The sequence below is a fragment of the Phascolarctos cinereus genome, unplaced genomic scaffold (genome assembly GCF_003287225.1).
Source record: "Phascolarctos cinereus isolate Bilbo 61053 unplaced genomic scaffold, phaCin_HiC Scaffold_1;HRSCAF=81, whole genome shotgun sequence".
Lineage (NCBI taxonomy): Eukaryota > Metazoa > Chordata > Mammalia > Diprotodontia > Phascolarctidae > Phascolarctos > Phascolarctos cinereus.
The window spans coordinates 266850777-266922865 of record NW_027555514.1 but is presented as its reverse complement, the minus strand read 5'-3'; the positions used below and the strand labels follow the sequence as shown (position 1 = coordinate 266922865).

At 39.8% G+C, this 72089-nt stretch overlaps 1 long non-coding RNA gene across 1 annotated transcript; it reads left to right on the top strand.

Annotated features, from left to right (window-relative positions):
* Positions 1 to 42498: 42498 nt before the first annotated feature.
* On the top strand, positions 42499 to 71678 carry LOC144455775 (uncharacterized). Its single transcript, XR_013484519.1, has 4 exons — positions 42499 to 42730; positions 51428 to 51516; positions 65639 to 65705; positions 71579 to 71678. It is a non-coding gene; the product is annotated as an uncharacterized LOC144455775 (long non-coding RNA).
* The last annotated feature ends 411 nt before the right edge of the window (positions 71679 to 72089 follow it).

Sequence of the window (72089 nt, the reverse complement as noted above, 5' to 3'; positions counted from 1 at the left end):
AGCACTATCTAGCACTAGCTGTTATTGTTGTTATTATATGTGTGAGTTAAAATGTAAAAAAGAGGAAAGTATGGTCTGAGGTTAAAATTTAAAAATTACAGCTAAAGGAGACATGAGGAGTCATGTAGTCCAACCATTTACTTTTCAGATGTGGAAATGGAGACCCAAAGACGGTAAAGGACCCATCTAAGTTAATACAGGAAGCAAAGGGAAAAGCCAGGGTTCAAATTCAGGTTCTCTGATTCTCAGTCCAGCATTCTTTCCATTGTACTATGCTGACAAGAATCTCATAAATGGGGTTTCCATTTAGAATTGAGTTCAGACAAGAGTTATTTTGAATTTGACTAACTCCAAACGTCCACATCTTTTTAAATCCTGGAATGTGGAACTGACCCTGACCTCCTTGATTCTTTCAGTGAATTTCAGCAATGGACAGTTCACCACTCTGCTTGTTTCCCACATAGGAAAGAAACATCCTTGTTCATTTGGCAGCAGATGGTAGCATTATTTAAAGGAAGAAAGTGTTTTTTTAGCTGTGAAATGATTGTTTAATTTAATTTTATTGAATACATTGAAATAAGATGGCCCAGAGTTCAATGTGAACCATGATGATTAAACATTTTTACCCCCAGGGGAAGCTAGTATCTACAAGAGCTTAGACAAGGTTTCCTCAGGGACAGTGGGAAAATAGAATGTTGGAGAGACAGCTATTGAGAAGGAAGACAATGCATGCAAAATAAATGCTTTGTCTTCAAATAGAGACTTGACTGTGGAGGAGACTTCCTCAAGGAGAAAAAAGGAAAAGTCACATGTAATACTTTAGTTCATCCAGAACATCAAACAAAGAGTGCTCATCATGTCTTCAAAGTTCCATGTCTCATAGCATGAGTCAGTAGGGGAAATCCTTTGCAGTGCAGTTGCTGGGGACAATTCAACTCCCCAAAATCTATTGAGTCCCTGCTGTATGCAAGGCCCTATCTCATGCCCTGATCAATTTGCTAGGGGAAAGAATCTACTTAGCCATTTTAGTGGGGTTAATCCAGGATTTTACTGGTAAATGCTTAACAACTAGCTCTCCCCCCTAAAATAATGTACATAGAACATACTTTTAAATTTAATCTACATTGTTAGTATTTTTCTCCATCACTTTCCTAAGTCTAGACAATCAGCAAAACAATAAATGAAGCTATGACATATAGTGTTTTCCAGTTTCCAAGCTTTTAATGGTTATATAAAAAATTAAAAATCAGCTCTCATGCGCCAATTAGAACTAGCACCACCACATCTCTGGGTTAGTCAGATGCAGGGCAAGCACAAGGTCAAAGACATCAAAACCAAAGCCATAAGCAATGGAGAACTCAGGCGCTAGAATGATAGTATCAGGCTATATACTGAAATAACCAGATTCATCTGTGATTGCCTGTATTTGAATTACCCCTACAGTGATGCATAACATAACCCATCTATGCCTCACCCATCTTCTTTGACTGTTGACCATGTACTAATCACCGCAAAATATATTTCTGATCACAGATCTAGATCTAAAACAGAATTGAGAGGACACCTAGTCAAAACCCATCTTTTTTCTAAGTGAAGAAGATGAAGCCCAGGAAGGCAAAATAATTTGCCCAAGGTCACACAGGTAGTAAGTATCAGAGGCAGTTTTAGAACCCAAGTCTTTTAATTTCAGAGCTTGGGCTCGTAGGCTCACCAGAGAGGTTCCATTCCATGCGGTGGGGGCCTTCCTTCCTTCCTTTTGACATCACAAGGATACCAGTACAGAAAACAGGATTTCTTTTTGTTGTCTCACTCTTAACACATGAACTACCCACCTTCTTTTTTGATGTTATACACACACAGAAACATATTTCTGTTGTTTATTCTTTGCATTTCCCTATTTATCATGTACTGTAATCTGATCATATTTACCATGTGCCACTTCATTGGCCTTCGATTGACAATCATTTTTAAGTCCTCACAGAGTGTAGTGATCCATGATTTACAACCATAGCCGGCTGGACATGTCAGGCATAAGGAGGCTTTCTGTGAAGCTAAGGGGTATATGCCAAGGTAATGGTCTGACTAATTAAGAAAGAATTGTAGTGAACCATGAAGCTGATGGAAATCATCTGCCTTTCGGCCACAGTGTCCTATTAGGGAATCCCCTAACTACTCACTCAGTAAACACTGTTGAGCACCTGCTAGGCATTTTGTTAGATTTACAAAAATGTATCAATCCATGTCCTCAAGGAGCTTACATCTTATTAGGGGAGGCAACATCTACATATATAACTATATACAAGATGGGTCAAGGAGGTACTAGCAGTGAGGGAGAGAGGATCAGGAAAGGCTTCATGTAGGATGTGGTACTGGAGTTGAATTTTGGGACTTGGAGAGGTAGAGGTAAGAAAAAATTGTGGTACAGCCTAAGCAAAGACTAGAGAGAGTTGTGCTGAGAAAAAGCAAAAAGGCCTGATTGGACCACAGAATAGGTGAAGGAAAGAAATATATGTGTTGTGTATAAAGAGTTCGACTTCCAGTTTAGCACCCAAAGTAGCTCTAGGTATCTTTGCAACCAATCAACCCCTAAATAAATGATAGAATAGTCTGCATTTCAGGAAAGCAGACAAAAAGTAGACATCAGTGTTTATGGGCTGGGGGTTAGGAGAAAATGGGTAAATGCTTGGAAAAAAAGAATTTTTAAAAAGTTTGTTAAAGGAAAAGCATTATGTTGCCAGGCAATGGACATAACAAGGCTTGTTAGACCTCTGATTTAAAAAATAATAATGATAAGTGGACCACATCACACTGTGAATCTGCTTTCCTCAACTTTGCCAAGCCAGTGGAGAAAAACTAAGTTCCTTGAGGGGTGCGATTCAAGGTCCAAAGCTTAGTTACCCTTAGAAGTCAAACCTCTATGGGATGCGTTAGATGGACAGTGACTGGAACATGGAATAGAAAGCTAAAGAACCAATAAACAGAAGTAGGTATAGAATGATTTTACATATGTGTGTACATACATATGTATGCATATGTATGTGTATATATATGTATGTGTGTATGTATGTGTATATACGTATATACACATATACCTATTTACGTCTAATGGCAGCCATCTCTAGGGTGAGAGGGAAGAAAAAAAGGGGAAAAATAAATTTACACGATACCTTTATTATGTGTTTAAAAAGAACAGAGCAAGTTGTACGTAATAGATTTTCTGTTTCATATGCAAATTATACTATGTTATGGAAATGCTTGTTTCATTCCATAAATTAATTTTTTAGAAAGATTTTAAAAAAGAAGGGAAAACAAAAACAACAGAAAGAAGGCTAACAAGATAATAGATTGTGAGAATCAAATGAGCTACTATATGTAAAATGTTTTGCAAACGTTAAATGCTTTTAAAAATACTAGCTGTTATTGTTATTTTTATTATAATACAGTACTTAAAGTTCTACAAAAATATTTTACATTCATCTCATTTGATACTTATTACAACCATGTAAGACAGTGTATTAACCTCATATTACAGATGAGAAAATTGAAGTTGAAAGAGGTTGTAACTTCCCAAGGTCTCTCCAAATCTTCATTTAAGGAGAAAGATCAAGTCAGATGTCTCTTCATTTCTCCCCTGGCTGCAGTGCTCTGGGACTGCTCTGACAGATATCTCTACCATGATCCTGAGTCAAATACCATTTCCTTTTCCCTCTTCCATACTCTACCTTTTCAGCTTCTTTTCGTGTATTGTCTTCCCCCATTGGATTGTAAGCTCCCCATGGGCAGGGACCATCTTTCTTATTTCTTAATTGTATCCCTAGCACTTGAAACAGTGCTTGGCACATAATAGACTTTTTTATTTCTATTTTTTTAAGGAGCAATCAGGGTTAAGTGACTTGCTCAGGTCACACAGCTAATAAGTGTCTAAGGGCAGATTTGAATCAGATCCTCCTGACTTCAGGGCTGGTGCTCTAACCACTGTGCAACCTGTCTCCATACTAGACTATTTTTTGGGTTTTGTTTGTTTGTTTTTGCTTTTGGTGAGGCAATCAGGGTTAAGTGACTTGCCCAGGGTCATCCAGCTAGTAAGCGTCAACTCTCTGAGACCAGATTTGAACTGAGGTCCTCCCGACTCTAAGGCCGGAGCTCTACCCACTGTGCCACCTAGCTGCCCCCGTAATAGACTCTTAAAAAATGTCTACTGACTGACTGACTGACAATCTGCTTATGATTTCCTCCATAAAGTAAGGTCCCATAGCCAACTCCAAGGTCCTTTGAACTCTTACCCCTGTTTTCTTTTGACTAATGCCAGTGCTATCTCTTGCCTCCTGACCCTGGCAGCAAGGTTAACAAATGAATCCTTGCCTGCCCGTCAGACCTGCTTCCTCACCAGTCTTCCAAAGACATACTCTTAGATAAATCTTTCCCACTCAAGAAAACAGAACTTTCACTAAATTTGTTACCCTTAAATCACATTCAAAACAAAAACAAGACATTTCTCTAGCTTATTGCCAGTCTGCACATCAATGGAAATCCACAGAGATTTATCAATCACTTGGTGTGCATACAAATTGCTATAGAGATACAATGTATAAGTTGCCAGTAAAGAAACAGAATTGAGATAAGACAGGGCCCTTCCGGGGGAGTTTAGAAGATTGTAGAAGGGTAAAATGCCAGTTTCAAGAGTACTCTTGACTGTGGACCTGCCAGAGCTAGGCCCTTGTCAACTTCAGTGGAGTTCACTTTCTGGAAAGTGTTTCCATTCCTTGTGTTTCAAGGTCCCACATCAATATAAAAACTGACTCCAGTTACCACTGGCATCAACTCAATTCTAGATAATTATTTATCACTGGGCTAATAGCAGCCTAGGTGAATTACACCAAATATTAACCACAAGCATTTCCTTAGTACAGAAAAGGAAAGGAAACAGTATTCAATACATAATCAGAAACTTTTTTCTAAAATAGAGCATCTCTACTCCCCTCTTTTCACACATAACCCAGCAAGGAAGTTCTGGATTATCCAGGCTCCTATCTGTAGATTGAGGAAAGTGATACAATGCGACCACTTCTAAATTTTGATCACCACTTTATGCTTAGGCTGGAGGGCCTTGGGCTACAGGGCTGTAGCTCTTCTGCCTGACCCCTTGTAGACAGTGGGTTAGTCAGAGGTCAGTCCATGCCTGGTCTTCCTTTAATCCAAATGGATTATAGTGAGTTTTCTCCTCTTCTTTTGCCTCTTCTATGGGTAGAAAATTCCTCTTAAGAAAAATTCCCTATACCAGCATACCAGCATATTGAGAAATGAAATCCTGGTCAAATAAGCTTGTATCTGCTATACAGCAAACTAGGGCATATAGGTTTGAAGTCTTCCAGGCTCCTCCTTCATTTAAATATCTCCCGCTTTAAAAAAATCATTCTTGCAAATCACACCAGTTTTCTAATACAGTTGTAAATGTATATTATAAAGTACCCATTAATTTGTATGTAGCCTAGTCACATCAGTGCAAAGCACAGAACATCCAAATTTGAGCTGCCTGATTAAATAAAAGACTAAATACATAGGTTATTGCAAATGTTTAGTATATCTCTTCATGTATCAGTCTTGTTTGCTGCAGTTCAAATAAATAGCATCTATCACATGCAATTGCATAGTACAAAATATTTCAGGCTCAGGTTTCATGCTAAGTATGAGTTATATATATTCTTCATTGCTCACCCTTCGGCTAAATGTATAAAGGTCTCTCCTATTATGCTTGGGGTGTCTTATGCCAGTCTCTTCACTGGTCACATGGCCCTGTAGTTTCTAGAGTATGCTGCTTTGCCTTCTGAATTCCCAATGGGTAAGTCAGTTTATTTAGTCTCGTTGGCCCACACTCCCACTTCTGGGTCTATGGATGGCTTGCAATGATCAATGCTGTCTCTAACTGGTACTGAGTTAGGCTTTGTAGATACCCTTGGTTTCCTTGAGGCTTCTTCACAACAACATTCATGCTCTTTCTCCTTTCTGAGAAGGGGTTCTCCTAAGGAGTGGAAACTTCCTCTTCCTCCTCAGCAAGGAAGGATAGAAGCATTTATTAAGTGCCTACCATGTGTCAAGCAGTATGCTAAGTGATTTACAAATATTATCTCCTTTGATCCTCACAACAACCCTGGGCGGTAGGTATTATTATCTTCATTTTACAGGTGAGGAAACTGAGGCAAACAAAGGTTAAAAGACTTAGCCAGAGTTATGTAGCTAGTAAACTTCTAGCTGGGTCTTCCTGACTCCAGGCTCATGACTCTGTCCATGGTACCCCGCCCAACTAAGGCCAGGGAAATTGTGTCAGGTTAGTATACTCAAGAGGGAACCAGTGTGCAATTGCTTTGTCTGGAATTTGGTCTAGATTTTCTCCACATGAACCACTGTCTGATAAAAAGCCCAGCTGCACAGTGCCTGGAACATAATAGGTGCTTAATAAATGCTTGTTGATTAATTGATTTCAACTTGTGGATAGGTCCTTTTGGTAGCCCATTTCTTCTATTCTGTACCCTCTAGGGAAATGAAGTTCTGGGATCAGATGATGGCAAATCTACCCTGCTTACAGAGGCTATCGTGGGCAAAGCATTAAATTTAGCATCAGAAAGCCTGAGTTCTGCATCTGCCTCAGACCCTTACTGTCTATAAGATGCTTTGTTTAGTTGTTTTCAATTGTGTCTGATTCTTCCTGACCCCATCTGGGGTTTTCTTGTCAAAGATACTAGATTGGTTTGCCATTTCTTTCTATAGCTCATTTTACAGATAAAGAAACTGAGGCAAATAGAGATGAGTTGACCCTGTGAGCCCAGGGTCACATAGCTAGTAGTGTCTGAAGCAGGGTTCTTACTCAAGTCTTCTTGACTCTAAGTCCAACATTCTATGCACTACACCCCCAGATGCATGAGCACAGCCTTTTTATCACCAGTGTGAACTAGAGTAAATTACTTGACACCTCCCCAGAGCTTCAGTTTTTTCATCTGTAAAACGAGAATACACAAGATGATCTCCAAGGTCTTTTCCAGTTCTACCATCTTATAATTCTTTTGAGGACAACTCTGAAAGAGAGTATGTGGGGACCATGGGAGGGAAGAAGGGAGATTGAAAGAATTGCTGAAACACCAGCAAGGCAAAGTTTGCCTTGACCACCCCCTTCTGCGTGGAAGTGTGCGAAAAAAAAAAAAAACTGATGGCAGGGCGCAGAGCCAGACAGTGGGGAGGTATCTGCTAGACAGGTCTGTTTTCTTTCCTGAACTTTCTAACAAATATCAGCATTAGCACCCCAGGTCTTACAAGCACAACCAAGGGTATTTTCATGGCTATGTCTGGTCAGGAATTCTGATTTATGTCCTGTCAAGAAGACTGATTTCCCAGTAATAGTTATGTTTCCACTAGTGACTTGCTTCCCCTTGGGACTTCATATTGCAGAGAAGATCCATGACCTCCTGGGGGTACATAACCTAAATGCTCCCCCAGGAAATTGTTCTTACAAATATTCTCAATCAAAACCCAATAAAGTTTCTGAAGGCTTGTACTGGGCTGGAGCCTGGGGATTACAAGAAAAAAAATATAGGTATCTCAGCAGGTACATGCATAATAAGGGAGAGTACATAGAATAAATCCCCCTAACAACCCCAATCTAATCCTTAAGAGCACGGGTTTGCAAAGTGATTTGGTTTTTATTCAACAATATGGTTCTTGGTCACTAAGTGTTCAATGGTAATTTTGACGAATGCAGTAGAATGAGGATCAATATGTCATAGGGGATAGAGAGGAAGAGATGATTCTCTTTGCTTGTATTTAATTGCACATTCCACTCACTTCATTCCTGCAGATAGAATGTAAGCTTCTCGTGGGAAGGGGTGGTTTTGATCTTTTTTTTTCTATTCGTGTACTCAGCTGCTTTATCTTTATATGATAAATGATGTTGTATAGGAGAAAGAGGGATGGTCTTGAAATAAGGAAGACCTACATAAAAGTCCTGACTCTGATACATACTGTTAGTGTGACCCTGGTCAAGTCATTTAACTTCTCAGATTTTTAGACAACTGTAAGGCTTTTAATTGCATAGAGGGTGCTAATATGGAGTGATAGGGGGAGTTTCCTTATCAAGGAGTTGCCTATCCCAATGTAATCACAGGTACAAACCCAGGCCTATGATAGAACTATGTATGTGTTTTCACTACAGTAAAAATTTTGTTATCTGGTATGTAGAGAGAATGAAAGCTCTGGCCAGGGGTTCATTTGTACTTGTTGTCATGGCTCTGCTTACTTTAACTTGCATCAGTTATAAAGTTCTTCCCATGATACTTTATATTGTTCATATGGACCATGTCCTGCGGAATAGTAATATTCAATTATATTCATGTATCATAACCTAAGTAGTCTGCAATCAATAGACATCTTTGTTTCTAGTTCTTTGTTACTACCAAAAGTGCTGTTATAAACTTTTTGATGTATATAAGATATATTTTTTTTATCATTGTACTCCTTGGAATATATGCCTAATAGTGGAATTTCTGTTTCAAAAGTATATTTAGTCACTTTCTTAAAATAATTTCAAGTTGCTTTCCCAAATGGCATGACCAATTTGCAGATTACCAACAATGTAATAGTGTGTCTTCTTTCCACAATCCCTCCAGCACTTTTGCCAGTGTGATTTTCTTTTGGTTTTACAATCCAGTATACCTGACATATTCAGTATAAGAAGGATCAGAAAATGGATACCTTGGTCAAACAATTAAGTCTCTATTTCCTCAACAGCATCCTCAGCTCATGTGACTTCAACCACACGCACATCTTCATTAGCCCATTCCCTACTCCATCACTCCTTGCTAAATTTATTTTGCATCACTCCTGGAATTCCTAGTTACAACTCTGTTTTAGGTATGCACTCTATGACATAGTTAATTTCTTTTAAAAAAATTAATGTCATAGCTCTAGAAGAGATTTCATCTAGTTAATTTCCCTTCATCTAGTTAATTTCATATAGTTGATTTTAGAGATAAGGAAACAGAAATTCAGGATCAAGAGAGATTTGTTCAACATCTCAAATAGTGCCAGAGGCAGAATTTGTACCCATATCCTTAGACTCCAAAGCCAAAAACTCTTTCCATTATACCACATTGCCTCTTTGGGAAGGTGCCATTTTTGGAATTGGTTTCCTGGAATAGGAACTAAATGCAGCTCAGCCAACAAAACCTGATACTCACCTAACACCTGTGAGTGAATTGATCAGTTACCGAATATCTCTCATTTGCTTGGGAACATTTTTCATTCTTCTTCCTTCCAATGGTTTCAGGGCATTTCAGTTGTGGCATTTGGAGCCTCCTCATTATACTATCCTACTCTATAATGAAGACAAATGCCCACGGTTTAGGAACAGATTTAGATAATGACAAGATGTATAATAATACAAGGTAATAGGGCCAGGGTTGTGCATTCTAATTGAATATTTTCCTTGGATCCTTTCCTCATTAATCTTCTTTTATTCTCCCTCCTCTTTGAAGCCCTTTTGCCATATACCTTTTGTGTGTGTATGCATAATTTTAAAAACAGATATAGTCTTGAGGTCTGTATAGAAATCAGGTTTCCTTCTCTTCAGGTTGGCCTGTTTATCTGCCTACGAGCCTCTGAGTTTCTGAGGGAAGAGAAAACACATAACCCAGACAAGGCACTTAATTGGTATGCTGGCCCACGCAAAGCCATCTGATTGCATTCACAAACTGGCAGGGATAGAAAGCATCTCAAAGGGAAATAATATCTCACTGTGAATGTGGGAATATTGGTGGAAGAACTGAATAGTAAACAGCAGTCTTAATTTTAATGTCTCACATTATGCAAAACTTCAAAAAGATGAGGTCTTTGATAGGTGAGCTGGCCTCCCAGGGGGGAAATGCTATCACAGGGCTATTATGGGAACCAATGTCAAATATCCATCAGCCTGGAGAAGCATCCAGAGTTTCAGCATCTCCTCCATTCCTAAAGCATCGTTTCCTTTCATAAACAAAAGGAGTTATCTATTAAGGACTCCTGTGATGTTTCGGGGCTGGAGAGCTGCAAGCAATGGTACCATTCAGGTCAGGAAGCATTCTGGTTGTAATGGCCCTTAAAAGCTGTGAGGTGGGAATGTAAAACCTCAGGATCAAGCCCCCAGGGGCTATTTTCCCAAATGAGCCATCCAGAGTGGAAGAAAGCATTTTATTCTGGTGATGAGGGGTTGGTATAACAGATGTGCTACTAGGAATACATGTGTTGGGAAGTGAGGAGTGGGCAGAGGAAAGATACCTGGGTGGTCACATGCAGTCAGAAATCAGCCAAAGAGATTGTGTGCTTCCATGCAAACAGCTTGGATTCTGGGGAAAGGAGATGGGTTCAAATCCCACCTTTGATACCTGTTATTATGTCATCTTAGGCGGCTTCATTTTCCTTCTCCATATGATGAAGGAGTTGGACTGGATGATTTCTGAGGCACCTTCTAGTTCTCCCCAGCCTCATTTTCTTTATCTATAAAATGGGTTAAGTGTAAGATTAGATATTGGACTTTGATGACCTCAGAAGTCCCTTCCTGCTCTAAACCTATGAGTAGAACAAGGGTTCTTAACCTCTTTTGTGTCATTAACCTCTTTAGTAATATGGTGAAGCTTATAGAGTCCTCAAAAATGCTTTTAAATGTATAAACTAAAATACATGGAAAAGAAACCAGTTATATTAAAATATGTAGGGCAGCTAGGTGTTGTAGTGGAAAGAGTGCTGGTCCTGGAGTGAGGAAGAGTCATCTCCATATATTCAAATCTGGCCTCAGACGCTTACTAGTTGTGTGACCCTGGGCAGGTCATTTAACCTTATTTGCCTCAGTTTCTTCATCTGTCAAATGACCTAGAGAAGGAAATGGCAAACCACTCCAGTATCTTTGCCAAGAAAGAGTTGGAGATGCCTAGGAACAACTGAACAACAATAAGTCTTGAAATGTAGCTATTGAAATATGTCTTAAAAACAAAAAAGAAAACAAGGTTAGGGACTCCAGATCCTTGTTCCTGACTAGCCCATCCCTTCTGAGTAGCACATGTCACAAAGCATTTGTTTCATAAATCTACAATTACTGACAGTGATGGTGCCAGATCTCTGAGTAGAATCACCTTTGACCTCCTTTGCATATGCTATTTTCTTCATCATCATCATCATCATCATCATCATCATCATCATCATCATCATTGATATTTACAAGTGGGTCATCTCATTTGATCCTCACAACAACCCTGTAAGGTAGGTGCTAATATTATCCCCATATAGATGAGGAAACTGAGGCAAAAAGATTAGAAGACTTACCCAGAATCCTAGAGTTGACAAGTATCTGAAGCAGAATTCAAACTCATGTCTTCTAACTCCAAGTCCAGGTCTTTATCCACTATGTACCCTAGCTGCCACATTAAACAATTGCTACACTGCATTTACTGTCACTGGGAGCAAATTCGCCATGTTAGCCTTGCTTTTCTTGACTTTGACTTGCACCTTGTTTTTGCTGAAAAACATGAATGCGTTTATGTAAGAGATGTGCTGAAAAATATCTAATAATGTTAATCATTTCCTCATAACCCCTCCATCAGGATGTCTCACCTTCCTACCTCCACCTCCCAACCAAGAGGTATGCTTCAGTATGGAAAATTGTACCCTGAGGCATCAAAGCAGGTCTGTAGATATTATACCTCGACAATATTAGATGATTGAAGTCCTGGTTACCCTGTCTTTTCTTGCAGTCTTAAATTTTTCTTCATTCATCTCATGTGTAGATGTCTTGTTTCCCTTCTGAACTGGCCCCACAGTTTCATAAGTTTCCCTTAACAGTCTACAGGGTTCTCGATTGGGGAAACTTAATGGGCATACTAAAGGCTATTAATATTTAAGGTCTTGGTTAAGTGCTGAGATTCACAGGGCTCGTTAACCATACCAGAATCTGGCATCTCAATGAATCCATTATTTATAATAGAGGTGGCAATTCCTTCCAAAGATGAAAATCACAACCCAACCATGTCTGGCAATCTTGTGCTATTCTCATTCATAAATAAGTGTTTGTTGGTTGAATAAATAATAACAGATTTCTTTTTCCTAGGTGTCATCCTACCTGTCACACAGGGTCACAACTGAAGGGTCATCCTCAACTCCTCCCTTCCATTCATGCCACATATTCAATCCATTGCCAAATCTTTATATCTTTATATATATATATATATATATATATATATATATATATATATATATATATATATATATATATGTATGTATGTATGTATCCTTCTCTCCACTCACACATCCACCATCTTGGTTCAGATCCTCATCACCACTCACCCAGACTATTGGGAAAGCTTTCTAACCAGTGTCTCCACCTCAAGCATCTGCTCATTCTGATTCACCCTATAGTCAGCTGCCAGGGTAATTTTCCTCAAGCTTGGTTCTGACCAGGTCATACTCTCAGCCCATTATCTGCCCAATGAGCTCCGATGTCTCCCTAATGCCTCTATGATCAAATATAAACACCCTTCACATTTAAAGTTCTTCACAAACTGTCCCCTTTCTAGGCTAGTACAGTCCCCTTACACTTTGCTCCTCCTCACACACTCTAACATCTAGTATCACTGTCCTTCTTCCTCTTCCTAGGATCTCCCTTTCCTGTGACTTTGCACTAACTGCCCTCCATGTCTAGAATGTTCTTCCCCTCCTCATCTCAAGCTTTTGGTCCCTCTGGCTTCCTTCAAGACTCACTTAAGAGTTTACCTTCTTCAGGAGGCCTTTCCTGGTTCCATCAGCTGCTAACTTCTGCTTTCGAATTACTTTCATTCATTCCGTATATGTACACAGTAATTTCCTGCATTAGAAAATAAGCTTATTCGGCACAGGGACTACTTTTTTAGCCTTTCTTTGTATTCCCCAGTGCTTAGCAAAGTATTCCCCCAAACAGTAAGAGATCAATCAGTTCTTCTTTACTGCCAGGTACTGTGAAAAGCCCTTAGGATATAAATATAAATAAATTAATCTCTGCCCTCAAGGAGCTCCCATTCTAATAGAGGAAGATGACTTATAAAAGGGAGTTGGCATGATTGAAAGTTGAACTATGACTTCCCATAAATTTAATGTTGGGGCTGAACTTAATATTCTGGGTGTCTTCCTCATTTACTTAAAAAAACATTAATAATAATAACAAGCATTTGTTAAGCACCTACCTACCAGTCACTGGGCTAAGCCCTCCATACTTTAGGTGGTTACCAATGTAGCATGCCAATGGATCCTACCCATCAGTTACTACTTGTTCTGACTAATGGCTTGGCTGGCCCATTGGTTTTCCAGAGATACATATCCTTAATGGCATCTTTTGTAGTGTAAAGGGTGAACCAGATTAGAATACAATTGAGAGGGGCAGCTAGGTGACGCAGTTGGCTAGAGGAGAAGTTAAAAAGGAAATGAAGGAAGGAAGCATTTATTAAGCACCTACTCTGGGCCAGGCACAGTGCTAAGTGCTTTACACATATTACCTCATTTAGTAAAAAACATAAAAAGAAACTAAGTTAAGGGCTAGGCAAGCCCTGACACTTGCCCAGTAGAAAATGCTTCTTGAAGATAGTGGGCTTGTAATCTACTTCTTGCCCATTTTCCACATTACAGGGTATATGGTAGATAAATGAGAAATGGCATGGTATGGTGGAAATCAGAGGATCTGAGTTCAAATTCTGCCTCTGACACTACCTGTGTGACCTTGGGCACTTAATCTCCCTGCACCTCAGTTTTCTCATTTCTTTCAGCAGCTAGGAAAGAGTACCAGCCCTAGAGTCAGGAAAACTTGAGATCAAATATTACTTCAGACACTTATAAGCTTTGTGATTATAGGCAAGTCATTACATCTCTGTGTACCTCAATTTCCTCAACTGCAAAATGGGGATAATAACAGCACCTACTTCCCAGGGTTGTCTTGTGGATCAAAGGACACGATATTTGTAAAGCTCTTGGTACAGTGCCTGGCATATCATAAGTACTATGTAAATGTTAGCAATGAGGAGGAGGAAGAGGAGGAAGAGGAGGAGAAGGTGAAAGAGGAGATTGGACAAATGGTCCCTGAGATCCCTTCTAGGTCAAAACCTATGATCTTATTTCCTTGTGAAGCACAACTATTGGCCACTTGAGATATTTTGACATCGTTTACAGGTAATGATGTATAATGTAAAAACCTGGGCTATCAGAAGACATGGGATGGAATCCTGCCTATAATCAGGAATGATTAAGTGAGCCCGAGAAAGCTATTTTACTTTCTGATTTTCAATTCCCTCATCTGTAAGATGGGGAGGATAATAACATGTGTGTGGCAAAACAGTCAAAAATAAATTTTGTGAAATTACAAAGAATAAGTTTAGCATCAAAGAAAAGATATGGGATGACACCTCTCCCATCTCCTTTGCAGAGCTGGTGGTTCCATAGATGTGGATTAATTGCATACAATGTCAGAGTTTTTTTTCAATTTATGGATTGATTTTGCTGAATTTGTTTTCTACTCTTCTTTTTTCTTATAATCTTTATTATAAGGACTGGAAGAGGAGGGCTATAGAAGAAAATACAGATGTTGTAAAAATAAAAGATATTAATAGAAATCTATTTTGAAATTATATGTGTTTGGCAGAGAACAAGACTGAGGCAGTAGTTGTTTTTGAAGGAACAAAAAAGGCAAGCAAGCCATCTATACATGAGGTGAATAGAGAAGAATTTAAGACTGTAAGAAAAGACATGGTAGCCAGGACTTCTGTCATCTAACATTGTCTAGGCATAATAGCAAAAGACCTGATTTGATGCCTCAGGGTACAATATTCCATACTGAGGCATACTTCTTGGTCAGGAGGTGGAAGTACCAGGGTGAGACATCCTGAGGAAGGGGTTATAAAGAAGTGATCAACATTATTAGATATTTTTCAATACATCTCCCACGTAAATGCTTTATGTTTTTCAGTGAAAACAAGGTTCAAGTCAAAGTCAACAAAATTTGAAGAATCAGAAGGCCTTTGATACAGTCTCTTTTCTTTAAAAATTATTTTTATTTATTTAATGAAATATTTCCAGTTACATGTAAAAATAAATTTAACAATCATTTTTTAAATTTTTGAGTTTCAAATTATCTTCCTACCTCCTTGCCCCCCTCCCCCTTGAGAAGGTAAGCACTTTGATTTCATTTATACATGTGAGGTCATGCCAAACATATTTCCACATTAGCCATGTTGCAAAAGAAAACAGAGAAAAAAAAATCAGCAAAGTTTAAAAAGGTATGCTTTGATCTGCATTTCAGAATTCATCAGTTCTCCCTCTGGAAGTAGATAGCATTTTTCATCATGGGTCCTTTGGAATTGTCTTGCATTATTGTCTTGTTCAGAGTAGCTAAATCTTTCACAACTGATCATCTTTACCATATTACTGTTACTTTGTACGATCTTCTCTGGGTTCTGCTCACTTCACTTTGCAAGGATCCATATAAGTCTTCTCAAGTTTTTCTGAACCCATCTCCCTGGCACAATCATTATCCTATATGACATCATTGTTCAGCCTTTGATGGGCCTTGATTTCTATTTCTTTGTTACCACAAAAACAGCTGCTATAAATATTTTTGTACAAATAAGTCCTTTTCCCTTTTCTTTAATTTTTTTGGTATATAGACCTAGTCGCGTTTTTTCTGGGTCAAAGAGTATGTACAATTTAATAGCCCTTTGGGTATATAGCTCCAAATTCTTCTCCAGAATGGTTTCACTAGCTCACAACCACACCCACAGTGAATTTGCATCCCAATTTTCCCACATACTCTCTAGCATTTGTCATTTTCCTTTTCTGTCAAGTTAGCCAATCTGATAGGTGTGAGTTGGTATCTCAGAGCAGTTTTAATTTGCAATTTTCTAATCAGTAGTGATTTAGAGCATTCTTTAATGTGACTATTGATAGCTTTAATTTATTCTTCTGCAAACTGCCTGTTCATATCCTTTGGCCATTTATCAACTGAGGAATGACTCTTGTTTTTATAAATTTGGCTCAGTTCCCTGTATATTTGAGAAATGAGACCTTTTTAGAGAAACTTATTGCAAAATTTTCCTCCCAATTTCCTGTTTTTTTTTTAATTTTGCCTATATTGGTTTTGCTTATGCATAAACTTTTAAATTTCATGTAATCAAAATTATCTGTTTTACTTCCAGTAATCTCCTCTATCTCTTGTATGGTCATAAGCACTTCCCTTAGTACAGGGCTTCGTAAACCTGCCTTCCCATCCCAAGAATTTATTCAACTTTTATCCTAAACTAGAAAACTAATACCCAGATGTATTTCAGAAGGTTTTTTTTTAAAATCTTCTCTCTCTTCCAGACTCTTACTATCCCTTATGGAAATAATAAATTGCACAAAGAGAAGGGAGTAATAGGTTTCTCAGTGTGTCGCAATTAATGAGGCTTCTCATTTATCTTTTCTTATTCCCATGGTCTCCGCCTGCAACAGTATTCAACCTTTACTCATTTTCTTTTCTCCATGTGGAAGGCCTAAGGCCAGTGCCTCACCACAAACCCCCATTCCTCAGAGCTGTTTGCAGAGCTCCTGTGGAACTTTTCAATCACTCAATTTGTCACCAAAATTTTATTAAATGCCTATTATGTCCCAGGCACTGTACTAGGTAGTGAAGATAAGAAAGACAAAAATGAAACAATCCCTGCCCTCTAGGAGCTTTGATTCTATCAGGGAAGATAGCATAGTTTGTATATAAGTCTATGAATTTGTATGTAATAATATATGTAAGTAGACACAAGGTCACATTAGATGGGAAGGCACTTGGATAGATCCGGTAAAAAAGCAAAAAAAAAAAAAGCAAAAACAAACAAACAAAAAACCCTCACATCTTCATTACTTTTGGCTAGAGATATCCTTAAGGATTTGGCGAAGTGGATGGTAGCTTCCATTTTTCCAACAGTACATTTTACCAATAGGTAACCCATTTAAAAATACTATATGAACAGAGAACTTTTTATTTTATGCTTTAAAAAAATCTTTATCATAATGGATAGCTCTCTGGAAAGATGTAGGGAGAATATTTTGGAAAATGTAGATGTTGCAAGAAAAAAGGATATCAGTTAATTTTTTTAATTGAGCAGTAGGCATGGTGGCATATACCTGTCATCACAGCTACTAGGGAAACTGAGTCTAGAAGATCTCCATCTCCAAGTTCTGAGCTTTAGTAGGGCTAAAATCTGCATTATCTAGCATGAAGATAGCAGGTGTCTTTGGAGCAGAGGGGCCATTATGTTGCCTATTAAGGAGAGGGCAGCTAGGTGGTACAGTGGATAGAGTGCCAGACCAGGAATAAGGAAGACTCATTTGGCTTCAGATACTTATTAGTTATGTGATCCTAGGTATATTGCCTCAGTTTCCTCATCTGTAAAATAGGCTGGAGAAGGAAATGGAAAACTACTTCAGTATCTTTGCCAAGAAAACCCCAAATGGGGTCACTAAGAGTAGGACACAACTAAAATGTTGTTGTCCTTTGTTCTCAAAGAGGACCATGACATCTGGGAGGTGATACCATGACTTGCAAGTGAATTGGATTTAAATGAGGCAGGGCTGTGCAAAGTCACCAGCCTCACTTTCTCCTCCAGAGCCATCTGGATCCAGTGGCTAGATATAGATCAAGATGACTGGAGGTGGCCTTGGATGCAGTGGGCATTGCCTCAGTCAGACTGAGACCTGGGAAAGACCTTAACTTGAAAAGGCTAAGCCTCCCACAACTAAAATGACTGAACCACAAAATTCCATGTAATAAGCAGGCAGCTTTTGAGCCTATGAGTGGGATCAGACTCAGGAGTAGCCTTTGAACTTCCATTCCAGTCTGGATGAGAAGAGGGTTCTTTGAACAAACAAACAAATAATTCAGTAAACAAATAGATAAATAAATAGTAAGGGAGTAAATGAATATGTAAACACAAATAAAAAACCAAAAGAATGAAAAGATAAATGAACAAATGAACTAAATAAATAAATGAGTGGATGAATATGAGCAGATCTCTAAGAAGGAGATAAAACTACTGTTATTTCAATGCAATCCTTCCCCCATAACATATAAGCTCTTTGAGAGCAGAAAATTTTATTTTTGTCTTCTTAGTCCTAATCCTGCTCTTAATTGTTGCACACCCTTCCTCAGCTAGGTAATACAGAGAATAGGACTTGGAGTCAGAAAGAGCTGAGTTCAAATCCTGACTCAGACACTAACTAGCTGGTGTGACCCTGGGCAAGTCACTTAGTCTCTCTCAGCCTCAGTTTTTTAAACTTACAGGGTAGGTATGAGAATCAGATAATATAATATGTGCAAAGCAAACCGTATAAATATTATTATTGTACCTCTTTGTATCCCCAGAACTTAGAATGATGTTTGGCAAATGATACATGTTTAATAAATCTTTGTTGAATCAAGAGGGAAAGGGGCAGCTAGGTGGTGCAGTGGATACAGCGTCAGCCCTGAAGTCAGGAGGACCTGAGTTCAAATCCGGCCTCAGACCAAACACTTAACACTTACTAGCTGTGTGACCCTGGACAAGTCACTTAACCCCAATTGCCTAAAAAAAAATAATAAAATTTAAAAAAAAACGAATCAAGAGGGAAAGCTCAAGAAAATAAGTATGGAGGTTGGAAAGTTCAAGCCCAAACACCAGTGGCTGTGGCTTCCTCAAGGCTGGGTGGGTTTTAACTTCATACCTGTTACAGTTTTATTTTGCTTAATAAATGAGCTACAATCTATAAAATAAATACATTGATAAATCTTTGTTGAGTTGAATAAAAACACACATATGAACAAAATTGCCAACCTTCATGAGTTTTAAAAAGTAATTGAGAAACATTAGCCCTACTGCTAGGGCTCATTATTGTTTAGATTATGTTAGATCAGAAATTCTTAGCTTTTCTTATGTCATGGACCGCTTAAGCAGTCAGGTGAAGCCTATATTCTCCGTTTCAGAATTGTGTTTTTAAAACATAGGATTGCAAAGAAAATCAATTATGTTGAATTCCAGGCATCAAAAGAAATTTTTTTAAATGTTACTGATTTCTTGGACTCCCAGTTGAAAATCCCTGGGTTAAATTGTGTTTCATAGTTCAGGACATGTCTGCCTTTTGGGCTGAGGTTTCTGCCCTGACTATGGCCCTTGGCAGAGCCATGGGAAAGGATTTCCAACAGGAAGCACAAAGAACCCCAGGAAAGCCACAGCCTGCAACGCACAAAGAACTTTCTCTGCCTGGGAGCCATTTACCTCTTTTGAAAAACTTTATCATCCAATATCAAAAGAGAAAGCAGGTAATACTTTTCTAAATATCAAAGCTCCTCATGGGGGCTTAGGGTCAGATGCTCTCAAAGAATTGTCAGCCTTAGGGGAATACACAAAGAAAAAGCAACAGAGTGGGACCTTCCACCTAGGGAGCAGGGATCATTGGGAGATGACTTTTGCACATCTGTAGCCAGCTCAATCCTTCAAAATGAGATGCTCCTGTCCCCTTATTGCTTTATGCCCTTCCCTTTCCTCTAAATGTCACATCTGCATTCATCAGTCAATATGCTTTACATAGTTCAAGATGTTTTCTCCTTCTCATCTGCCGAGACCTGGATACCAGGGTGGTAAAGAATACCATTTTCTAGAGTTGGTGAATGGGCATTTTGAGAAAAAAGTAGCTGAGATAGCTGGGAGGGAGAGGGCAATGAGAGATCCCTAGATCCTAGGGAATTGTGTCTGGAGAAACCTCTTTAATGTTCTAAGAGAATATGAATTTTCACCCCATTTGATACAAATCACTTATTAACACTTAGGTAGACAACATTCTTCTTACCAGGAGCATGTTAATAGCCACCAAACACAGCTTTCACTTGAGTAGAGGAGGGTTTGCTGGTTTACATTTTATTTCACACTCTACTCCCTTAATTCTTGAAGTTAGAAAGTAATCTCTGTGGAGCAGCAGAGGCTCCTCTCCCCACTTTGTTATACTGAGTGGCTTTCTTTTGGTGTGAGACACAGAGGTGGGGGAAGGCTAGCTAATGGATGGAGAACTGGCTTTGTAGTCAGGAATACCTAGATTCCAGGTCTGTCTGCAGCATATCCTGGCTGTATACATGTGGGCAAGTAACTTAACTTCTCAATGCCCTAGGTAACTCTATAAATAGCAGTCATATTAGGAGAGGGAATTTCTTCATTCTGGAGTTCTGAATATAAATGGAATCCTAGGTCCAGACCCTATTGCTATGTGTACACTATGTGTGTGATAAATACTTATTGATTAATGGATCCATTTTCCACGTCAAAATGATTATCAATGATTAAATATCACCCCAGTGGATACGCCATCTCATCAGTGTGATTGCTATGTTTAATACCAGGTACAATAACCCAACAAGCCCTTTTCTATAGGAAGCAGAAGGGTCCAGCAGGAAGAGTCCTGAAAGTGGTGTCAAGCACCTAGATCTGCAGCTGCTCATTACTTCTTGTTGTTAGTCTGTCACTTGCACTCATGTCCAGTTCATTGTGACCCCCTCTGGGGTTTTCTTGCCAGAGATACTGGAGTGGTTTGCCATTTCCTTCTCCAGTTCATTTTATAGATGAGGAAACTGAGGCAAACAGGGTTAAGTGTCATGCCCTGGGTCAAACGAGCTAGTAAGTGTCTGGGGCTGCATTTGAACTCACGTCTTCCTGACCCCAGGCCCTCATTGCAACACCTAGCTGCTCCTCTTAACTTCTTGAGTGACCTTTTAAATCACTTCATCTCTTTGAGATCCAGTTTCCTCTTCTGGAAAAATGCAAAGGGGATGGACTTGATGATTTCTAAGGTCCTTTTCTCCTCTAAATTCTATGAACCTCTGATGCTTCCTAGAATTGAGCATAACATTCCAGATTTTGTCTGACCAGGGCAACAGAAAGCAGGATTGTTTATTAACTCTCCTGATGAATCAAGGTAAGACAATGGGCCACATGTGGTGAGGCCAGGCCTATACACTGATTATGGAGATTAGACTGCTTGGCCTCTTGAGCTTAGGATGATGGTAAGGTAGTCTTAAACTCATCATTACTTTTGTGTATATGTTTATTTTATGGGCTTGGGGGTTCTTAACTGAGGAACTCTTATCAGACTACTCACTCTGACTCTACCATCCCCAGGGCTAGATTTCTTTGTGAAGAAATGTCGGAGGCCCTATGAACTTGGACAGGGAAAAATTACATTCCTATTTCTATATAATTGATTTCCCTTGTTATCTTATATATTCTATTTTATCTCAGAATAAAAACATGATTCTGAGAAGGGGTCCCTAAGGTTCACCAGACTGTCTAAGGGCTCCATGATACAAGAAAACATTAAGAATCACTGATGAAGACAGCAGTAAATTCCTTTTTGAGCACCTATCTCCTGTGTCAGAGGAGCTGTGAAGGACAGAGGTGTCTGGACCAAGGTCAGAAAAGTTGATGGGATTGGGATCCTTAGGGATGAGCCATGGCTATTATTGTTGTGATTATTGTTGGTGCTTCCCTTTCTTTTTTTTCTTTCTTTCTTTTTCTTTCTTTCTTTCTTTCTTTCTTTCTTTTTTCTTTCTTTCTTTTTTTTCTTTCTTTTTTCTTCCTCTTCTTCTTCTCTTCTTTTCCTTCCTTCCTTCTTCCTTTCTTCCTTCCTTCCTTCCCTTCCTTTCCTTCTTCTTCCTTCCTTCCTTCTTCTTCCTTCCTTCCTTCCTTCCTTCCTCCCTTCCTTCCTTCCGTCCTTTTCTTTTTGTCTAGGCAATGTGGTTAAGTGACTTGCACAGGGTCACACAGCTAGTAAGTGTCAAGTGTCTGAGGCCAGATTTGAACTCAGGTCCTCCTGACTCCAAGGCTGGGGCTCTATCCACTGTGCCACCTAGCTGCCCCCTGGTCCTCCCTTTTCTTTTTTTTTTTTTGTCAAAAGTCAAATTTTTTTTTTATTCTTTGTAACTTGAGGTAACATTTATTTCTTGCCCTCCTCATCCCCATGTTTTTTCTGTCTCTGACTCTGTATCTGTTTCTCTGTCTCTGTGTGTCTCTATTTGTCTCTCTCTCTCTCTCTGTCTTCTCTCTCCCCAGTTCTTTCTTTCTTTTTTTTTAATTAATTTATTTTGGACCATCAACAATCACTTCCATAAGCTTTTGAGTTTTAAATTTTTCTCCCCCTCCCTCCCTACCTCCCTCACCCAGACAGCATGCAATCTGATATAGGCTATACATATACATTCCTATTAATCATATTTTTACATTAGTGATGGTGTAAGTAAGAATTAGAACCAATAGGAGGAACCACCAGAAAGAGGAAATAAAGCACAACAGAAGAAAAAAAATAGCAAATATCATGCTTTGATCTGCATTCCAAGTCCCAGTTCTTTCTTTGGATGTGGACAGCATTTTCCATCATGAGGCCTTTGGAGATGTCTTAGATCCTTGTATTGCTGGGAAGGTCTAAGTTTATCAACATTAGTCATCCCACAACGTGGCTGTTATTGTGTACAGCATTCTCTTGGTTCTGCTCACTTCACTCAGCATCAGATCATACAAGTCTTTCCAGGTTTTTCTGAAGTTAGCCTGTTCATCATTTCTTATAGCACAGTAGTGTTCCATTACATTCATATACTGCAACTTGCTCAGCCATTCCCCAATTGATGGGCATCCTTTCAATTTCCAATTCTTTGCCACCACAAAAAGAGCTGCTATAAATATTTTTGTACTGCTCCTTCCTTTTCAGAGAATACCAGTGACATCACAGTTGATGTCTTGACCATCAGCAGTGAGAAAGAGGTAGATAGCAATTCTCAGCTGTGGTCTGCCTTAGAATTAAGAAAAACCTCAGGTCAAATGAGCAGACTGTCATACATGACTTCTGAGGTTCCTTCCAGATCTAAGGCTATGATTCTAAGCAATTTTTGTCCAAATGTTAAGTTAGATGGCAGAGTGGGTAGAATGCTAGACCTGAGTTCAAATCTGGCTTCAGACACTTACTAGCTGTGTGATCCTGGGCAATTCACTACATCTCCGTGTGTCTTGGTTTCCTTATTAGTAAAGTAGGGATAATTATAGCATCTGCTCCCGGGGTTGTTGTGAGGATCAAATGAGGTAATATTTATAGAGTGCCTTGCAAACCTCAATGATGATCACTATCATTAATTCAACCATAAAGGATAAGCCGCTCTATGTTGTTGCATAGCCCCTGGAAATAAGTGCTATACTTGGTCTGTCAATTTTATTACATGGCTGCCCCTCCTCTTTTATGGTTATTTGTGCTTCTAGTGATGTCTTTTATTCCTCTTCTCATATGCAAGTCACCACAACCTACATGAATCTTTCCCCTTTCATTCAGTGCACCTATGACTCTAATTCTTAAACCTGGGTGATCTATTATTCCAAACGGATAATTAGGTGATGCAGTGACTAGAGTGCTGGGGCTGGAGTCAGGAAGACCTGAGTTCAAATTTGGTCTCAGACACTTACTAGCTGTGTGAACCTTGGCAAGTCATTTCACCCTGTGTGCCACAGTTTCCTCATCTGTAAAATGAGCTAGAGAAGGAAACGGTAAAGCACCCCAGTATCATTGCCAAGAAAACCCTGTACAGGGTCACAAAGAGTCAGATACAACTGAATGCCCACACAGCAACAGCAATGATTCCAAATGTACTAATCAACAAACAGTTATTAAGTCCCTACTATGTGTCAGACGCTGGGCTAGGTTTTAGGAACGAAAGGACACAATGTAATAGTACTGCCTTCCAGGAGCTAAGGTTCTTATATTTGAGTGCCATGTAGGAGACATATGCACATAGAGAGATAGGGCATGGAGCTGTGATTTCATTGGGTACAGGAAACTCACCTGGCAGGTGAAACTCCCTTTATCAAAGCAAGTCAACATCTTCTTTGCAGCTATTAGTCTTAGAATATTGCCTAAAGCACTGACAGGGGAGTGACTTGACCAGGTCACACAGGCAGAAGGAGCCAGAGTGGGGATTTGAACCAAGGATTTGAACCAGTTTCTGGCTTCAAGGCTAGCTCCTGCTCTATTGCGCCATGCTCCCTCTCTGATTTTAATATAAGCCTGAGAAATACCATGTTATGGAGAGCTCAGTGCTTTTAAAGTTGTATTGCCCTTATCATGATTTTTTTCTTCATGGGAAGTCAGGTCCAGATACTGATTTTAACATTTCCAGTGAGATGACCCTTCTTGACATAGTACGTCAGGCACCAGATATAATGCCTGATGAAACCCCAGAACATATCTCATCCTTTGTACATCAATTTCTTGCTTCTTTCTAAATGCATCTACAAATGCTCTCTGGGTCATCTAACTTGGCTGCAAAGAAGCCCTCTGCCAGCCTACCCTCTCCTTAATTGCTTTTCTTCTCTCATCCTTATCCAAAATGCTTCACAAATGTGTCTACTTTAAACTGGTGTTGCCCTAGACAGCCTTGGGTATCACTTTTCTAGGAGATCAAATATTTTGTGACCGAAGAGTTTCCTAGTACTTCTAGGTAGTTTGTGGGAAAAGTGACAAGATGGAAGATAAAGTGGCGTGTGTGAGGAAGAGGAAGGAGGCCAATTTGGAGAGCTTGTGGAAGGCATTTTTTGTCTAGTCATTTCAGCTATGTCTGACTCTTCATGACCCTATTTGGGATCTTCTTGGTAAAGATATTGGAGTGGTTTGCCATTTCCTTCACCAGCTCATTTTACAGATGAGGAAACTGAGGCAAACAAGTTAAATGACTTGCCCAGGGCCACACAGCTAGTAAGTGTCTGGGGATGAATTTGAACTCAGGTCTTTCCTGACTCCAGGGCCACTATTCTGTCCACTGTGCCACCCAGCTGTCGCTGTAGAGGGCATGCAGAGGATTAATAAGCCTGAAAAGTCCGGTTGGGAGCAGGTTTGGAAGAGCTTAAAATGCCAAACAGAGGTGTTTGTATTTGATTCATAGAGGCTATAAGAAAACCCTGGAGGTGAAAGGCATGGTCATACTTCTGTCTTGGGACTATCACATCGGCAGCTGTGTCAAGGATGGATTCAAAAGGAGAGAAACCTGAGGCTGGGCGACCATTTAGAAAGAGGCCTCTCTATCGAAACTGTAAATGGCGTCTTCCTCTCATCTTTATCTTTTCTTTAATTTGGTATTGATTTTGATCTTTGCTTTCACCAGTCCACAATCTGTCTGAACAAGATACAGCTAATTCTTAAATGACTCATGTTATCAAGAACTAGTCATTTCCTGTTAGCTACAATAGAGTATATTTCATCTTCAGTGATGCTGGTCGATTCTTGTTCATGTCAGCGTTCTCTGATTTTTCTTCTTAAAAAAATGCACAAAAATAGGTACTTCTGGGTAATCTACAAATTGTTCTCTGAGGGGAAGCATCATGGTACAGTGGGGAAAAAGTATTGACCCTGGCATCAAAGGACCTCTGTTCTCATCCTGTTTCTGACATTCACCACCAGCTACTCACCTGGGCCTCAGTTTCCGCCCCTGTAAAATAAAGGGGTTGGATAAGATGACCTCCAAAGCCCCTCCATGCTTGAAATTGATTATGTTGTTCTCTCATTTATTAATCTTCCATCTTGTATTTTCCAAGACAATTTTTACCATTTCCTTTTTTCCCCAGAGCTCACCTACAAAAGGAATATGTTGACTTTGTTTAGAATACCTTACCAAGTTGTTTAGCAGAATAATTTTATTTATCGCTCTTCTCTAATTATGTTGGTGTATAAGCTTCAACAGTTTTCATAGTACCCTGTTTGCTTACCTTCATCTGCGTCTGCAAGATGAGAGAAACAAGTATCTTATGTAATCTTTCTTGTTCCTTCTCTGCACCAGTCTCCTCCGTACTAAAACCAAAAACACAACAAGAAAAGCAGCCAACAAGCTGTAACTTGACCCTTCCCTCCCTTCATACTATCTTCCATTATCTCATCTCATCACAGGCAAAATCCTATAAAAGCCCATCTGTACAAGTTGCTTCCATTTTCTCACATTCTACTGACCTCTCACCCTTGTGTCACCTTACCTCCAACTCAACCTTTTGATGGAAACTGCTTTCTCCAAAGTTAATAATGATCTCTTAACTGGGCAATACAGTGGCCTTTTCATAGTCTTCATTCTCATTGACCTTTCTGAAGCTTTTGACATAGTTGATCACTTTTTCTTCCTCAATACTCTCTTCCCTTAGCCTATTTCAGATACTTCTGACCAGTTCTCAGTCTCCTTTACCAGACAACATTTGTCTCTTACACTTGTGTGTCTTTCAAATTTTTTTCCCCAGTACCTCTTTCTTCCCTTTCAGAATTCTTATTAGCTCCTATGGTCTCAACTATTACCTTCATGTAAATGACTTCCAAATCTAAATAGCCATCCTTGATCTCATCCTCTTTAACACAAGTCTCAATTCCAGTTCTGTACCTGGACATCCCATTGAAGAATGCCCCAGAATGAAGTGTGTTACATTATCTTGGTTTTCTCTCAAAGAGTTGGTGCCAAAAAAGTACTGTTCAATGTTGGGAACATATGGCCACATCATCTACACCTACTACTCAGGTGACAGCAATATAGTTATGAGCTCACACCATAAACTTGTCAGAGAGTGAGTGGGTTGTCCTGGCTTGACGCCTGTTACCAGGTACTTGATCCTGACTCATCTCCTGGTCTGGTCTTTAATTCCCTGTCCTCCTTTCAACAATATGGATCTCAGGGTAGAAACAATGAGTCAGTCATTTTGAAGGGAGACAGTGCAATATTGTGGGGCTCTTCTACTTGGTACCTGTGTGACCTTGGACAGTTCACATAAATTCTGTAGGCATTAGTTTCTTCCTCTATAAAATAAGAGGATTTTACTAAATGACCTCTAGTGACCTTCCAGGTCTATATCGATGGTCCCAGAGGCAGCTAGGTGGTGCAATGGCTAAAGCACTGGGCCTGAAGCCAAGGAGACCTGACTTCAGCTCCAGCCTCAGATACTTACTAACTGTGTGAGCCTGGGCAAATCACTTAACCTGCATTTGCCTCAGTTTCTCCATCTGTAAAATGAGTTTAATAATAGCACCCAGCTCCCAGGGCTGTTGTGAGGATCAAATGAGATATTCATAAAGTATTTGTCACAGTGCCTAGCACATAGTAAGTCCTATATAAATGTTAGCTATTATCATCATCATTATTATTATGCTAGGACTCCTGGATGGTGACAGTCTCTGTCTCAGTCTGCCCTCCCACCTCAACCTTTCCACTTCCAGTCTGGTAACTTTGATGATGATTCTCTTCCATTTCTACACTGGACAGAGCTGGTTCAGTCTTCCATAGACCTGATTAGTCAATCCAGGCAGAAAAGTGGACAAATTTGTAAGGGTCAATGATTGACCATGTTCTTTTGTCATTTACTTCACTGTAACATAGTTTAGTCTGTCTCTGTTTCTCCATCTCCTTGTCTGTTTTCTGTCTTCTTCCCTCATTCTCTGTGTCTCTTCCTTCCGATCTGTGATTCTTCATCACGTCCCTTTGTTATCCTATGTTTTATTTTTAAAAAATCATTTCCAAAATGTCCCCAATTTGTCATTTCCCTCTACTTGTGATGCCAATCTTTTGAAATCTAGAGTATGATAATATATCGTGTGGGTAAGTAGATTATTGTAATAAAGCCCTTTCCACGTTTGTTTACCTCTGATATTTGAATTAGTTGACTTTATTCTGAAAAGTTCTCCCAATATTTCTTTAATCCCTTTTAATGAAATTTAAAGTGGCTTTCCGTATTTCCTTGTAATCATGTAAATTATTATGTCCTTAACACATTGCCACAATTTCCTTATGGTATTGCCCCAGGCTCTCAATTTTTCTTTTAATCTTTCAGTGTTTCATTTCTTATCTGAAGTCAAGAAGATTCAGCACTACACACTTTGCCCCCAATAAAGCTGATAGCAGCCAGTTTCTCAAGTTCTTAATATACCTGAAATCAGCAGCTCAAAGGCTTCTGTAAAGAGAATGCCTCCATTTATATCCGTAGAGCCAGCTTCTCACAATGTCAGATTTACTGGCCTAAAAAATACTGGAGATCATTTCCCCACTGCTAGGCTGCTTTCTCCTAAACCATCCCAGAAAGAATGCAGATCATGCCCTCTTTTCTTAATCATCCCGTAAGGAAGAGATGCAATGTGATTTATTGCCTAGTCATCCAGCTTCAGTTAGGAAGAGCTAGGTTCAAGTCCTACCTCTGGATACATCCTGAGTGTATGTGACCCTGGACAAGTCACTGCCCTTCCCTGTGTCCCAGGAAAATAGTCTGAGACTATAAGTACATAGTAGGTATACATCTGCATCAAGAAAAGAGTTTCCTAAACAGGAGCTCCCTATAACCATGAAATCACAGGATCAGACCCACCCTCTTCCTAAGGGAAGCCTTTCTTTGTACACTTAACTGCTAATGCACTCTCTTTCCTCAAATCACACACACCTACATATGTACATATATGCATATATGTATTTATATATGTATATATCTCTATATCTCTTTCTTTCTAACTATGCTTATCTGCTTCCATGATGTATCCCATTATGAGAATGTAAGCTCCTTGAGGGTGGGGTAGTTTTTTGTTTTTAAATCTTATCTTGGCATTCCCAGTGTTTGGTACCATGTCTTATATGGTGTTTATTTAATACAAGCTTGTTCACTGGGATTAGATTGGCACTTCAAGGGAAAGGGCCGTCTGGTCATTGCCACTACCATGCCTTGATAATCTCATAAGTTCCCATGGTAAGCCATTTTAGTAAATGTGAATCACACAGTCTAAACCCTGTAGGATCATATGTCTAGAGCTGGAAGAGGCCTTTGAGGGCATTTATTCTACACCTCACCCTTGTTACAAATGAGGAAACTGAGCCTTCAGAAAGGGAAGAAACTTGGCCAAGGTCACACAGGTAGTAAGTGGCAGAGACAGGATTTTTGTGTGGCCTCATGATTCCAAGTCTAAAAGCTCTTTTCACTTTATTCACTTTCTAATGGGAAGGGAACTCCAGCTCCAGTGTTTGTGGGGTGGGGTGAGGGGAGGAATAAATGAAAGGAGGGAGGAAGGGAGGGGAAAGAGGGGGGAGAGAGGGGAGGGGGAGAGAGAGAGAGAGAGAGAGAGAGAGAGAGAGAGAGAGAGAGAGAGAGAGAGAGAGAGAGAGAAGAAGGAGGAGGAGGAGAAGGAGAAGAAGAAGGAAGAAGAAGAAGAAGAAGAAGAAGAAGAAGAAGAAGAAGAAGAAGAAGAAGAAGAAGAAGAAGAAGAAGAAGAGGAGGAGGAGGAGGAGGAAGAGGAAGGGGAGGAAGGGGAGGAGGGACAGGAGGGGGAGGGGGAGGAGGAGGATAAGGGGGAGGGAGGGAGGGAGAGATAGTGAAGGAGGAAGGGAGGGGGAAGGAAGGGTTTAAACATTATCCTGCTTTGAGGATGACGCCTTGTTAGAGACACAGTAGAAGGAATTCTTAGTCACACGTAGGTGTAGAGTGGACAAGCTGTCCCGATATCCCTTCCAAGTGTCCAGTTCTATGACCCTGATATTCCTACAGTTCGTGGAAACCTGGCCAGGTCCTCGGACTGGCACACTAGAACAGATAATCCCAGACTTATTTCCTTTGATTTGGGAATATATTATGATTTACCTTCCTAATTATGGTTGGCTTAGGCAAGTATTAAAAATATGTTTGCACTCCCCAAGAGCGCACCTGCTGGCAGCCGCCAAGTCAGTGGGGAGACGGGAGAAAACAAAGCGGAGAAGGCTGAGCATCAGCACCCGCGCTATGTACACAAGCCCACACATACGCACACGTCCTCATCTAGGATTACAAATCTGACCATATAATCACCTGGGGCCAGTCAGGTCAAGGGTAGTCAGGGGGTGATTGCCTTTTGGTTTCTGCCCGGCAGAACTTTGGTGGACTTTCAGTGGGACCTGGAAATCTTTTTGCCACGTCCCTACCCTTTCTGTGAAGGGATTTAACCATCCTCATTGTTAACGAAGATAATAAATGTATTTGTTTGCTATGTAATGGGAAATCTCATTAGCATTCCAGGAGGAGATTTTAGAAAGAACTTACTCATGAACTTCATTATCATATATCAGGAGCAGGCAAACTTACTGAGCACCTGCAATGCAGATTTTAATTCCCCAAAGCTCAGGCTTTCAAGGATGGCCACTGCTGCTGCACCTGCTTCTCTTTGTTGTTCTCCCATCCTCCTCTCTCCTCCCTTCCTTTCCTTCTACTCCTGCATCCGGGCTATCTCTAGTAGTCCTGATGTGTATCTGGCCGCTGGACCCAGATGGCTCTGGAGGAGACAGTGAGGCTGGTGACTTTGTACCTCCCTGCCTCACTTTAATCCAATTCCCTCAGAAGTCAAGACTTCACCTTCATGACATCATTGGTCCTCTTTGAGAATGGACAGACTTCAAGCTTCCTCGTTAAGAGCCCAGTTTCCTCTATGTCGATAAAGCCATTGTGATTACTACACTCCAGAGCTGTAACTGAGGCAGAAGGATGGGAGCTTTGTTTCTGGGCACTGAATTTGTCTGGCACCAAATTTATAGGGGATTGATAATAGTTGTAGCACTACAGTACCTTAGAAACAACTAAACTCAGCACTTAAGTGTTTGGTTGTTTTTGGGTTTTTTTTAGTCTCTTTGTATTCTTGGGATTCATCAGTATAGTGAGTTTCCTGATCAGGGAACTCTCTTTTCTAATGCAGATAAGCTCATGATCTTTAATTCATAGTATTAGATGCATAGGGCCATTGAAGGGTTAAATTCTAGGAGTCAAACAGCCAGAGTATGTCACAGGCAGGACTTGAACCCATGTATGCCTGACTCTGTGGCCATCTCTTCTTTTACTATGCAATATTACCCCTCCCTCATTTTAATCTTCAGCATTCATTATTACCAAGTAATAACCAACCCTAACTTTGCTTAGCTTCAGAGATCAGATGAGAATGGAGATATTCTGGGTAGTATGTCTATAGATTAGTACCTAGTTAGCAAAATAATCATTTATTATTATTTTGTATTATTATTAGAAAGAATAATTAGTTAAAATTGAAATGTACTTCTGTTCAAGAAAGAGTGAATAGGAGCTGAAAGGCCCAGTTCCCACCCATGTTGTTAGAGGTGGGCTTAACAACAGCACCCCCTTTCATAATATCGGGATAAAATGGGGTGTCCATGAATCGTTGAACAGTTAACAAGGGAAGTTTTGCTTTATCGTAACACAACAAGGCCATGCAACAAGGATATAGTGGGACTTAGCCTCTCTAGACGTGGTTTCCCTTGTCCCCACATGGAAACATGGCTGATTAGCAGAGCAGGGTATGATGATTGACATGGTCTTCAGACATCCACTAAGTAAGAGGGGCCAAATTCCATGTGGGTAGGAATTTTTATGCTCTTAGGTGACCAGTGAAGGGAGGCACTGGGCCAATCAAGTCCCAGGGACAACTTTGTTGCCAGTTCTTGTTACAAATAGGAAGCCCTGGTCCTATCATGCATGTACCCTAGAGAAGATAAAACAGAAGACTTCCTGACCAAATAATGACCAAGATCTACAGAGAGAAACTCCATTAAGTATCTTTACCCAGTCTGGCAGAAAGATACATACAGAAGCCTGTAGGTACTAAGTGCTATAATGTAGGTACTGATGGGAAAAGATAACACATAAAATAAGCTGAGGGAGGGGCAAAGAGAAGCCTAGTGCAGGGACATGAACTCCAGAAGAATGCAGCAGGACAGGAAATGAAGGGTTGGCTGCTCCTGGAGCCCTCCTTAGATGGAGAATCTGAGAGGACCCCGGTACCAATTGTGTGGCACCAATCTACAAATTCTGAGGATGCTTAAAGTTCTGGGAAATTAGTGTGACTTGCCCCATGGTCACACAGCCATTCATGATCAAAGGCAGGATTTGAACCCTAGCCCCAAACTCACCCCTCTTCCCATTTTGGCATACCAACTTTACTGGGGATGAAAGATAAGTTCATTCAATTCAACAGGCCTTTATTAAGCACCTACTGTGTGCCAGGCATTGACCCCCAACACTACCAAAAATGAATTTAGTCCCTGCCCTCAAGGAGCTTAAATTCTGCTGAACAATAACAGTTGATACTCAAAATGTGCTTTTAAGACTTGGAAATAGTTTTATTTTTATTAGCTCATTTGATTAAAATGGGACAAAGCAGCAGTGATTTCAAGGGGATTATATAATACCCTGGAACTATAAAGTACAAAGGCCAATTTGATGGATCCAGGAGGTACTTCATAGTGTTCTCCTCTGCCTCCCATCCCATTTGGAGGAAACCAGAAGCAATCTGACACAATACAGCTCAAAACAGTAGACAACTCCTTCCATGTACCAGCCCTCTTGCCAATGATCTCTTCTTCTTTCCCTCTCCTAAGTGGATGCTGACTTTCTATTCCAGCGGTGGGGGACCTGCAGCCTTGAGGCCACATGTGACCTTCTAGGTTCTCAAATGAGGCCCTTTGACTGAATCCAAACTTTACAGAACAATAGTCTCTATTCCGTCTACTGGGGTGGGAACCCAGAACTCCATTCTAACCCTCAAAATCTCTCCCTTCTTCCCAAGAATTGAAGGTTAGGCTTCTTTATACCTACCCACAACCCCCTTGCCATGCATATATGACTACTCACATGGATTGAATAAGCAAGAAGTCAGAACTGAAATCCTTACGGTGAGATGGAAGATCTTACAATCTACACTGCAACTATATGTTAAAATCCACAGGAATATGTCCTCTGGGCAGCCCCACCATCTGCAGATGGTCAGGCATTGCTGTATTATCTGCTATTCATCTGCCCTACAAATCCATCCTTAGAAGCACTGGGCTGTTCCAACTGTCCTGAAGTGAAACTCTCCTATATATGTTGTCTTCCCCTTATTAGAAGATGAGAGTACCTTCACGGCAGGGCTGGTCTTGATTGTCTCTCTGTATTCCTAGTGCTTAGCACAGTAAATGGCACATAGGGAGTACTTAATAAATACATCTTTCTTCATTCATAGAGCATATTTGGCTAAAACTGAATATTAAGGGTCCAGCCTTACCAGTCACATCCCTATGAACCACAGCAGGCAAAGTGAAAGTCCTTAGAATTCCTTGGCCCACACAAGATAACAACCCAGGCATTTTGAGGACCCTTCTATCTCTAAATCCATGCTCTGATGATCTAATAATCTACTTGGCAAGATCACTTGGTCTAATCAGGAGAGTCTGACATGAGGACAATGAATAAAAGGTCAAGTCTTCCACCTGGTCTTCTAATTCCATGCCTCAGGTGGTGGCTTTGATTGACAGGCCAAGACATCTGCATCACTTCAAGAAAGGACTGAAGGATGATTAATGAAGCTGGAGGTATTTATGCCAGGGAGCATGGGGGGGCAGGGTAGGGGGCAACGAGGCAGAGGAACTGAGAGGCCCCACCTACTTTCCTAGTTCAACATAAACCATCTTGTCATTTCTTTTCTCACTGCTCTGCCTCTTATGAACTCATTTCTTTTTCAATATTTTAAGAAAGGATTCTCTCTCTCTCTCTCTCTCTCTCTCTCTCTCTCTCTCTCTCTCTCTCCATTTTATTCTATTTTATTTTCCTCTCTTATTTCTCTTCTTTCTTCTTTTTTCCCTCCTTTCTTTTCTTTTCCCTATTCTATCTTCCCTATATCATTCCTTTCTTCTCTTTCTCCTCTGTTTTTTCTAATTCTCTCTCTTTCTTTTTCTCTATTTCTTTTATCTCTGTCCCCCTTTCCCTCCTCTTCCACTTTTCTCTCCTTCTTTCTTCTACTTCCCTCTCACATCTCTCTCTTTTCCTTTCCTTGGCTCTTTCCCTTATCACATATATTCTCTTATCTCTTTGCTCTTCTCTTTGCTTCTCTATTTTCTTTCTCAGTCTCTTCCCTCTTCCTATTTTATTTTTTCTCTCCTCACTTCTCATCTTCCCCTATCCCCTGTTTTTCTTTCCTTCTTTTTCCCCTCTCTGTCTCTCTGTGTCTCTACCTCTCTGTGTCTGTCTTCCTGTCTCTCTGGTTTTGTGTCTGTCTTCTCCCTCCCTCTCTTCCTCCTTCTTCCTTTTTTTAATTCCCCCTTTCTAAATTTTCCTGTTTTTCATAACAAGACACAAATGACAAGAACAAAATGAACCATTAAAACAATTTCATAACAAGATACAAAATGAACCATTAAAACCATTAAAAAGCAAGTTCTCATCCTACAGAACTTGCTAACATGCTCTTTCAGTAAGATAAATCTGATCACAAGATCCATTTCAAACTCTCCTTTCAAGAATTGCTGTGCTAGGCTCCACCCTATACTGCCAAGGCCAAATAAATGAAGCCATATTGAAATCTCTCCAGATGAGGAGGGGGAGTACATTAGGGAATGCCACACAATTCACTTCTGTAGTCTGAGCAGGACCAAAGAAATACAAATTCATGAGGACTTTAATGTAGGAATAGAAATGGAGAAAGAAAAATAGTTTATTTCCCAGCCAATTAGCCAGCAATAAGCAGGGAATGGAATATCTGTAGTATTTGAGCCACTGTCTGGCAGCAATAATCATGGTAGCATTCAGGAGAAGATTTGAAATTAGGAGAATGGAATCAAAGACACAAGATTAAGCCCAGCTCAATTTTGCTATTAAAGAATAGTTGTCTCAGAGTGGCCTTTTGGGAATTACTCTCTGAAACAAATCGTTGCTGTCCCATTGGCTTTTACTCTGCCACCAAGGTATCTAGCTAGGTATCTATTCTAGTAGACCATTGTCCAAGAAAGGGAGACTCAAATTAGCCCCAAGAATGATGGGAGAAGAAAGTGATTTGAAACTTGTAGAAGTAGAAAGAGGCACCAGATTCAAAGGCTTTGAGACACAGCAGCTAAATATTCTGGAAACTGTTTGGACTCCAGAAGATCTATGAACTCTCAACAGGTTGAAAAAAAATGGAGTCAACAGTTTCTTGAACACCAAAACCACAAGACTTAAAGGAAAAAAAATCTACCTCTCTGGTTCCTAGTGGAGCCACAGTTCTTAAATCTATTTTGTGTGTGTCCTAGACCCTATTGGCAATCTGGTGAAGCCATATACCCTTTTTCAATATCACGTATTTTTATCATAATTGCAGGAAAAGTTAAAACTCAGTTAAAAATTAGTGAAATGAAGGTGTAATTTTTTTCCCGCATACATGTTCACAGACCCCCTGAAATCTACCAATGGATCTCTTGGAGGTCTGAGTACACAAGAGCCCCCGTCACAGAAACAAAGGCCTTGTGGGGTTCTCAAGAATCATAAGGGGTTCAATAATTATGGTAAAGAAGAGCATCTCAAGGGCTTAAATGAATTTATGTTTTCTGGAGAGAAAAGCTCTGAAAATTAAGAAAAGAGGGAGATACAAATTTTCAGCCCCTGTTGTTCTTATAAAACAGCAAACAAGTTGGTTAATTGTATTCCAGGACCACACCAGTCAACCACTTATATCAAGAACTCTAGGCTGTGAGCAATTGTCCATTCCTTTATACAAATAAATTATGTTCCTGGAAGGAAAAACAAGAATAGACCTGGGCTTAAGTTTCATACTGCATTTCCTAACTGCATGACCTTGGACAGGAAATTTATTTCAGCACCCTAAGGCTCATTTCCCTCATCTGAAAATGAGGCTCACATCAAAAAATCATGGAGGTGGAAGGAAGCTTGGAAATTATCAATTTAAGTGCTTCATCTTATGGATGAGGAAACTGAGGCTTAAAGATAGGAAGGGACTTGTCTAAGTTCCATGGGGAGTTAGTAGAAGAAACAGGACTAACTAGAAGCCAAATATCTAGACAATCCACAAAATTTAACTGAATACTTACTATGAACCTTGATACTGAGGACACAAATGTAACCTATGGCCTGGAACAGCAAGCTGGATTAATATGAACTGGATTCAGTTTTGTATAATGTGGGAAATGGTGATGCCATCATTACAAATGAAGAAGTTGAGAGTGGACACAGTGGTTTGTGGGAAATGTGTAATGGATATATTGAGTTAGAGAGGCAGTGGATTTGGATTAAAAATACTGGCATCTACCACTTGTATGACTTTGGGATAAATTACCCCACTTTCCTCATGTGTAGAAATGAAGGATGTGACCCAGATCACTTTCTAAGGACCATTCCAGCTCTAAATCAGTGATCCCATGAGTTCTAGGTGATAGCAGGACACCTACAAGGGGGCAATCCCAAGGGAGAAATAAAAATGTACTTCCAGAGAGAGATGAGGGCTACAGAAAAATAATTTAAGTTGTTGGAGTAGGTAAGGTTACCAAGTAAACGGATTAAGGAAGGGATGAGATGGGCTAAGAGTAGTGAAGAACAGAGCAGAGTTGGGGAGGACAAAGAAGGAGAAAGGGGATGAGGGGAAGGAAGGGCAAGAAAAGAAGAAAGGGGGAAAAAAGGGAGGGGAGAGGAGAAAAGTGGAGGGGAATAGATAAGAGGAAGGGGAGAGAAGGAAAGGGGAGGGGAGTGAAAAGATGAGAGAAGAGGAGGAAAGGTAAGAGGAGGAGAGAAAAGGAGAGGAAAAAGGAGAGGAAGGAATCAGAGGGAAAAAAGAAAGTGAATGGAGAGAAGAGGAACATTGGAAAGGGAGTAAGAGAAGGAGTTGAAAAATGAGGGAAGGGGAAGGAAGGAAAGAGAAGAGAAGGCAAGGTTAGGGGAAGACAAGGGAGGAGAGGGATGGAGAGAAAAGGAAAAAGAAAGGAAGGAAGGGGAGGGGAATGGAAGGGAAGTGAAAGGAAAAGAAAAAAGAAGGGAACCAAGAGGAGGAGAGGGAAGAGAAGAGGAGAAGAGGGAAGAGGAGGGCAAGGAGGAGAAGAGAAGAGGAGGAGAAGGAAGAGAGGGTAGGGTAGGAAGGGGGGAGGAAGAATAAGGCCAAGGACAGAATCTTCAATCAGTCAAGGAGTATTTATTAAGTACTTACTATGTGTCAGACACTGACTCTACTAGGCACTGGGCATTCAAGTAAAAAGAATTAAAAAATCCCTATTCACAAGGAGTTTGCATTAAAATGGAGGAGACAAAAAGCATATATTAAAATGTATACAGCATGAATATAAATTCAATAAAACAAATATATTTGAAGTAGTTAAATACAAGGTAGCTTGAAGGATGATCATTGATAGGAAGCAAAGAGGGCAAGACAAAGCAGTAGAGAAGAGGCACGATTGGGTAGGAAGAGAGAGTGATATTGCAGAAGTCAATGGAGGAGAATATGAAGAAAGAAGAGGTGATGAACAGTGGCCTACGCTGGAGAGGGGCCAATGAGAACGAGGAATGCAAAAAGGCCACTGTGGTTGGGTTGTAAATGACTTTGAAAAGAACATTTTTAATATTATGGTGAAGACAAAAATCGGGTTGCCAATGGTTAAAGAATGAATGATTGTTGAAGCATTAAGTGTAAATGACTCATTCTAAAACCTTGACATTAAAGAAGAGAAGAAATAGAGTGGTAGCTAAGGATGACATCAGGGTTGAAGAAAGGTTTGCATGCCATTTTGGGCTTTGTTTTGTTTTGTCTGTTCAGAATGAGAGAAAATATTTATAGCTAAGGTCAAAGGAGACAGTATAGTGGGGAACAGGGAGATTGAAGAGAAAAGAGAGAATTGAAGATACAAAGTGTAGGGGGAGATGGTGAAGGATGGGAATAATGACACAGGCTCAAGAGAAACACCTCATCTTTTGAGATAGAAGGAAAGGATAAGTGATAAATTGAGAGTTTTGAGATCTACAGGAGAAATGATGAAAGAGCTTGTTTTGTGATGTTGATATTTTTAGTAAAGTAGAAGAATTTACTCCATTTATTGGAGTGGAGTATGGGGCTTTGAAGTAAGTAGAGAAGGTTTTGAATACTCATCTTGATGAATATAATGATGAGTAAATCTGGGATAGATAAAAGGATTTTCCAGCACAATTGGGGGTCCAATTGAAGATGGAAATGATGATTGTTATGCCAAAGAGCCAATTATCTTAATGAAAAACAGATCATGTCTGACTATTCTCATTTCTTTTATTGGCAAGGTTACCAAACTGGTAAATTAGGGAAATGCTGTAGTTAATGTTTTGCCTAGATTTTACCAGTCAGTCGGTGAGCATATATTAAGCACTTACTATGTGCTGGGCATTGTGCTAAGTTCTGGGGATGCATAGAAAGGCAAATGATAGTCCCTATTCATGATGCGAAACTTTCGACAAAGACCCTCATGCTATTCTTATGGCCAAATGGAAATGTATGGGATAGGTGAAAACAAGTTTGGTGAGTTCAGAAGTCACTGAATGGTTAGACCCAAAGATTAACAGCATCTTGGAAGAGAGGAAGTCCCTAGTGTAGTTTCTCAAAAAATTGATTCATTGAGACTCCTGTGAAGAGGTAATTCCTGGTGACAACGATTTATTGTGCTAATATAAGAGGAAGACAGGGAAGGAGACTACTGCTGAAAAGGGGATTAGCATTAGAAGTTAAAGGAAAAGATTCCCAGAATTGTGGAATCTTGGCATTGGAAGGAATCTCAAAGGCTATCTGCTGCAACGTGTAAAGAAATGCCCCCGACAAGATTCCCAGCATGTTATCACCTAGTTTTTGCTTGAAAATGTCTAGAGAGGGGAAGATTACTACTCTATGAAGTAGCCCATTTCCCTTTTGGATAGCTCTAATTGATAAGGAGTTTTTTCCCCTCCTTCCTGATATAAGGCCTAAATCTTCTTTATAACTTCTATTAGTTGTTCCATTTCTGTCCTCAGTGGACGAGGAAAACCAGTCTCAACTCTCTTCCACCCCCCAGCTCTCTACTTACTCAAAGGTAGGTGTCATTTCCTCTCTAACTCTTTTCTTCTGTAGACCTAGTTCATCCCCAGTTCAAACAGTCATCTCAAAAGCTTGATATTTAGCAAGAGACCACCAACAACCAACCTGTGATCCTGGTTGCCCAAGTTAGGCCATTTTCTAGCTCACTGCTGGCCCTATTAAATGGGGAGCCCAGAACTAAACCCACTGCTCTGGAGTACATTGGGCAGAGTACATTGAGATGGTTACCTCCTTTGTCCTGAACCTTATGCCTCTCTCATTCAGCCTAAGATCACATTCTTTTAGCTGCATTATTACCCATTATTTCCCTCATGGGAAGGGAAAGAGAGATAGAAGAGAGAGAGAGAGAGAAGAGAGAGAGAAGAGAGAGAGAGAGAGAGAGAGAGAGAATGAGAATGGACAGGAACAGAGAGATAGAGACAAAGAGAAGGGAAAGGAAGGGAAGAGAGGACAGGAGAGGATAGAAGAGAAGAAGAAATAAGAGAAGAGAAAAGAAGGGAGGTGAAGGGAGGGAAGCTAGGTGGTGCAGTAGAGAGAATATCAGGCCTAGTCCAGAAGACATCTTCCTGAGTTCAAATCTGGCCTCACACTTAACTAGCTGTATGATCCTGAGCAAGTCACTTACCCCGTTTGTCTCAGTTTCCTCAGCTATAAAGTAAGCTGGAGAAGGAAATGGCAAAACACTCCAGTATCTTTGTCAAAAATACCCCAGATGGGGTCATGAAGAGCCAGACTCGACTGAAAAAAAATGACTGAACAACAGCACAATTATTACCTTCACACTGCAGTTCCTCTTTCCTTTTCCTTTTTTTCTTTTACTTACTAGCTTTTGTTTTGGCTACATTTACGTTACCAATACATTCATCTTCCCTATGAGTCTTCCTCAAAACAACAACAATAACAATAGCAAAAAGAAAGACATTAAGAAACAAAAAAGTAGTTCGGTAAAACTCACCTACACATCAAAGGCATGTGACAGTATATTCCATTCCCATAGCCCTCACCTCTAAAAAGGAAGGTGGGAAGTAATTTTTCTCATCTCATCTCCAGGGTCAAACTTTATCATTAAGGTCACAGCTAGGACCCAGCTAATGAGGAAACATCCCCTGAAGTTGTTTCATTATTCCAATCCACACTACATATTTCCATTGGGTTGGAAGTAATGATTATATTTTACATAATCATGTCTCTGGATAGTGTGAATTCAAATGCATATGATCACTTCAGGGGATTCCTTATTCTCACTAATTGGGGACTTAGCCTTACAAAGAGTCCTGTTGTCATCTTCTTCTGGTTTCCATTTGCATCATGTTGTCATTTTGTATATTTTTCTTCTCTTTCTTCTTACCTCACTCTGTATCAGTTCATATCAGTCTTCCCATTCATCTCGATATACTTTATATTTATCACTTCTTATAATCAGGTACCACAATTTGCCTAGCCATTCCCCAATTGTTAGGCAGAGTGTAACAAGCATCTAATAAGTGACAGGAATATTCCATGTCAGCCCTGGCTATCCAGCAGGAGAGATAGTGCTTCTAGGGTTAGGCTGACATGGTTGACAGAATTTAGAAATAAGGGCACAGGAATTCAATGAGGCTCATTTATACTATATATAGAAGCTCATCCTTGTTCCACAGTAAGAGGCAGGAGAATTAGGCTTCCTTGCAGAAAATTTAGAGCATGCTTGGCAGTCCTGCCAATATGGAGTCCACAATAATTCCTAACATAAATTCCCCACGCTAAGTTCCAGAAAAGGGCCTTATGGCCTGCTGACCAAATCTAACCAAATTGTGTTTATTACTTCCTGTTCAGAACAAAAAGCAAATCTTAATGGGCTATGTGGGAAGAATTGATCCATGAAGCAATCTGGTAAGAATTGCCAACAGCTTACTGAGAATTAAAGTAATAACAGAAAACTGTCTGAAACAGTTCAAGAGAGTAACCATCAGTGAAAGTTACATCATTTAGTGGGAAATAAAAAAAGAGACCCAGAGCAATAATCCTGAGGCTAAGAATTCAGAAGGACATTTCAGGGACTATAAAAATTCTCTTTGTCCATGTCTTTCTGTCTGTCTTTCTCTCTGTCTCTGACTGTCTGTCTCTGTCTCTTTAACATTCTCTCTCTGTCTTTATCTTTCTGTCTCTGTCTCTCTCTTCCCTCTCTTCTCCTCCCCTCCCTTCCTCTACTTTCTTTTTCTCTTCTCTTCTCTTCTTCTCTTCTCTTCTCTTCTCTTCTCTTCTCTTCTCTTCTCTTCTCTTCTCTTCTCTTCTCTTCTCTTCTCTTCTCTTCTCTTCTCTTCTCTCTTTCTTCTCTTCTTTCCCCTCCTCTTCTCTCTTCCCTTCCTTTCCCTTCCCTCTCTCTCTCTCTCTCTCTCTCTCTCTCTCTCTCTCTCTCTCTCTCTCTCTCTCTCTCTCCTTCTTTCTCTCTCCCTCCTTCCCCCCCCTTTCTTCCCATGAGGGAAAGCCTTTGCATCATTACCAAACTCCACATGCAATTAAAAAGGCAGTCATTGCTGACCATAATTTCATTAAATCGATTTTCTTCAAAGATATTTGCAGCTCCTCTGAGGTTTAGAAGTGAAACCAGCTTCCAGATTATTCATTTTCCTCTATAAGTACTTGCAAGCTGAGATTGGTGTTGCTGGTTCACTCATGAATGCTGAGTGCCTGACATTGATTTATTTTCTACTCATAGAAAAGAGCTTTCTAAATGAATGGGTGGTATCCATACAGGTCCTAATGGCCCAATACCCGAACCTTGCAAGACCATTACAATAGCACCTTTTGTGGACATTTTTCAAAGAAACCCTCACAATTGCCCAGGAACAGAGTCTCAGCTGCCCTCAAATTGAGCCCTGCACTCCACAGAGGAGGGCTAAGGCATACGGGATGGTTTGTGGAAGTTGCGTCTGTCACTGCCTTTGAATGAATGAAACAAATATATTAAGCACTTTTTCTGTGTGCCAAGAACTGTGATAAGTGTTGGGGACACAAATACCAAAGCAAAACATTCACGGCCCACAAGACTTTACATTCTAATAAGAGGTGACAATACATATAGATGGGGTATTCTCATTCCCTCACTTTGTGATCCAGCTGACCTGGCCTTCTCTCTGCTTCTCACATATGACTCACTCTCTCCCATCTCTGTGTCTTTGCCCTTGCCATCCCCCATGTCTGAAATTTACTTGCTCCTCAACTCTGACTCATAGAAGTACTCTCTTCCTTTGAATCATAAGTCAAGAACTACCTTCTACATAAAGCCTTTTCCAATTCCCTCTCTAATTTTTAGGGTCTTCCCTCTCAAACTACCTCATATTAATTTTTACTTTCTTTATATTCATTGACATGTAGTCTTCACCCATAGAATGAAACAATAGGAATTGTTCCATCTTTTGTATTTTTTTCTAAATCCAGTTTAGTACAATGTGTGACACATAGTGCATGATTCATAAATGCTTGTTGATCTGATCATTGATTGGCTGACTGATGGAAAGATCCTGAGGTCATAAAGTACAGCATCATGACAGATAGCTCACAACTGCTGGGGACAAGCTGATGGTTGAGAGTCAACATTAGGGTTTTACTTCAGACGTAAGCTAAACATGGCCCTCTCCCTTACATACTATTAACATCTTGCTAAGAGAGTGTTTCCTGTTCACAGCATGTACTGGAATGAATCTTGTTGAGCGACTCATAATCCAGGACTGAAGTTCCTCTGTGTATCTGTAAATTAAACTGCAAAATGAAGAAGGAAGAAACTTAGCATAGGGTTATATGTAATGACAACTTGTCAATGGGGAGGGAATAGAAGGTAGGTTTTTTCCCCATCTCTCTCCTTCTCCTGCTTGAGTAACTGAGGAAAATCATCTCAAGTGTCTTCTGGAAATTATATATGGCAGCAATTGAGGAAGTAATTAGTAGAAATTGAAGAACAAGGGGAAACCAGGAAGAGCTAAGAAGAAGAGAATTCAGAATGCTGGGTCGGGGAAGAGAAAGATTAGGGGGACATTTGCCACATTCTTACATAGGGAAAATAAGAAAAAAATAGGAAATTGCCTTAACCTTAGAAACTGGTGGGTCAGGTGGCCATGTGATGAGCTCAGGCTTACCACCTGGAATGTAAGGAAGATGGAAAGATAGAAGGAAGAAGGATGTCAACCTTGAATAAGTCAAGACAAGATTTTAAGGAGAGATTCTTCTCCAGAGAATAAGACCCCAGGATCATAGGTATGGAACTGGAAGCGATCTCAGAGGCCATCGAGTCTGACATACTTTTTTATAGACATAGAAAACGAGGCCTAGGAAGGTTAAGTAATTTTCCCAGGAACATAGAAATAGCATCAGAGATGGCATTTGAACCTGGGTCTTCTGATTCCAAAGTCAGTGCTTCCACTATACTACACTGACTTTTGGAGATTCCACATCAGTTTGATAGTTTTGATACATATTTGGGACAAATGGATGCCTATTCGTGGGGTTGGTTTGTTTTCCTCCTTTTAACAAATTTTTCATTTTTTTTATCCTGAAATGCTTTACTAAGGGAGTTTTGGTTTCAGTATATTGGTAGGTACCATAAAAAATTTCCCCAAATTTCTTAAGTGAGGCTACAGCAAGGGATAAGGATAGGGACTGGATCTGTGATTTTGTTGATGTGGGAACCTCTCAGGTAAGAAAGTTCCTCTACTAGTTCAGGTTGGCATGGAGTACTAAGAGGTTAAGTTACTTATCCCAGAGTCACACAGCCAGAATGAATGGTAGAACTTGGGTGTGAATTTCAAGAAATAGGTATATATGTAATATCCCAAATAATATACAGGTTCTACAAACTTCTTGAAGGTAGGGAGTACTTTACCATCACTTTTTGGTCACCCAGATGCAATTCATTTCTAATTCTTTCTTTGTCCATGTCAGGATTTTTTCTTTGTTCTCTGAAGCAGAGTTGGAAAGAGTGAGAAGTGAATGTAGTAGGGAATTTACCCAATAGACCTATGTAAAACCATGCCTGTCCTCCACTGATAATCCATAATGTGTTTAATCTACCTAAAAATAACTATTTCACTGAGTTGTCTATGAAATAATTGGTAGATAAATAAATGTGACTCTTATGGCTAATTATTATATCAAGCCAATACCAAGAGAAGAGGGTTCCATCTGGTGTTAATATCTAAGGCAAGACTAACATTTCTGCAAGTTGTCAAAATTAAAATTATTTCTACTACTTGAGGAAGGAACCCAGTCAACTAGCATTTATTAAGTACTTTGTGCTAAGTACTCAGGCTCCTAGAGGTTAGGTAGATAAATTTAGCACGAATATTAACATTTAAAACATTAGAAGCCTGGTATGTAACTGTGATTTATTAGGTCAGTAAATATAGGGTCGATGCAACTGGTTGCAGAAGGAATTATTGATCTCCTATTGGCTTGTCTGACAATCAAAGTTTTCAACACTAAATGATGATGTGGTAACATAGAACATTCTCATCTCTAAGCGCTACTAACACCTAGACCTCAGAGGTTCACTATCAAAGTAACTGTTATAATATATACATACATATATATAAAACCTTTATATATTATACATATATAAAGTATAATATATATATAACTATTATCAAAGTACCCCATATTACAAATTATTGGTATATTTTAAATATTCTGATCTCTCTCTATTATTGAACATAGAAAATAAAAAGCAAAAACTTAAATGGTAACATATGCACATTTGAAGTGCTCTATTTTTTCTATCCAAATATTTCATTTTCTTTACCTGAATCACTACGATGTCTTTCCTGTTTCATACGGAATATTATTCACAACCTTTTAATGAGAATCTGTAAGAAAAGTAACTATCCATATTCAGTTTGGCTTTGTTCTTCCAAATGTTTTTCCCTTGGTTCTAGCTCTGCATTCAGGACACCTGCTGTGGTATCAGATTTTAAGTGTTGAATTTTCAACTTATTAATTACTGTTCTTAAGCTTATCTCTGTCTACTTAACTATTTATGTATCTAGTACTGATAAAGGAGGACTAGTCTTTGTGTCCATTTCACTCTGGATTCAACTACATACTAAAACTCAAAGAGAAAACTCATAGTAAGCAACCTTTATCTTCCATTGCCTTTACTTGCTCTTCATCCTGTGTGTGATCTTTTCTTGCCATTTTCTGTCATTCTCTAGACCAGCTACTATTACAGACAATATGATGTAGTAACAGGACAATCAGTATTCATGCTCACCTATCGATGGGAGCACCAGCTCATGCTCTTCTCATTTCTTTCACTTGGAGAGTATTTATTTAAATCTGCCACTAAGAAGATGCTCAGCATTAGGTTATGAACTAAAATCAGATTTATTTTCAGCTCTTTGTCTCAAGATACCTGTTTGAGAGGCAGAATGATATGGTGGAAGAATTATTAGGTCAAGAGTGAGGAAAACAGTGTTCAAATCTTGCCACCAAAGATAGCAAGTCAGACATTGTGTAACCAAGAACAAGTCATTTCACCCCAAAGAGCCTCACTTTCCTCATCTATAAAATGGGAATATTGATACCTGTACAATCTACCTCACAGGATTGTTGTGAAGAAAGTGCTTGCATGCCTTACAGTATTTTATCAAACTAAGGGGCTAGCAATCCAGAGCAGTTCAACCAATATATAATTTTATGTACAATATATAATACAATTTCTTAAAAAACAAAACAAATCCAGGAAGCTACATGGTAACATGGAAAGAGCATTATATTTGTAGTTAGAAGACTTGGGTTCGACTCTTGGTTCTGTCGCTGACTAGTTGTGAGCCATTGGGTAAAGCATTCAACCTCTCTGACGTTCTGTAATGGGGTTTGCACCAGATGTCCTTTTAAGTCTTTTAGCTCTAAAGTCTATGTAAGTCAAAATTATTTTAAAAAAAACCAAACATTTATGTTTGCTTTGTTCAGGGTAATTTCGAAAAAGAAAATAAAAGAGCACAGCTAACTATCAAATAGGAATCCTTATTCTGGAAGAAGACCATCCACAGTTTTTAACTCATGTACTTCCTTCTGTCTATAAGGAAAACTGGTTTCACTCAGCTGTCTTGAAGTGTTCTTTAAAAAGTGGAGAGTTTTAGCTTCACAACTTTACTCCAAAGTTTCGGTTCCTGTTTACTAGTTTAACAAGCTGGAGTTTATGACTATGTTACCTTTAAAAAGAAACCTCTGGCTGAGAATGCTAGTGGGAGGTCTAATTTTCTGATTTGAGCTGTCTGGGTGACTTCTTCTAATTGAACTCCAACTGGGCACAAGATGTCTTCTCCTAATCCCTTGTCTGTTGTCTGATCGGCTGGGAAAAGGACATGAACCAAATATGAAGTACCTTGTACTCACCTAGCATTTTCATTCCTACCACTGTTTCCTCTGCTAAATACCGCTCTACTTACCCCAACCTAGCTATGATGCAAGTAGGCAAGTAAGATCTAGTGATGGACACTGTTTACTATTCCTGGTATGCACGCAGTGAAAATTTGTACATCAGTTACTGAAGTTTTGCTTGTTCTTTTAAAACCTTGGAACATATTCTTTGGATTAAATATTCAATTCAATTCATAAATAATTTTAAAGTCACTATATGCAAATAGTTGTGCTTAATGCCAAGAATGGAAAGATAATGACAAGTCCCTTATCTCAAAGAGATTAAATTTGATTAGAAATATAACACATTCACAGATAAGAGGAGGGGAAAGGTGATTTGAGAAGGAGAAGAGATCTAGTGGGGAGTAGGGGAATCAAAGCAAGTTTTACAGAGCTGGTGGAGATTGAACTGAATGATGAGGGAAGATAACGGAGATAAGGAGGGTGTGCATTCCAGGTATATGGGATAATATATACAAACCTGCGGAAAATGATCAAATGCTGAATTTGGAATATAGTTAACTGTTCCATTTGGCTAGATGTAGAGGGTATGAAGGGAACTAATATGGAATAAGGTTATAAAGTCATATTGAAGCCAGTTTGTGAAGGTTTTTAAATACCAACCAAGCTGAGGACTTTATATTTTATCCTGTAGACAATAAATAGGGAGCCATTGGAAGTTGTAAGCAGGGCAGTGACATGCTCAGACTACCATGGCCTTGATGTAGGAGCATCCACACTGATGAGATCTTAGAGGTATTGAAGGATTGAAGAAGTGAAGAATGGATCAGATAGAGGAAGAATTAGAAATAGAGATATCAACTAAAGGCTATTATGAAAATCTAGATGAGATGATGTGGGCATGAACTAGGTACCTATCAAGGGAATAGAGAAAAAGGTATGGATATGAAGGATATTATAGAGGATGTATGGACAATATTTTGTAGTTGGTTGGATATAGGAGATGAAGAAGAGAGAAATTAGACTACATCGAAGGTTCTGAATGATGGACTCTGGGTAAATGGTGGTGAGCATAACAAATATAAGGGAGCTTGGAGATAGGGTATATGTAAGGGGAAAGATAATGGATTCCATTTGGTACGCTAGTCAAGAAGCATTTACTTAAGGTCTACCATTTACCATGTATTGTACTAATGGCCAAGAATACAAATACAAATAATGGGGAAAAAATCCTGGCTCTTAAGGAGCTTCATTGATTTGGGGCATGTTGAATTTGAAATGCTTAGTGGATATTAAGCGCATCAGACAGTTAAAGGATATGGAACAGGAGTTTAGGAGAGGGACTAGGAGTGGATAAATAGATTTTAGTCATTTCTATAAAGACAATAGTACTGTGAATAGAGAACTGAATTTGAAGCTGGGAAGACCTGGATTCAAATCCTGTCCCCTTCCCCACCAAACAATTTCTGTATAACACATGACAAGTCACAACCTCTCAGAACAAAGGCAACCTTCTAAGAGTATGAGTTGAAAAAAAAATTCCTATTTGCATCCATGGAGGGACTTCCTTCATCCCAGAGAGCCTTATACCAATAAAATCACACATCTCTTTTGAAAGAGATATTACATGAGTCCCCGGGAGCAGATGAAATCATCAAGTTATAGAAGGTAGACAGAAAACAGAAGATATCCAGAGACAAAAGCTTAGTGGGGCACTCATGCTTAGAAAAGTGAATATGGACAATTATCATACAAAGAAGACTGAGGAGCAGCCAGTTAAGAGGGGGACTAAGAAAAGAGTTGGGCAGACAGTAGCTAGAAAGAAATGGTGCTTGATTACGCCAGAAATAACAAGGGTGTCAGGGATGAGGACAGAGAAAGGGGCTGTCTTATTTGGCAGATAAGAGATGTTGGTGACCTTTAAGAGAGCAGTGTGAGTCACCTGGTAAGGTCAGAAGCCAGATCTCTTATAAAAGAGTTGAGCTAAGGTGTTGAGGAAGTGAAGGCAGTGAGAGTAGGTGTAGCTCTTTCTAGAAGCCCAGCAGTGAAAGGGGGGAGTCTAGGGACTGGTCCTGGGAGCTCCCAGGTAAGGAAACTCCATTTAATGATGCAGGTTGGCACCTTTTTGTACTTTGGAGTGCCAGAGTTGCCTAATGCACATAATGCAGTGTAAATGACTTGCCCAGGGTCACAGAACCATCGAAAGTAAGACTTGAACCCAAGTCTTTCTGGTTTTGAGAAGGGCTGTCCATTCATTATGGCCACACTGCCTTTGGAAGGAAGATTTTTTTTTTTTAAATAAAAGGCTGAGAGGATGTCAGGGCTGTTGGAAAGATTTTTAATAATGGTGGTGACTTGGACATATTTGCAGGCAGCAGCACTTTCTCTACAAAGAAGGATTTTGGTATGTCAAGGAGAAGTCGGCAGCCCTGCTTCCTGGCATCTCTCTCCTAATTCCGACTCCAGGAAGCAGCTGCATGACACAAGTCCCCCATCCTCTGGCTTCCTGGTGCTCTGAAAATCTCCAGACAAAAGACTAGGGCACCTGACAGGCTCTCAGCCACTGAACTCTTTTCAACTAGTGCAGTAAAGATTCTTATCCAAGTCTCACCTTTTCTTTAGAACATCATAACTCTGTACAACACACACACTGTATCAACATGTTCTAAACAACATACTTTACAGCGTTGTCCACAACAGCAATTCTGTATGTTGCAGTTCAGAGACAGTTTTTCCCTTCTCCTTTCATTAGAATTCTGTAACAACAACAACAGTAGCAACAGTTCTGTCCTTAATTAGAAGTTACTGTGTGAGTCCAGGCCTAGAATTTCTCTTTATTTCTATTCTATTCTATTCTATTCATAGGCAGTGAGGTGGTACAGCGGATGGAGCATTAGAGCTGGAGTCAGGAAAACCTGGGTTCAAATCCTTCCTCAGACACTTTCCAGCTGTGTAACCCTGGGTGAGTCACTTAACCTCTGTCTGCCTCAGTTTCCTCAACTGTAAAATGGGGATGATAATAATAGCATCCATCTCCCAAGGGCGTTGTGAGGATCCAATGAGATAATACTTGTAAAGTGCTTTGCAAGACTTAAAGCACTATATTGTTCAGTTGTTTCAGTCATGCCTGACTCTCCATAACCCCGTTTGGGGTTTTCTTGGTAAAGATACTGGAGTGGTTTGCCATTCTTTTCTCCAGCTCATTTTGAATGTTAGGAAACTGACGCAAACAGGGTTAAGTGACTTTCCCAGGGTCACATGGCTAGTAAGTGTCTAAGGCCAGATTTGAACCCACAAAGATGAGTCTTCCTGACTCCAGGACCTGCACTGCATCTATCATAACACCTAGTTTCCCTAAAGCACAATATAAATGGTAGTTACTACCATTATTACTATTGTTATTATTGTTATTATTAATCTTCCATTAGACTGTAAGTTTCTTGAGGGCAGGAAACATCCTTTGCCTCTTTTTGTAACCCCAATGTTTAGCACAGTACCCACCATATGATAGCCACTTAATAGATGTTCATTGACTGATTACTCACACAGCCCCATATGTCTTAAATCTAACTATAGGTTGTATTGATAATATCCAAATCACTGATGGTAAAGACAAAAAGGACACAAGGCTACATGCCTTACTCAGTTTCCCCAGGTAATCAGTTTCTCAGATTCTTGTTCAGATTTCTCAGTTCTTGCTCTTAAGAGGCAAAACAACATACAGGAAATATGCAGGAAACCCATAGGTTTAGGTCTGAGAGGCTTCACCAGTTAGAGGGTGCACTGTTTTGCATTCAGAAAGAACATGGACTTATTATTTTTGCAAATGACTCAATCTTGGGCAAACAGATCCCAGACATTTTTTCAAACATACCGATTATGTTTAAGCTTCCTAAGACACCCCCAGAAGTTGGTGGGATTCCTTTGGTATCTGGGGCTCCATTCATGCTTTCATCAGTGATTTTAGATGTTAGATGCCTGTTCCCACTCTTGCCTCTGAAGGAAGGGGTCCCAGGCAGGCTAGACTGTGTCATCACTGCCAGACAATTCCCTCAGGCTCCTTTCCACATTAGCTGGCTAAGGTGGAGGTTAGACAGGGTAGTCTTTTGCTATGACATCTCAACCTGCCATGATTTCCTGATGATAGGAACATGAATACTTTGGGCAGCTATCTAGGGGAACTCAGCCAAAATGGCTGCTCTGTGACTTCTAGACTGTTCCACGATTAAATCCCATAGTCTGCCAAGAAGCCAGAGTTGCCATTTGAAGGGTTTATCTCTCCCTGTAGATCGTCCAGTTTACCCCAGGGTCTGAATGGCTGTCCTTGAGCCAGATGAACCAATTTGTCTCTGATCACTACAAGCTGCCCAGGCCCAGTCTGGTCAGCTGCTTCCTTTCCTTAGAGCCAATGAATACCATTGAGTGGGGAGGGGCTAAAAGATTTTAGAACAATAGAGGCTTCAAGGCAGAAGGGTCTTTGAAATCATGTATCTAACTTATTCATTTTTTACATAAGAAACAAACCAAGAGAATTGAGGTGACTTTCCTTAGGTCCCAAAGATACTTTGGCAGGTATTTTTTTTTCTTTTGCTCTAAATTATACCCATACCCTACAACTAAACTAAGTTTCCTATGACACTTCAACTTATTCCCTTGAAAAAAAATTTCCAATAGTTCCTTCTTAGTTATTGTTTTAAGTCTCAGTTCTTTTGCCTGTCCTTAAAGGCCTTACACCCTTCTTGGCAAACTCATTTCTAATCTTCCACTCAAGCCAAGTTACCAACATAGCTTATATTTGAGGTTTCTAGTTCAACCCTCAAGAGACTATTTCTCCTCTAGATACTTTGTGGAAAGTTGGAATTACAGTAACCATATGAAGAGTGGATCAATCTGTGGCCATTTGGCCAGGCCCAATGTACCTGAGATGGTGATTTTTAGGACACAGCAGTTTGCATGTAAATAGAACTTTTAAACAGTTATAAGGCGCTTGCCGGCTTAGGAGTATCTCATTGTCACCTGACAATTCATTGTTTTCCATTTGTTTGATATAGAATGATTAACCTTTCCCAATTCAGCTCCAGCCAGGCTATAGGTCTCTGAAAAAGTGAACAGAGATGAGCCATAAGACTGAGTTAAATATTCACCTTTCTATTGCTAACAGAGTTGGATATCCTTGATTCGAAACTGACTTGTTCCTCAAGAAGAGGAGCACCCCCATTGGCTCTCAGATTTGAAAGCTTGGAAAGCAGGGTAAGGTTTCCTGCAAGCCAGGGATGGGGGTGGAGAGTGGTGAGTACTAATCTACAGGAAGTAAAAAGAATGTACCATTAATGCATGTGATCTGAAGGGACTAGACATGGAGGGCAGGGCTTAAAGACATGAAGGTCTGCTACAGGGTTTTCTCTCTCTTTACTCCCTTTCTTCATCGCTCTCCAGATTAGTAGGGTTTAAGGCAATCTCTCTACCTACCTCTTACTGGGTAGCAGAATAGGAGCTACTAACCCTGTCCCCTGATGGACTGAGGAGAGGAAATTCCTTGAAAGACCATGTGCTTCTTATTTTGGTCTCCCCTTCCCTATCCCTCTCTCTGCCCTTGCCCCTGTCCCCCTCCCCTCTCTTTCTTCATTCCTCTCTCTCCCCCCTCTCCCTCCCCTATCCCTGTACCTCCCCATAAAACCAGAGACTTAACTTTTCGTGACCATAAAATCCACTTCCCCAGAGCTTCCTTTACAACAGAAACTCCAACTTGTGGCTCAGTATTTCCCTCTCTTTATTTGCACAAGGACGTGTTGTTGAGGGCAGAGGTGGCAGTGGGGGGTAGAACAAAGATGCATTTCTTCTCTAACACACTTAGCTAAGAACGCCCCTCGCTTTGCCTGCCTTCCATTCACATGGCAGAATCGAACAAAGGGATTACAGCCATGTAGGTGCAATTCTATATCAACAGAATGAATGATTGTGACTATATTTTACAATCAGGAAGGAGTAATTTTCTACTCTTTCCCTCTCCATCTCCTTTCTTCTCCTTTCCCTTTCCCTTCTTCCTCCTCCCCTCCTCCCCTCCCTTTTCCTTTTCCTCCTCTCTCTCCCTCTCTGCCTCTCCTCTCCCTGTCACTCTCCTTTCCCCTCTCCTTGTTCCTATCCCTCTCCTCTCCTCTCCTTCTCTCCTTTCTTCTCCTCTTCTCTCCCCTCCCTTCCCCTTTCTCTCTCTCTACTTGCCTTTCTGTCTCATCTCTCTCTCTCTGTCTCCCTCTCTCTCTTTGTCTCTCTTCTCTCTGTCCCTTCTTTTCTCTGTCTCTCTCTCTCCTCTCTCTCTCTTCTCTCTGCCTGTCTCCTCTTTGTTGCTCTGACTCTACCTTTGTCCTCTGTTTCAGTCTCTCTTTCATGTGCATGGTAGCTCTCTCTCTCTCTCTCCTTTCTTCTCTCTCTCTCTCTCTCTCTCTCTCTCTCTCTCTCTCTCTCTCTCTCTCTTTCTCTGTCACACACACACACACACACACACACACACACACACACACACACCACAAACCAGAGACATAGCTTTCCTTGAATATAAAATCCCCTTCCCCAGAGCTTCCTTTACAACAGAAACTCTAGCTTGTGGCTCGGAATTTCCCCCTCTCCATTTACAGAAGGATGTGTTGTTGAGGGCAGCCATGGCGGTGAGAGGAGAACAAAGATGCATTTCTTCTCCAACCCACCTAGCTAAGAGCTGTCCCTCGCTTTGCCTGCCTTCCATCCACATGGCAGAATCGAACAAAGGGATTACAGCCATGTAGGTGCAATTCTATATCAACAGAATGAATGACTGTGACTATATTTTCCAATCAGAAAGGAGTAATTTTCCACCCTCAAAGAACCTAAAACGAAAATAACTGCTAGGTATTGTGTTTACTGGTAGTTTAAGTACAATAGTTTGCCTTTTCAGGTGAGGTTGTGTTAACATCATGAGTGAACAAGGGAACCCAGCAGAGCTACAGAAAGGAGGGGGACAAGGGACATTGTTTCACAAGTAATTGTGTCATTCTACCCTATAGATAAGAAATTTAGAGATGATGTTTAATGAGAGAGGAGAAAGGTAATGATTTCTTTTTCTAGGATCAGATATTTAGAGCTGGAATGGAACTTAGAGGCTAATGAGACCAATCCCCTTGTTTTACAGATGAGAAAAGGAAAGCATAAGAAAATCTAGTAATTTGGCCAAGGTCACACACCCACAAAGTGTTTGAGGTGGGATGTGAATTCATGTCTTCGTGACTACTCTCTCTTTTAAAAAAATTCTCATATTTAGTGATGTCTTTCATTTTTACATTACCTTTATTTCTGAACATATATCTGCTCTGTCCCCTACCAAGCGAGCCATCCTTTGGGTTAAAGACTTTTTAAGAGAGAAGGGGAAATAGCATTTCAGCAAAAGAATCAACGCATTGACCAAGCCTGATAGTATGATATAAGCACTATCCCACAGCAAGTCATGACTCTTGCTGGCAGGTAGAAGACTGGCCCAAACCAGTCTTAATTCATCATATTAGCCTTGAACGTATTAAATGTGATAATATTTGCCAAGTACCTTGCAAAACTTTTAAACAATGCTATCTAAATGTCAAGTGTTAATATCAACCCCTTGGGCTAATGTAGACTTCGGGCAAGGTTTAATAATGAGGGAAGAGAGAGTCACAGTAAGTAGTGGATCAAGCACTGACCTCAGAGCCAAGAAACCAAGAGCTGGGTTCAAGTCCAGCATCTGAAGCAAACTAGTTGTGGCAAACCAAGCCAAGCCACTTAACCTCTTATTTCTCTAAGTAACTAAGAATATTAGTTGCAGAGATCTTGACCTGCACTGGTAGAGGGAGGCTACTCACTGGGAGTTCCCTTAATTGAGATAAAATTACACAATAAAGTTGGTGAAATCCCAGGTCCCTATCCCTATTGTGAGAGGAGTTGAGCTGGGTGAGTCTTTAGCAGGAAGGAAGGATGATATTCATTCATCTCTCAGGCATGTCCAACACTCCATGACCCCATTTGGGGTTTTCTTGGCAAAGAGACTGGGGTGGTTTTCCGTTTTCTTCTCCAGCTCATTTGACAGCTGAGGAAACTGAGGTAAACAGGGTAAAGTGACTTGCCCAGGGGTCACATAGCTAGGAAGTATCTGGGACCAGATTTGAACTCAGGAAGAGAAGTCTTCCTGACTCCAGGCCTGGCGCTCTATCTACTACACCACCTGTCAGGCAATTCTGTCAGTGACCTAGACACTTTGCTTTCCTGAGTGATACGTCTGCTTCATAAGTGTGATGACTAGGAATACGAATGGAGAAGAGCCTTTGAGTGTCTGTAGATGCCAATTTTCCTCTCTCCCCATTCAGGTGCTACCATGGGTTAAAACAAAACAAAACAGAAGCCCAAGTTTGTGATGAATGAATGACTTTTAAGAGCTTACCATGTGCTCAGTGTGTGCCATGTGCTAGAATACAAATACAATGGCAAAGCTAACCCCTGCTGTCTTATGGGAGCTTATATTCTAATAGCAAGAAAGAGTATGGAGCATAGGAAAAGTGTTGATTCAAAATACAGCCTAGGCTGTTCAACTGATAAAGAGACTTGAAACCCCAGCCTATAACTTTAAGGCTGTGCCTGAGATCCCCAAATGGATTGTTTTCACTGGATTCATGACACCCTAGAGCCAGGCTTAGTACAAGTTGTTCTTGGCTCAGGGAGCAGCTACACGCCTTGCTAGGTTTGATTACTGGGGTGACTTCCCAGTGAAGAGGGCTGACGCAGACTCATAATGACCACCTCTTCTGTGTTACAAATTTCAGCAGTCTCTCCCCACCACAGCATACACACCCAAGTCCGGCTTACCTTGACCAGTGTCAACCAGCATTGAATAATACTTATACTAGTTGACATTTATAAAGGACTTTAAAGTTTGCAAAAGACTTTACATATATATTTTACACACACACACACACACACACACACACACACACAAACATATACTTTACATATATTGGTCCTCATGATAACTCTGAGATAAATGTTGTCATTATTGCCATTAAACAGATGATAAAGCTGAAGCTAAGAAAGGTTGTAACGTATGCACACCATATAGCTATTGGTGGCTATGTGGCACAGTGGATATCGTGGTCAGGAAGACCTGAGTTCAAATCTAGCCCCAGACCCTTACTAGCCATGACTCTACAAGTCACCTAATCTCTGCCTGCCTCACTTTCCTCATTTGTCAAATAGGGATAATAATAGCACCTGAGGGTTGTTGTAAGGATACAGGGAAATAATATTTGTAAAACATTTTGTGAACCTTAAAGCATAACATTTTTGATAGTTACTGTAGCAGTAGTAGCACCAGGAACAGTAGTAATAGTAGCAGCAGCAGCAACAGCAGTAGTAATAGCTAACTTTTATATAATGCTCAATATTGTTAAGCACAGCCTAGCTGGTCTGGGAGTCCTTAAATGGAGCTTCTGGCAGAGGTTGCAGAGTTGAAGGCTATTTCCAATGTGTGAATTCCTGGGCTGAAGTGAACTCCCTAACTGGAGAGATTTCTGGGGCATCATAGTGAAGATGTAAAGAAGAGCCTGGAAAGGAATGAGGATTAGGAAACGCTCCACACAGAAAGGTTAATACCTAAACTGAACCTTAAGGAAAGCTAGAGATGAGGAAAGAGAGGATTTGGTATTTATGTTCCCAGCACTTAGCAGAATTAGAATGGGTGGATAGATGGTTGGAAGGATGGAAGAGTGGATGGATGGAGAAAGGAAGGATAGTTGGAAGAGTGGATGGATGAAAAATTATTCATTAAGTATTCAGTTACTATGTGCCATGCACTTTGGTAAATGTTGGAGCTATGAACAAAAAGAAATTGAGTCAGTCTCTCTCAAAGACCTCAGATTCTAGTTGAGGAGAAAACACAAAGAACATTCATCTGCTAAGCAAATGAAAAGTCCTAAGTGTGCAGCTATGGGTAGATAGAACATAGTAAATCCATAATAAATGCTTTTTATTTATTTATTCATTCATTCCAAGTGTGTAGGACAGTCTGTGCCAAGGTACAGAGATGATAAAGGGCATGTTGAGTTCTGGGAACAGGTAATATTCCAGTTCAGCTGGAACATATTGCCTATGAAGTAGAATAATATGAACAGTTACTTAAAGACAGCAATCATATCTTCCCTACGTCTTCACTTCTCCAGAGTAAACAGCACTGAGTACCTGTAACAAAGCTTTGGGGGCATGGTTTTCAGTCTTCTCACCATCCTGTTCCAGCCCCCTGGATGCATTTCTATTTGTCAATACCTTTCCTAAAATGTAACATTTGGACCAGAACTTGAAGTACTTGAACCAAGTACTTCAGATGGTCTCTGATCAAGGCAGGCACAGTACAGCAAGGCCTTCACCTCCACCATTCTGGGTACAATGCTTCCCTAAATCCTCCCCCTGACCTTACCTCAGCCCTTTTAGCCACTCTGAATCACATTGGATTTACAATCTACTGTTTCCTTGTCAAGGGAACAAAACAGATTGGGAATCGGTATGAAGAGCATTCAGATAATCAAATAATTCAGTATCGAGACCAGGTTTACCTAGAATGGACTGGAGAACAAAGGAGATTAGGAGACTGTGTTCTGACCTTTTGTTTTCTGTCTTAGCAGATTCTTAGAACAAAGAGTCTTCCTGGGCTGGAGGGTCATGGCCAGGACAGGATAGGAATGGAACTGTTTTCGACTCCCTGACTCATGCTCAAATGAGCAGGAACTCCAATCTTCTTCTTCTGTTTGGGATCAGGGCCCATAACCCAAAACAAAGTCTCATTATATGGAACACATCTGATTAGTACAACTCCAAATGCTGTGAATTGCCAAAATTATAAATCACTCAATATCTTCAGGTTCTTTTTGTTCTATTTTCTCCTCCTGCCAGACTCTAACCAACTTCAAGGATGTTTTCTCAGCAGCAAAAAAAAAAAAAAAAAAGTAAAAGGGAGATTGGGCTTGGAGGGCTATCGGATACAGAGAATAAAAGAAAATGATCAATAAGATGTAGGATAAAAGACAACTTTTTAGGAAAGGAAAACATGGAAGGGGATTTATAACACAAACTACTATTTTACTGATTTCCTAAAACCTGTGAAACCATGATGGAAAAATATAGACAGTACATTGCTTTTCTGAGAAACAAACAAACGAACAAAGCACTACCACCAATAGAAGCGATTTAGTGCTAATGCCAGGCCTGCCATTCCACAGCTCCAATCCTAAGAAAATGTTTTCTTTCATGAAACTTTGTGTAAGGCAATGATACAGTATGTACCATTTTGTCCTTTTGTGACCTTTCTCTCCAAATACCCTTTTTAGTAACATGTGAGTCATGACAATTCACTTTCTCAATTTTCCTCGGTTGACCTTATGAATTTCTAGCAGGAAAAATACAAAACTATCAGGTTTTTTTTTCATTACTCAGAAATCATACTTTTAGTGGGAACATGCTTTGTTTACCCAGTGCACAGCATCCACAAAACCCCGTGCTACTTTGCATCTAACAAATCACAAATAAAACAGAGGCATCTGTTGTTGGTGATTCTTCATTTTTTTTTAAGAGGACCAATGATTTCACAGGGTACATAAGAAGAAAAGTACATTTCCTGTGTGGTTCTGGGCCCCAAGAACAGGTTTAATCAAAATTCCCAGAACATAAATTCCCATGAGAAAGTATGCCTCAGTGGAATGTGGGTGTACATTGGGGACCGTGGAGAAAGGAGAAAGATGGAGGCTGTGGTTGGCTATTGTGTTCAGAGGAGAGGACAAACGTGGCAGAGAACTGTGTGGAGATGTAGACAATGAGTGTGGGCAGAAGATGCTACAAGTAGCAGTCTTTGATTAGTAATGGCAGGGCTGTCTGTACTCATGGATCAAGGTGTGTGAGGTGTTCAGGAAGGACTAGTACCTCTGGTGTGAGGGATTGCTGAGTCCTTTTCAGGGCTACTTATCCACCTTTGGTGTTCACCTTCACCCAACTCTTACCTGTGGTTCCAAGAAGCTGTAGCATGTGCAGCAGCCCATATTGGCAGATGGGCTAAGTTAGTTTGAAGGTAAGCAATAGGCCTCAAACCTGTTGTTGAGTTAGGGGATGTCTACCCCAAACACATGAAGATTTCGCTGGCAGAATGGGTAGATGAGAACAATTTGTTCCAATGGCCATGAAGGTAATTAAAGCAAGTGTGGTGGAGAGCTTAGAGCTTGGTTAGACATGGAAGATGCCAAGGTATCTTCACTGTATCCTGGGCATCTCCAGTCATCTTGACTTTTGTCTTTGCCATTGGACTTCGATGACTCAGGATGAGAGAGTGAGGCTGAAAACTTTGCACAACTCTGATTCACTTAAACCCAATTCACCTATAAGTCAAGACATTACCGTGTGATATCATTGGTCCTCTTCAAAAATGAAGGGCCAACAACAACATCAATAACAACAACCACAACTTATGGTCCACTGCCACCCTATCTCTTTCTGATTCCAGAGGAAGAAAAATGTTTCCTTATTTTAGAGATATTTCTCAGATGGATGTTCTAGGCTACTGTAGTAGAAATCCAGGATTCACAGATTTAGGAATGGATGTTAGGGTATGTCTTCTGTTTTCTATTTGAATGTGAGTTCTTTGTGAACAAAGTCTACCTTACTTTTCTACTTGTATCCCCCTCACTCAGTACATTGCTTGGCCCATAGTAAGTCAAGGTTTTTAACCTGGATTCTAGGAACTTAAAAAAATTTGATAACTGTATTTCAATATAATTGGTTCCCTTTGCAATCATATGTACTCTATTTTATGCATTTGTAATTATTTTTTCTGAGAAGGGGTACATAGACTTCACCAGACTGTCAAAGGGATCCATGAAACCCAAAGATTAAGAATCTCTGTTAATAAAGTATTTCACAAGTACTTGCTTTTTTATTCCTTCATTTATTCAGATGCTTAATCGTGTAATTTTATCTCAATTAAATATTTGGCTTTTTCAATACATAGTTCCTGTTATATCGGATAGTAATTTGTGAACTAAATTTAGGGGACCTTAACTGTTCCCAGGCAATTGGCTTAGGACGATGAGCCAGATTATCCAAGATATTCCCATATTGAATATGGACCACTGACATAATTTCCACAAAAAAAATGCCAAAACTTTATAATTAATCTACCCATGTGGTTTTCCTTCTGCATCAAAGAAAAAAAAAGTCCTTTTGATACTAAGAAAAAAGCCAAGAAATTGTATAGAAACTTTATCTAAAAACTCTTCATGTTTTCATCTTCCAGATGAGGCTTGATTTTCCAGCTGTACCCAATTCTCCCAGTGGAACTGCATTTATACAGAGGTATCTTAATACCCCTGGCCACTTTAGCCTGTCAATCTCATTGCTGTAATTGAGTCCAGCAACCCTTCTCCATGTTCCACAATTAAATATAACCAGGATTTATTAGAGTCCGGCACGGAGGGAACTCAATGGGTGATTTCCTTTCCTAGTCACCAATCAAAACTGCTCGATCTCTCCTGGCCATTTCAGTTTCACTGCCCCCCCCTTCCCCCATGGAGGCTTTTCTTGCTTGTGTTCAGTTTAAAATGTCAGTATAGCTGGTGCTCTAGGTTTTAATTTACAAATGATTTCTGTTAGCCTACGATGGCTCTTTTGATTTATTGGACTGGAGAAGAACTGTCATCCATTATACGTTGTCTTAACTTAATCAACGGTATCTTCTCCCTTCGGAGAATCTCACCTACAAACTCCATGGTCACAATGATAAATGGGTCCACTCGGCTTCTTTTTCTGATTACTCTGAATGAGGCCTAACAAACAACAAGATATTTTCTTTTAATACCATGACTTCCATGAGGAGTCTCTTAAGGTCACATTGGGTTTTACTAGCTCTATGGTGACCTAAAAATCTCAGAATTGATTTCACTGTTGTTTTATTTCTTTTTCAAAAAATTCAAATCCATAATTGACCAGTGTTAGCAGTCAGCAACACTCAAGTCACCAAGATTTCTTAGTTGTTAAGGAGCATTAAAGCCATTTTCATGATTTTTAAAGTGGATCTTCCCTGCAGAGAGAGTAATAGCTTAATAATAGCATCTCATGTTTCTATGGTGCCTCACATACAGTATCTCATTTGATCCTCACAACAACCCTGTGGGTTAGGTAGCATAGGGATGATTTTCTTACAGATGATGCCCAGTTTAGTTAAGTGGTAAGTCAAAGCCACAAGGACCTCAAGCTGGACCTCAAAACCAAGTCAGGGATCTCTTTCCACTGTATCACACTGACTTTTCAGTGCTGTAAGATACCTGAGGGGAAGGGGCAGCACGTTCCCCATGATACCCTATTTTAGATGTGGTATAGATATCGAAGGGCAGCTTGGTGGTACAGTGGATAGGGTGCTGGGCCTAGAAGACTCAGCTTCCTGAGTTCAAATTTGATCTCACACACTAGCTATATGACCTTGGACAAGTCATTTGACTCTGTTTGCCTCATCTGTAAAATGAACTGGAGAGGGAAATGGCAACCCATTCCTGTATCTTTGCCAAAAAAGCCCCAAATGGGGTCACAAAGATTTGGACACAACTGAAAATGACTCAACAAAAACAACAACTGAAATGTATATGTATATGTGTGTGTGTGTGTGTGGTGTGGGTGTGTGTATAATATATATGTATATGTATATATGTATATATATATATGTGTGTGTGCGTGTATATGTGCATATATAGATATGTTCATATACATATATATCTCAAAGGGGGCAGAAGAGGAAAGCATACAATTTAGGAAGTGGATGAGAGGTAGAATAAATATAAAAATGTAATGAGTGGCAAAGTGAATAGAACACAGGAGCCGGAGTAAGGAAGTCTGTTGTTTTTGTTTAATCATTTCAGTCATCTCTGACTCTTCATGACTCCATTTGGGATTTTCTTGTCAAAGATACAGGAGTAATTTGCCATTTCCTTGTCCAGCTCATTTTATAGATGAGGAAACTGAAGCAAACAGGTGAAGTGACTTGCCCAGGGTCACACAGCTAGTAAGTGCCTGAGGCCAGATTTGAACTCAGGAAGATGAGTCTTCCTGACTCTAAGCCCAGTGCTCTATCTACTATGCCATCTAGTTGCCATCTAATGAGAAAGACTTGGGTTCAAATCCTGGCTCAGACACTTACTAGCTGTGTGACTCTGGGCAAGTTACTAAGCTTCTCTGAATCTTGGGTTCTTTATCTTTATCAGATAGGCAAAGAAAGATGAGGAAGCAAGAAATAATAATGATTATTATAAGTGATAATAGTTGTTATAATAAGAAACAGTAATATTTATAGATACAAATAATATTTATTATAACAGTTATTATTATAAGTAATAATAGTTGTTATAAGAAACAGTAATATTTATAGATACAAATAATAGTTATTGTAATAACAATTATCATTAGAAGTAATAATAGTTGTTATAAGTAACATTAAGTTGTAAATAATAATAATATGTATTATTTTAATTATTATTATAAGTAATAATAATCCAGCACTTACTACATACCAAGTACTCTGTTAAGGGCTAGAAATAAGTAATCAAGACAGCCTTTACCCTCATGAAGCTGACATTCTAATGGGGAAGACATATATAGGAGTGGGAGAAGGAAGGAGGCAAAACTGTAGGCAAAGAGAAAAGGGAGGCAAGAATGAGGTGAAGCATGATTGGACTCACTCCTAAAATACTGGTCCTGGGGACGGTGTCACTAATGAGGAGAAGAGGACCCCAAAGTGATAGACCAGGAGAAGTAGGTAGAATTTGATGAATTGAACTGAGTGTGATAAAATGGGGATAATAATAGTACCACCTCACAGCATTGTTAAATGGATCAGATTAAATAATCATCGATGCATTACTAAGCACCTACTATGTACCAGGTATGGTGTTCCATGCTGGGGATAAAAAGATAAATATAAAGCCATTCCCACCCTATTTGAGAGGTACTATGGTAGAGTGGATAGAGAGCTGGCTTCAGAGTCAGGAAGACCTAAATTCAAGTCCCATCATCTGATATATACTGGTTTTTTGACCCTTGAGCAAGTTTCTTATACTCCCTAGTCAGGTGTTGAGCTCTTTCCGCAGTTGACATTGTCTTCTCTAATGCAGAAATTCCCTTTGCCTCCAGACAGTTTGGACCAAACGGACTCAGGGTCTCTGGACCTCTTGACCTCAGAAGGTCTCATTCAAGCTTGGATGTGTCTATCTCCTATTTGAGATCACATTTGATATCTGTGCTATCTATGCTAGCACATATCTATGCTCAGATATCTATGTTGATATCTATGATCAAATCCTGTTGTTTGTTCTTCATTCTTTTTTTTCTTTTTGCTTTTAGGCAATTGGGGTTAAGTGACTTGCCCAGGGTCACACAGCTAGTAAGTGTCAAGTGTTTGGTCTGAGGCCGGATTTGAACTCAGGTCCTCCTGACTTCAAGGCCGGTGCTCTATTCACTGCGCCACCTAGCTGCCCCCTTTGTTCTTCATTCTTGAAGAGGACTAGATGCTCAAATAAAGAACAGTAAGCAGAAGAGTGAGCCAGAGGCCTAAAGTCCAGCTCACCTTGTTGAGACTCTTCCCTCTAGGTGCCATGATGGAGAATGAGCTTATCATAGACAAGGCAGCTTTATAAATAGGAAAGGGGAGATGAGACAAGGCATATAGTAAATGGGAGTTTTCCTTAGGAGCCCAGTTATTTGAGGAAGCTCCTGTCTTTGGTATAACCAAATCTTGTCAATATCACTGATTTTTCTCGATCATTGAATGCCACTGATTCCACCAAGATATGAAAGAAAAAGAGCAGAATGACCAGGGACCATCATAAGTGCCAAGTAGAGATTTTAGTGGTTCCATGCAATTTGACTCAAAATTAAGGAAACATTAAATACTAATATCATGTATTAACCTGGCAACAGAATTTACCTAGCGGGTGCTGTTCAGGAAAGCCACATTTCTGAAGAATTAATGGCAGGCTATTATTATAACAATTTTTGCAAGTCTCAGGAGTGTCTGTAATTAAGAAGTTGAGCTGTGCTTAAAATGATATAGAGTATCATTACTCCCATGGTAAATCATTGTAGCTTGCTGATTTATTGGTTAGTGAAAATTTCTAGGTAATTTTTTTAAACTTTACTAATATAAGGGTTGACACCTTATGCTACCCTCTTACTGGGTAACACAAACTTACAGGATTCTCCTCTTCAGTTAAATATTACTTTGGAAATGAAATGCTACATTGTAAATGGGATAATAGATCCCCAAAAGTCAAGTAATTTTGCCTTTATGAGCCTCTCATCTGAAATGTTATTAACATTAATAATAATTTATAACTGTCCTAAAATTTGCAAAATATTTCCCCACAGCAGCCCTGTGAGGTAAGTAGTTCAAGTATTATTGAAACCTCTTTTGGATAAAGAAAATGTAGCGTTGAGAGGTTAGATTATCTTCAAGGTTTATAGAACCATCAAATCTTAGAACTGGACTTAGGACCTTATAGATAATCCAGTTCATCCTATATTTGATAAATGAATACTTTCTCTGTTCACCTCCTGACTCTGCTTCTGACTCTCTGAACTTTGCCACCATGACTAAGCTGCCTTCTCACTCTAGAAGATCCTGCTGCTTGTGAACTCATCTTCTCTAATTGTTCAGTTCCTCCCAAACCTCTATTTTGAGGAAGGGTACAAGCCAGCCATCTTTAATTCTGTCCCTTTGGCATTCCTTTTGCTTGGATGGTTTCTTCCACAACGTCCATTTAAGGAGGGCACCCAGGCCAGCCATGTCCTAATTTCTCTTTAGGCTGTGCCCTCGATTTTCACTACCATTCCCCTTAGCTGGATTTCTTTAGTTCCTACCACACCTCTATTTTCGGCTTTCTTTTATATGTTGTCTTCCCCCATTAGAATGTAAGCTCCTCAAGGGTAGGGACCATCCTGCCCCTTATATTTATATTCCCAGCATTTAGCACAGTCCCTAGCACAGAGTAAACACTTAATAAATGCTTGTGGCTTGACGACTTGACTGGTTCCCAAAAAGTAGACATCCAATCTCCAATGGAATTCTTCCAGTGTCAAGAACCTACCAAAGTTGCTTATTCTTGGAATAGCTCTAATTTATAGGGAATCTGCCTCCATGCTGCCTCTGTCTTTTGTACCAATTCTGTTGCCCATAGCTAAGCAGAAAAAGTCTAATCTCTATTTTATATGACCCCCTTCCCCCACAAATACATGAGTCAGCTATTGTGTTTCTTCTAAATAATATTTTCTCTAAACATTCCTTCATTCCTTCCCTCTGTCTCTCTCTCCCACCTTTCCTTCCTTTCTTCCTTTCCTCCTCCTCCTCCTCCTCTTCTACTTCTACTTCTTCTCTCTCTCTCTCTCTCTCTCTCTCTCTCTCTCTCTCTCTCTCTCTCATCTCATCTCATTGTATAGTTGTAATCAGAACAATGGTATGGAGTGGGTGGAATATGGAAAAGGAGCATGTATAGTGATATTGTCATGGTATTCCTTTCTCCACAAGTCCTTGAAGAATTCCAGTGATGCAAGATTCAAAGCGAAATGCTCTACTAACTTCTAGCTTGCTCTGACACTTTGGCAGTTTTCTAGCCTGTTCCGAGAGACTTCTGTAGAATTTCATAAAGCAATTGGCACCACACCATAACCTTTTGCATAAGGCCATAGGTTCTGAAGTGATTGTATTCCTCTCCTCCTATGCTGGATCAATGAGGGGAAGTTATGAAGAATGAGATTAATCCTTTTGAAGATTATAAACGAATCTACACTCATTTGTGTATGAAGGCGGACAATGATTCTACTGCCAGTTTCTTCTTTATATTTACATTGTTTTTATACTTTAATGAAATACTTTTTGCTATTGGATTGGTGGTTCTTGCTTAGTGAGCTCGTAGACTCTTACATTGGTGGAAGCTTTGGCTATAATTTGCACAACTGACTTTCTCAAAGAACCACAGTGATGCAGGGGCTTGAGACCTGTATTTCTCAGTTTTTATGATCTGGTTCTACATTTTATGAGGGCTGGTCCAAGAGAGGTATGAGTTGATTACAGCCATTTATGGAGAATTGGGTCAAGCTCAAGTTACCTGTTCCAGTATTGCAGGAAATCATTTAAGATTTGTGTCAGAGATGCAAGGGTTGGGGGAGGATCTGGTTTATATTGATATTTTGAAGCACAGATTGCTTACACCAGCACCCTCAGCATCATACACTGTAATATGTTTATATTAGTACCCTCCACTGGTGGGCTACATTGAATTTTTTAATATGTTTTTTTCTCTCAAAGCTTCATCTACAATTTAACAGCAGTTTTCCAGTGAAGCTCTCTTCCCAGGACAGGCAAGAGTATCTAAGTAAGTACTGTACCACTGTGCAACATTGTCAAGATGTCATTGTTTTTCGTTTTTTGTTTGTTTATTGCTGAAGTTAGCTTGTGCAGAAGTAACTTCAGAGAAATGGAGCACATCAGTGCCAAAGTGTTCTTTTTAATTGGATTGAAGTTACTTTTTAATGGATTAATATAAACTTATTAAACATCAACACAACTAATTTCACTTGCTTAGTAACAATTTACATGTAAATTAATTAATTTCAATGCATAAAATGTCATAATATCCTTTAAAGTCACTCCTTCTATGTCTCTATCATCATTCTTTGTTCATTCATTTCCATTCACTTTTCCTTGTATTCTTTTTGTCCCCATTTTGCATTATTTCATAAAGGTCTTTCCAGATTGCTTTGTATTTCTCATGCTTGTCAGTCTTAGTTGAATTGTAGTTGAATGTAATATGATTCCATTATATTAATATGCTATGATTAATGTGCTTTGATAACCAGTCCCCTATTGTTAGACATCTTGGTTACTTCCAGTTTTTTGAAATCTCAAATAATGTTACTATGAAAACTCTTTTAAAAGATGGCTCTTTGTTTGAAGAGAGTTTTTTAAAACTAGTTTCAGGGCATATTCTTAACAACTGGATTTTAAGTTCCAAACGTCTTATTGCTTTTGTAATACATACTAGATCATGGATTCTTAGTTAGACATCAGATTTGAAGTGACATTATTGAATTGCCATTGTTCAGCAATTTTATAGGCTTTCCCTCACATGTAGAATGCTCTCAACTGGTCAACCACTCAACAAGCATTTATTAAGTGCCTGTTGTTGTTCAGTCATTTTTTAGTTGTATCTGACTCTTTGTGATGCCAGTTGGGGTTTTCTTGGAGGTAACTTACATGTTTGTGTATAATGTTTATGCCCAGCTTTCCACCTTCAGTCTATGAAGTTTACATGGTGAAAAAATGATGATATAAATAACATAAAAGACTTGATGGCAAAAGGGTTTGGGGGGCAACACCTTTTTCAGAAGACAATGACATTGGTGGTCATAGTTGTTACAGTAGTAATATAGGAGAGACCATACCAGTACAATTACAGTAGACAATGCAGGGGCAGAGTGGTGGTGGCAGTGGCATCATTGCCAAGACAAGATGAACACTTCAATCTTGAATAACACATGTTGGGGAAGAATGAAATAATCAGAGACAGGAGAATAATTTTTATAATAATAACAATACTACAAAAACAACTAGCTTTGAAAGATGCAAGAAGAACTCTAATCAACTCAATAACCATCCATGATTCCAGAGGAGAATCCCATCCACCTCCTGACAGAGAGATGAGACATTTTAAAAAATGAGACATTTTTTTTAACAGAGCCAATGAAGAATTTATTTGGCTTGTGTGTATGTGTGTGTGTGTGTGTGTGTCTTTGTATACATATTTTGTTACAAGGATTTCTTGTCTGATTGCATGAGAAATGACAGGGAAAAATAGATTTCAAGTACAAATTTATTTTAAAAAGCTAGTTTATCCCTTCAAATGAATAAAGGAGTAGAAGGAGAATGATGAGGAGAAATGTGCAAATTAATGGAAGACCTTAGTGGACCTGCTTTTGACCCTATATATTTGTGAAAAATAGTACCTCGAGGTCATAGTATTCAAGTGTCTGCAGATGATGGATAGTTAATTAGGTGGTATGGAGAGTGGTCAGGATATTTACTATATCAAATACCACCCCCACCCCACTCCCAAAAGAAAGGAGGAAAAGCCTCTGACTTCATGTTAAATTTGGAAAAGCTGCTCCAAAGAGTGGTGGTTGAAGGAGCTCTTGGATAATGTACTTACTGATGAATGAGAAGTCAAGATAATCTTCTAGTTATTTAGAGATGGAGGTGAAGATAGTCAAGGGAAGAAAAGACATCAGAAACAACACAAAACAGCCTCAGGGGATGCCAGGATGTCTCAGATATGGGATCTGAAGACCAAGAGAGACTCTTCAGTTTAACTAGATGATGTTAAAGGACATTGTTAAATTTGTCTCCTAGTCAAAACTCCTGGGAGACAAATCAGAGAACAGAGCCACCCCAACCATAAGTGCAAAGGTCTCGGGATCAAAGCTCAATGTATCTTACTCTGAGAAAAACAAGTTAAAACAGAATTCTTTTATTACAACTGACCTAGATGAACAGATGTGTATTGGGTATATTCAAGAGAGGAATGAGGATCTATCAGAAACTAAATTCCACTGAATGTTGGGAAAGGGCTAAAGTGTAAGGGATGAGGACTATCATTTACCTCAAAGGCCATAAGCCCAGGCCAACTAATTATTACTTTGCTCTTTCCATCTATACGAGAAGACCTCATTCAACAGTAGCAATGAGGATTGCTCATGTAGTGATTATTATATTCCAGTTGTTTTATGAATGGAAATTGTAGCATGTAATTTTATAGTTTAGGTAGGAACTAGGCCTCTGTGTCATATGGGGTGCTCAGGGAGAACTAACAACTCTGGCATGAGGGCTTGTTGAGCCCTTTTCAGAGCTGCTCATCCACCTTTGGGGTCTGTCACTCAACTCTCACCTGTGGCTCCCATAAGCTGTAGCAAGTACAGCAGCCATACCTCAGTAAAAGCATCTTGGCACATGAGCTAAATCAGGTTGAGGGTAACCAACAGGCCTCAAACCCTTTATGAGTTACGGGCATGTGAAGACTTCCCATGGTATAATAGGTAGATGGGGTCAATTTGTTCCAACGGCCCTGAAGCTGGCTAAAGCAGGTGCTGTGGAGCACTTAGAGCTTGGGCGGACATTGAAGATGCCAAGGTCATCCATTGCATCTCGAACCATCATTATATTGACTGTTGTCTTGCCCCCGAACTTTGATGACTCTGGAAGAGAGAGTGAGGCTGACGACTTCATGCAACTCTGCCTCACTTAGATCCATTCCCTGGCTAGTCAAGACATCACCCATCATACATCATGATGTTTTGGTCCTCTTTGAAAACTGAAAGATGAATAAAAGTGAGCAGTGAGAACTCTGTGGATTGATTCAGATGGACTGCCTGTTTTAGAGTGATGTCATCCCAAGTTTAGAATTTTTTGGGGTGTTGAAAGGAAAGTGTATACTGTGATTCTCCTCTGCCCAAAGCCAGCAAATATCTCAGTGCTGATCAGGATTGACTCTAGTTTCCTTAAAGAACTGGCAAAATATTGTAGGCAACAAATTGGGGCTCAAATCTTGGCCAACATGACAACCTATCGATTGATCAAATGAACATTTATTGAAAGCCTAGCATGTCCCAGGCACTGTGCTAGATTTTTAGGATGAAAATATAGAAGTGAAACAGTCCCTGTCTTCAAGGAACTCATGTTCTACTGTATGTATACAATATATTCAAATCCATGTAAATTAAGATTATATACAAAATAACATACATTGAAAGGAGGGAGGCATCATTAGTCACTGAAGAAAAGCCTCTTGAATTAGGTAGCACTTGAACTGAGCTATCCGTGAACAAGTGAAAAGCAGTCATGAATTCCGTACTCTCTGCCAAACACAGAGCGAAGGGTTTGGGATAGAGAGAGAATAAAAGGATAGACTCTGTTCTCAAGAAAGGCAACATATTGCACAGTGGATAGAGCACCAGCTCCAAAGTCAGGAGGACCTGAGTTCAAATCTGGTCTGAGACCAAACACTTGAAACTTATTAGCTGTGTGACCCTGGGCAAGTTCTTTAACCCCAATTGCCTAAAAAAAAAAGAAAAGTTCAGAGCAGGAAGAAAGGAGTGGCTCATAGCTCCTGAGGACATAGATATAGGGCAAATTGCAAGGCTGTGGAAGAGAAAAAAGGATTCTGAGATCCAGAGGGAGATTATTTGTGGCATCAGGGACAATATGTGATAGATACAGACACAGGAGATCAGGAGATGGAATGTTATGAGTGGAGAACACATGCAGGACACTGAGGAACCTTCCTTTGTGGAAGCTTACAATAAGATAGAGGCCAGTAGCGACAGAGTTCATGGAATAAGTACTGAATCTCCTTCAAAGGAAGGCTGGATCTAAACAGGTTTGCCTTTGGTGACTCCCCATTGTCTGAGGAATGGAAAGATCATCTGAGGAAGCAATTGATTTTGAGAGTTCCTAGATTCCCACTGCATGAATGGCATGTAGAGGTATGCCTAAGTAGCAAGACGCACAGTCCATATCAAGAACTCCTGAACTTTTGGACAGCAGTCTCGAGATATCAGTCATCCTGAGATGAAGGTTTTCTGGAAACATATCAACATAATCATGTAATCTCAATAGGACTGGATTCTATGCCTCACCAAGAGTTAAGAAGCCTCGAAAAGTCCAGATATATCTGGACAATTGGCCATGGATGGAAGCAAGTGTAGGCAACCTGATCAAAACAAAGGCAGGACAAGGTCTTGTAGGAATAGTGTCAAGAGCTATGACTGAGGTGAGCTGAGGGTGGGCAGGAGCAGTAGAGATGCCAAAAATCATTCCACTGATCCATCAAAAAGTTCTCATTTCAACCTTGATGTTACATACTTTAAGTTTGTAATTCTTTTTTCACAGTTAAAAACACAATATACTCAACAAATGTTTATTAAGTGAATACTGCATACCAGACATAGAGCTAGGCGCTGAGATTACAAAGTTAAAAAACCAACAACAGTTCCTGCCCCCAAGGTGCTCACTTTCTATTGGGATAATGTGATACAACATGCATGTAGCTGTAATGTAATGCAAAATGATGCAATATAATTCCAAGAAGGGGGAAATAATAACTGGGGTGGGGGTGGTGGAGAGAAAGAATGAGATTGAGAAACAACTCAAAGAAGGTGTGTAACTGAGCTGTACTTTGAAGGAAACTAAGAATTGTTTAGAGGTCATGGGAGGAGGGTTCACTCTGTGTATTGTCTGATAAGTTCTCATATGTATAACTTCTATGATTTCCTTTTGCTTTTGGCTAATAAATTGATTTATTTGATGTTAACTAGGTGCAATCTTTGTGTAACTGACATTTGGTGTGAAGGGAGTCAAGCCTTGGCTATATAAGTTGAGGCACTTTCCCCACTAAGGGAAAGTGATCAGAAGCACATCTTGAAACTAAAAATGTAACATTTAGGGGGCCATGTTTTTGTTGTTCAGTCATTTCAGTCATATCCAACTCTTGGTGACCCACTGTGGAGTTTTCTCATCAAAGATACTGGAGTAGTTTGCCATTTCCTTCTCTAGCTCCTTTTACAGGTGAGGAAACTGAGGCAAAGAGGGTTAAGTGACTTGCCCAGATACTTAGTAAGTGTCTGAGTCCAGATTTTAACCCAGGGAAATGAGTCTTCCTGACTCCAGACCTTGCACTCTATCCAGTGGGCTACCTGGCTGACCCAGTTACCAATACAATGCCCCCTTTCCTCTATATGCAGTGCTGCTTTTCATAGAAAAATAAAAACATACCTCAAATCTTGGTTATATAGCACAAAGGAATATGCTCAAATGCTCTTAATGCAGTATGAGAAAACTAATGTTCTTGATTTCTAAGTATATGATATTCAGATTATAAAAATAAAAAAATTATCTATTCACTACAGGTGTGATGAAACTCATTTATTTTCAATTCAATTTCCTCTGCCATTGCAAAGGTTCATTACTTTAAACTATCTAAGGCTGTTTCTGAAGGCTCTAGTTGCCAAGGTTAGGAGGGGCCACCAGATAACCGTATTTGTTAATTAGCTAGACTAGAATCCCGTGAAGATTAAGCAAGAGCCCCATTCTAGAGAGCAAATGAGAGGAGATAGGAAGCTGTACTTCTCTCTAGGATGTGTACAATGGCACATAAGTGTGCTTTTTTTTGTTTTGTTATTCTTTTACTGGTTGCAGTAAGGGAGCAGGAATGGAGATGGCAGGAGGCAGAGGAGAAGAGAAAACTCCTGATGAAGAAAGAAGGAAGAAGCAAGCAGAAATGTTTCAAGAATCCAGGAAGCAGGTACCCGACCCCTTTACAAAAAAGGGCAGTAGTAGAAGCGGGTGTCAATAGAAAAGCTGGTCTGAGATCCAGGAAACAGAAGTCCAGATTTTCAGAATTGGGAAGGGGCATTCAATGCTATCTAGTCCAACTTGTAGATTTAAAGTAGTTTCTAGGTGTAGCTCTCCCACTAAGTAGCTATGTTACCTTGGAATGGGTTCTTCATCTCTCTGGGTCTCAGTTCCCTCATCCAGAAAGTGGAAAGGCGGTAGAATTAGTATCCAGTGTCCCTTACGGCTCTGAAATTCAGTGGTTCAAAATGGGTAAAAATCTAGCTTTTTGAGTTTTTTTGCCAAGGGTTTGATGCCAAGAAAAGATTCCAAGTGAGTGATTAAGATTAGATTCTAACCAGAACCTAGGTTACAA